The sequence below is a fragment of the Phodopus roborovskii genome, unplaced genomic scaffold (genome assembly GCF_943737965.1).
Source record: "Phodopus roborovskii unplaced genomic scaffold, PHOROB, whole genome shotgun sequence".
Taxonomy (NCBI): Eukaryota; Metazoa; Chordata; class Mammalia; order Rodentia; family Cricetidae; genus Phodopus; species Phodopus roborovskii.
In genome coordinates, this window is record NW_026126709.1 from 215701 (window position 1) to 287789 (window position 72089).

The window sequence follows — 72089 nt, forward strand, 5'->3', positions numbered from 1 at the left end:
AATGTAAGCAAAAATGAGTTTTCTTCTTCTCCTTGCTTTTGGTCATGGTCAGAGCAAGATCATTTGTTTTTTGGCCTACTGGGTTCCATCGCTTTGTAGTCAGAGTCCTCCTAGTCAGTATGAAGATCTCAACACATCACAGTCCTTACAAGCTAAGCTTAGCCATCTCTCCTCAGCGGGCTGTTTAGAGAGACAATTAATTGTGAAGAGTAGAGAAAGGAGATATGTTCTGTGTGACACACTGTGCAGAGAAACAGAGGTCCATTCACACTCAATCCCACAGTCCAGGAGTCCTGAAGTGAGGTTGATATTTAAATGGAGGGTAAGAGGCAAGGATACCTAAGCAGTCCTGGCCAAGAGTCCCACCCATCATTGACTCCTCATTAGCTGATTTTGGATCCTCTTATAAGGTGGTCACATATGTTTTTGGAAATGTGTAAAATATCTTTTCAGGAGGCCTCTTCTGGTTGGTTGAGGCTTTGGCCTTTCCTTCCTTCAAGATCAGACTCTGAGGAGATTCCACTTGCTTCAAGTATTTTGTTTCAATAATCACTAGGCAAATGGAGTGACATACATGGCTGTCTTTGTACCTTCTTGGCTCCTGCCAGGATGGCAAAAAACATCAATGTGGATTCTTCAGAGAATTCTTATGAATTCAACTGGGTGATTCATCTAATTTTGCCTGAGACAAGTGAGATGTGGGCTGAGTACCTATCCTTTATCAAGCTGCAGTGGCTGCATGGGGATATTCACCCAGGCCTGTGCTTTGCCACACTCACCTTGCAGTCTGGTGCCGGTGGAGATCCTATCTCTACTAGCCCACCTCTGCTTCCCAGTGCCTCACAGTCCTTCAGAGAGCATCAGTTTACACAGCTTGGAGAGCATTTTGTGGTTTTGATCATCAAAGAATTGGTGTGTGTATGTGTGTGTGTGTGTGTGTGTGTGTGTGAGTGTGTGTATCTGTGAGTGTGTGTGTGTGTGTTAGTGTGTAATGGTTTAATATGCTAGAATTTCAAATATATAGCACCATTTGTGTTGAGCTAGGAGTGTGGGTGTCATAGATACATTAGAAATCTTCATTCTGGACATTTTCCGATGGAAAAGAGAGGGGGGAAAAACACAATAAAATAACACATAGTTTTTCCTTGTTTAAAGTCTCTCCTCACATGCTGTAAACATAAAGTTCCTCTTGTTTCCTCCTTGGGATATTCCTTAACAACCTTGAGTCAGCACTTCCTTCTTTCTCTCTTTGTGTTTGAGACAGTTTCTCTGTTCTGTAACTCTCTCTGTACACCAGGCTGGCCTTGAACTCACTGAGAACTACTTGCTTCTATCTACTGAGTGTTGGTCAGCATTTCCTTCTTTTCCATAGCTACTGGGCAGAATTTCTGTAACTGGAGTCTCCTTCCCACAAACCATAAGAAACAGAACTATGAATAAATATGATAACCAAATCAGTGAAGTCAATGGCAAACGTACAAAAAACCTCTTCAAACAATACATTCCTTCCAAACAATGTTCTACTTCCAATCTTGCACACCAAAAGTAATCAAGGAAACCCAACAAAAGGAAACACAGAGTGGGCAGAGATATTTTCACATGAAATCAAAGGCAAAATAGCTTGCCAAATCTTTCAAAGCATGGCTCATACTTGTGATCTGAGTAATAAAGAGACAGACAAGAGGGTCATGAGCTTGAGACTACTCTACTTGACTTGTGTCAAGAAAACCAAACTAATGAATCAAAGAAACCAAAACTTCTTTCCAAAGAAAGCATCAAAGGAAGTAAGATTGCATGGGGCAAGAGAGATGGCGAGTGGTAAAGAGCTGTGCTCACTGTTCCAGAGCACCTAGGTTAGATTCCCACCACCCACAGGTTAACAACCATCTGTAATCCAGTTCCAGGGGCTCTAATGCCTGCTTTTGGCCTATTCAGGCACTAAGCTTGCATATGGTTTGTGTGTGTGTGTGTGTGTGTGTGTGTGTGTGTGTGTATACTGGCTTAACAAAAAGAAAACCTGGGGAGAACACTCACATATACGTTTTAATTACCAAAGAGTAGAAAAATGGGTGAAGTTATTGATTTTTGTTACTGGGGAAGTTGAGTATCCTGGTTGGTTAGATTGTCAACACAATGTAGTTATTTGGGAAAAGGAACTTGAAGTGAGAAAATACCTCCATCTGGTCTGTAGGAAAGTTTGCTGGACATTTTCTTGGTTAATGATTGATGGGGGCAAGCCCAGCCCACAATGGTTGTGGTCATCCCTAGGATGGTGGTCCTGGGTTCTATAAAAAAGGAGGCTGAAAAAGCAATCATGAGTGAACCAGTAAGCCATACCCCTCCACAGCTTCTTCTTCAGCTTCTGTCTCCATGTTCCTGCTAGACTCTATGCCCTGACTTTCCTTAGTAGTATGACCAGAGAAATTAAACCTTTCTTTCCCAGATTAAGTTTGGTCATGGTCTTTTATCACAGCAATAGAAATCCTAACTAAGACACTGTGACTTCCACATTGGAGTCTTTAGTCTTGTTAGTAAAGAATTTAGAAATAGACCCAGAAGGGAGCTTGAGGACAATTTTAATGTAGTTTGAAATGAAAACAACAGGGCAGCCAAGCTGTAAATCATGTCATCTCCCTGGTGAAGGGAAATAGAGGAGGAAGAAAGAAAGCCATACTGTTTGTATGCAGTGACATGGGAAATAAACAGCTACATGGGGATTGGGAGAAGGGAGGGGGATTTTAAGAAACAGAGTGAGAAAGCCCAATGTATCCAGGAAAGCATACTGTCTTAGTTTGGGTTTCTATTGCTGTGAAGACAAACCATGACCACAGCAATTCTTAATAAGGTGGTAACTTACACTTTCAGAGGTTCAGTCCAATATCACAATGACAAGGAGCATGTGGCATGAAAGGAGACGTGGTATTGGGTACATCTTGGCTTGCAGGAAAGAGGAAATTGACTGAGATGCACTGGGCAGTATCTTGAGCTTAGGAAGCAGCCCATAGTGACACACTTCTTCTAACAAGTCATACCCACTCCAACAAAGTCACATCTCCTAAGAATGCTGCTCCATATGACCTTCAGACTACCTCACATGCCAAGGCAGTGGCCAGTACCAGAAAGAAAAGGAGATCAAAAAAGGAAGAAACAGGTATGTTTTTCTGAGTGCCTACACTGAGAAAGAGTCCTGGGAAAGACAAGTCATTGCCTCACAGGGGAGGTCAGTTATCCTCTTTGTCAGTGCTGGGAGCTGAAGCTAGCTCTATGGAAGAGCAGCCAGTGCTCTTAACAAGTGTGTCACCTATCATGGTTTAATAAGAATCAGGATAAACAAATAGGCCAAACAGATGTTTATTCAGGGAGAAATAACTTACAAGCTAGACAGATGAACACCAGCAGGTTCCACTGGATGCTGTCCTCTCCAAGCAAGAGAACTCTCCCAGATTCCTCCTCAGACCTAGTTCCCCAGGTCACTTCCACCCCTGTCTCCACCCCCAATGGGCATGGTCAGTGCCACAGATGCTGACAAGGTGAATAGCTCACTACAGCCCCCTCCCCCCCAAAAAATAAATCTTATAGAAAGGGAAAGTAGAACCTTTCCTTCTTTGGTATTATAACTCTGCTCAATTCCCTAAATCCTTTTCTATAACCTTGACTGCCTAATGGGAGAGTGGCCACAAAGGGAACATCTCCTTGCTACAGCTTACCTAACCCTCATCCTTTGTCCCAGCCCATTTTAAACATCATCTGGAGAGCATTGTTTCTTGGCAGAGTGCCTTGGGCAAGGGTTTGGGTAGTATGGACAAATCCCATCTCTTCTAAGAGTTCTCTCCCACATAAATTAGTGGGGAGGCCAGTCAGGATATAAAGCTGGAAGTAACCTGAATGGTCTGCAACTCTCTAGTTAAACCAAACTGTTTTCTTAGACTATCACTATTTTGATGATGAAAACTGTGTGGCTGCTGAGCCAATTCTACCTGAGATAAAGCGACCATTTTTGTCAGTAAGGTTTGAATGAGCTCTTATATGACCCACAAAGCACGGTGCCTTTCTTTGATGAATGACACTTTGAATTTGCTCAAACAGTAATTTAACCTGATTATTATTAGTTCCAATGTATGGAACCATCTCTATAACTTGAAAAGCTCTGAAAACATAATGACTATCACTATATGAGTTAAATGAATCATTCATTCGAAGCTGAAAAACTATTGCAACAGTTCCTAATTCAACTATCTGAGCTGAATCTGAATCTGTCCGTACTACATATTTTTTCCCATCAATAAATAATATAAGCTGCTTTTCCGTCAGAAGAACCATCAGTACATACTAACATAGCACTTTCAACAGGATTACCCCTTACAATTTTAGGGAATACAAAAGGATGCATTAATGCATATTGCAGCAGTCTATGAGCTGGAAACTGATTATCAATTTTTCCCAAAAACGGAGTAAAAGCAATTGTGCATGAATCACTGTTTTGAAATAACCAATCAACTTGCTTTTTGGTATAGAGAACATGTATTACATTTGGTTCCTTGCCAAAATATCTCCTAGACTCCATATGGCATTTTTGTACCACATAAGCTACTGCTTCAAAATAAGGATTTAACACTTTGGCTGGGGAAACAGGTAAATGCAACCATAACAATGATCCCTCTTGCCATAAGACAGAAGTCAGACTATGCTGTGTGGGAAACACATAAGTATCCCATGGTTTTGCATAGTCAATATAGCATATCTGTTGATGCTGGATTGAATTCTCCGATTGTAAGAGAACTTGTCTACTCTCTTCAGTTAGCTGTCTAGGTGAATTGGGATCACTATCTCCTTTCAGGATATGGCTTAAAGGTTTCAAATCACCAATAGGTGCTTTTAAAAAAAGGACATAACCATTTAAAAATTTTCTAACAACTTCTGAAAATCATTCAATGATCATAAGCTATCTTTTCTAATGTAGCATAAGTCCCAAATACTTTTGAAAACTTTCTACTATGACCTGTAAAGCTTTCATTAGCTGACATGGTCTCATTTGCATTTTCACTGACACCTTTCTAGGTTGGGGGCCAAACAGGCCTGCAGTTCCCTGAGGCTTTTTCTCAATAGCTGACATGGTCTCATTTGCATTTTCACTGACACCTTTCTAGGTGGAGGGCCAAACATGGCCTGCAGTTTCCTGAGGTCTCCTTTCAATAGCTTATCTCAAATCTTATATTAACCTCCATTCTTTCAATTTCTTTTTTTAACCACCAAAATTTAGGAAGATTTTTGTATTCTCTACTCTTCTAAACTCTTTTGAGCCATCCATACAGATTTCTCTGGCTCTCAGCCCACTCTGGCTTTGACCATTTCCTACTGTTTCATTCTGCAAGACTGAAAGTCATCAGAGATGAAGATCTCCAACCCTCATGTCTCTCTCTTGCAATTCAAGTAGTACCTATTGTTGGGATTCACACATTTACAAATTCACAATCACACTTCAGACACTCACATGTGTGGCCACACCTTACATTTTTCAGCTCTCCTTTTCTTTAGACCAAGATTAGTTTGTTGAAATAGAACATCTTGTAATGCAGCTGTTGTAACTAAACCTTGAATTATGAACATCCAAAATCTGAACAAATCCCAATATATGTCACTTTTTTACTTTTTTCCCCACTTTTTTTTTCTTTTTCTCTCTCTCTTTTTTTTTTTTTTTTTTTTTAATGTTTTTTATGAGTCCTTAAAACACTTTCTGACAGGCTGCATTAGTTATTCCATACTCTTGACAGGGTGTTGGCCATGGCAGCAGCTCCTAAAGCAGCAGACATCTAGGTCTCCTCCTGCCTTTGCTCTCTAGGCCTGGGCTTGCCTGCTGCAGCTTATCTGTGAGTGCAGCTATTTGAAAAGCAAGAAATCACCATTGTAGCAACTCTGAGTTCCTGCTGACCTAGTGCTTAAGCCTGATGCACCTTACCTCCCCCAAGCCCTGCTGCAGCTCTGAAAGAGCTATGGTGGCAGCTTTTGGGAGGATGTCTCTCATTGGGCTTCACTCCAGGATCCTTAGAAAAGTCCCTGTCTTTCCCTGAAGATAAGGTCTTTCTCTGATCTGCACAGGCACCTAGTGGCTTCTTAGATAGCATCTTATGCTCTTCCACCTCACTTTTACTAGCCTGTTGAATGGATTTTAAAAATCCTTTGAAAATTTCTGTCTTTACTGCAGTTTCCTGTTCCTCTAGAATTTCCTTTAATTGAAATTCTAATTCAAACTTTCTGGGTGAATTCCCCATCTCTCTTTTTTCTGTTTATTTACTTATTTACCCCAATAAGTCCCTACAGGCACAAGGAACAACCCCTTACACTTACACAGCTTTTCAGTGAGGACCTCCAATTGCTGTAGAAACCCGAGAAACTGCAGAGGGTGTCGAGGTTAATAACACTGTACTCTCTTGATATTAAAGCTTATCTTGCATTAATTCCAGAGAGTAATAATCTACTCACATTCTGAACTAATTTGAGGCACTCGTGTGGACCGAATTCATCCCTACACCCTAGGAGTATCTTAATAAAGTGACAGCCAGGACCCATCAAGTCTTATTGCTTAATTAAAAACAAACTCCCAAGTAATTATATATATATATATATATATATATATATATATATATGTATATTTACTTGCCATAAAATAACACTCTCTCATGTGAACAGTCTATGTATAAAAGATAATAGCAATAACAAATGGATGTAGAGGAGAGTCTATTTCTGAAGAGAAAGGGGACCGGTGGGGTGGATATGAGGGGCAAGTAAGGGGAATATGTGAATATAATCAGATGGCATGAAGTACATTCATGAAAACATTGTAATGGGTCACACTCTTCCAACCTACTTTGTCCGGGAGTAGTTCATAAAGCCCTCTCCTTCTGCAGCATCCTGTCTTACCCACAAAGAAAAGTCATGCAGGATGCTGAAGCCCACAAAACTTTCCCTTGTGTTTTTCCAAGAACATTTGCGAAAGGCTTCTATATCATTCAAATTCCTTCTAGGCCCTGGCAATGTTTCTATTTTTCATTTTAGCCACAAGGTTTCCTCAATGATTAACACCACTGATTATTATCTATTTGGACTGTTTTTACAATTTTTCTATTGTCTTGTCTGTTTTTTTCCTTATGATTGTGAAAATTTAAAAAGTACACCTGGATAAGATATATATATATATATATATATATATATATATATATATATATATATATCATAGATATAATACCTGTCTGGTTCTGTGAAGTCTTTAATTTAGTACAGTAAGAGTCTTGTCTGGGTCTTGCTTTAATTAGTATTTGTTAAAACAATTTATTTGTTTTATGTATGTGAGAGTGTTTTGCTTGTATATGTGCACCATATGCTTACCTGGTGTATGCAGAAGCCAGAAAAGTGTATTGGGACCCCTGGATTTGGATTCAGGGATGGTAGTGATCTGCCTGTGGGTGCTGGGAACTGACCCCAAGTCCTCTGCAATGGAGAAATCAGGCAGACGTAAGGCTCCAGGTTGCACACACTGGCATACTAAACCAGAACACAATAGGAGAGAGGGAGAGACAGCAAGTGAGGAACTTTCAACCAAGGCTTGCCAGGCCAATAGACCAAGAGACTGGCACAGCCAAAAATGGTTGAGTTATATAAGGATCAAGCTGCAGGAAGGGAAGCTCAGAAGTCCAGCCCCTGGGAGGGTGAGGTTTAGGGTGGGGTGGGGTGAGAAGTGCTGGCTTTGTGACCTAATATTCTAGGCTTTTGTGATGATAAGGGGTGATGTAGTCTCTTTTATAACTACTACCTGCTGACATTGGGGCATTAATGTCAGGGCCCAGGAAGGCTGGAATAATGGTCAAAGGATGGGAAAACAATAGAGGGTAGGCCATTTGGCTCCCTGTGTGGGTCCTGCAGGACTACCTGAGGCTAAGAAAGTGCATGTTTGCCTTGGAGCAGTCTGTGTTGCAGAGCTTCAGGATAGTCAGAAATCCAGTGAGATGCACCTATGGATGACACATTTGGAGCAGTTTGCTGTCTTCAATTGGTTGGAACTCTGTTGGGACAGATACACACTTATCTTGGGTGTATATTTCAAAGGTCCAGGACCATGGTCTGGTAGCTGAGGGCAGGAAGTCTCGAGATCAGGAGGAAATAAAAACAAACACTCTCCAAAAAAGTCACACATAATATAACTTCTCCTACTCAAGTCACATTTTCCCAGTTTAAGAACTGGAGATGAGGCTTCTGGAAATTTTTCCTTTCCAGTGATGAACTAAAGTCATAGATGAAAATGGCATATCTTTACAAGACTAGACCCTGTCACAAAGGAAGGAGGGTAGCTTATGTGGGAGTACCCAATGATAACTTGTTCTTAGCACTACAAGGAAAAGAGTTGTCTTCTCTCTTGTTTCAATTCTGAGTATCTCATATCTTACCTCCTGGGATTTCAGTTTCTGTAGCAGGGCTGAAGCCACATGCTTCCATTGCTAGCTGTGTGTTTGTTCCCATTCTCATTAGCACTGCAGAAATAAGAGCCAATTGGCCTAAATCAGCTCTTTAAGGAGTGGGGGTGGCAGTAGAAAATCTCAGGGTGTGGCCATCAGCCTTGATAGCTGATTTAATGTGGCCACATGGCACGTTTAAAATTTATTTTTCGTATTTATTTATTAATTGACCTAAAACTCCCATGCTAATGTGTGACTAGTGGGCTTTTGCGACACCTGCTCTGCTGTAGAAGCCCAAGAAACTGGGGAGGGTGCTGAGGTTAATAACACTGATATTAAGTAGGCTTTTCATTATATATCTTACTTTTCTCCAGGGACTAGCTTATATACTCGAGCACCAGATGGTGGAGGGGGAAGCAAAAGGGGGCCATTATATATCTCAGGTTCCAAGGACTGGCTAGGGTGCTTTCGGGGCTGTGGGAGCCAAAAGAGCATTAGCATTTTGCATTTGAAAGCATCTCTCCTCTTATAGAGGGTTATAGTTATTCTCCCTGAGGGCAGCAGCAGGAGGAATGAGTTCTTAGTTTAGGTCTTAATCCTACAGGGTTTGGGGAAAGCAATGGCAGCAGCACTAGAAACTTGGCTTCAAATCCCTGTTTCCATCTTGCCTGCTGAATGCAAGTCCCTGAGATTCCTATGCAAACTTGGATGTTGGTAACACTTAAGGTAAAAGGGGTCCCTGGAAAGTACTCAGTGGCAACCCACTTCCTACAAATTGAAGTCCAACAACCAACTCTGTATTTGCTTACCTGAGGGCATCCTCTTGGACACCAGAATATCTCTGTCAAATTGTGTGGACAGGGAGCCAGCAACTTCTAGGTCAACCACCAGTTGACCCTAGAGGATATACTGCCTCTTCCCTTCTTTTGAGATGTGGTGCGATATTTGTACAGTGTTTAAAAGATGTATTGGTGTGATTGGTGTAATAACATCCTGGACATCCAGTAGTTTGGCATAAGGTATACTCAGGACTCCCAGAGACAGTCAGGACTCTAGGAAGAAGAAAGGCAGAGTGGCCTGCTAGATACACAGAGGACACAGAAGAGCAATATGGAAGAGAGATAACACCGTGTAATAGAACATGGATTACTATAAATATGTTAATAGAACATAGATGTATGTAAATGGATTAATTTATGTTCTAAGAGCTCTGAACTGAGCCTTAGTTTTAGGCTAAGCTTTCATAATTAATAAGAAGTCTCTGTGTCATTATTTGGGGGCTGGCTGGGGTGACAGATGGTCACTTGGAGTGATCAGTGCTGTGGGTATATCATGCAACTTCCCAGACTACTTCCTGGGAATCCAGTTTGCCTGGCCTGCAGTAACCAGCTTGACACCACCCTTTCCTGTTTCCCCTCCCCTCATTTAATTGGTATGATAACACAGTATCACCAAAGCAACTTAAAGGGGAAAGGTTTTGTATGTCTTATACTTCCAGGACACATTCATGGGGGTCAGGACAGGAACTCTAGCAGGGGCTTGAAGGAGAAACAATGGAAGAATGTTGCTTGTTGTATCACTTACAGGATCACCATTCCTTATCTAGCTTTCCCATACAATAAAGGGCCACCTACTTATGGATGGTGATGCCCACAGTAATCTGGGTCCTCCTGCCTTAGTTAGTAGTCAAGACAATTCCCCCACGGATATGACCAGGCCAAAGTGGTCTAGGCAATTTCTCTATTGGAGCTTTCTTTCAGATGCCTCAAGTGTGTGTCAAATTGACAATTAAAACTAACTAAGATCATTCCTGATGCTGTTGTCTGGAAATATTGAAAAGGGGAAACCCGACTCTGCCCATCCCCCACCTAGCCTGCCTTTCCCTCACCCTTTGTCCTGCTGGGCCTACTGCTTCGGGTGACAATAGGGCCAGAGTGCAGGTCCAACAGCCCCTCTACCTCCATGGAACTTTCTGAGCACACTGGGCCCACCTATCCATGTGGGGCCACTTTGAGGCTGCACTGGCATGATCTTTGGACTCTAAGGCCTGCCCTCTGCTGGAAGTGAGTCTAGGACCAGTTCAGGTCCAATCCCCCACCACCACATCCGTCCCTGGGAACTCGCTGGGTTAGCTCTGCATCTCACTCCCCCATATCCTGGCTCTGGATAGTACAGTCCTGGTACTCTGCACCATACACTCACCCAGATACTGCCTTCCCCTCACCCTTTGTCCTACTGGGCCCACTGTTTCAGGTGAGTATTGGGCCACAGTGTGGGTTCAGCAAACCCTCCAACTCCATAGAACTTCCTGGGTCTGCTTTGAGCACACTGGACCCACCTATCCATGCCTGGCCACCTTGAGGCCACATTCACTTGATCTTTGGACACCAAGGCCTGCCCTGTGCTAGAGGAGAGAACTTCAAGAGAGCTTGGATCATCCAGAGTTGCAGATATCAAACTCCTGACCCACGTACACCCACGGAGAGATCAGGGGAGAGAGAGAGAGACAGAGAGAGAGACAGAGAGAGATAGAGACAGAGAGAGCATAAAAGTTTGAAGAGAAAACTGAAGCTAAAGAAAGGTCTAGAGACCTCCAAGTGTGCCTCCAACTAACAATTTGAGCAACTGTGGAAAGGCTAAAATAAATGCCTTTCCTGGATACTGAGATCACCTACTAACTTGTCCATGGAGCCCTCATCTAATACCTGTTTGGAAACAGAAGCTAACACCCATAACTAAACACTGAGTCTAACTAGAATCCAGATGCAGACATAGAGGACAAGACCAGGTATGGAAACACATAGAGACAGCTGACCTGAACAAGGAGGAGCTGTCGGGCCCCCAGACTGATAGCTGGGAATCGAGCATGGGACTGACTCAGGCCCCTATGAAAATGGTTCTCAGCCAGAAGGACTGAGCAGTCTAAGGGACCTCAGACAGTGGAACCAGGATGTATCCCTGGTGCACAAAAGGACCTTGTGAACACATCCCCCATGGAGGGATGCTGCCTTAACCTAGAGACAGGAGAGAAGTCCTAGTCCCTACATTAAATTACTTGACAGATCTACATGACCCCACCTGGATGTCATTGCCCTACATGTGAAATTGGGCTGGGGGGGATGGGAGGGGAGGGTGATCAGGGTGCATGTGTGGAGGCAGAGAGTATAAAAGTGAGGGAGTGAGGGAGAAAGAGGGAACTGCAATTGACATGTAAAATAATAAATTAAATAAAGAAATTAAATAAAAAAAAGAAAAGAAAAACTCAATATGTCAAATAAGAAAAGAAAAAAGTCAGTAAAACACTGGGACTCAGCCTCTACATGAAAGTCAGCAGCTAGTATGAAGGAATGCCACTCCCCAAAGGGGAGCACAGGTAGAAAATTGCAGAGAGAGCAAGAGAAGTGGAATTTTGGGAAGTGGAATGGTGTTTCAATAGGTAGGAGCACTTGTTCTTGCACAGACCTGTGTTCAGCTTCCTCAATCCACTTGGAAGCTCCCAACCATCCTTACCTCCAGACCCAAGGGATCTGACACCCTCTTCTGACCTCTGTGGGCACAAGACATCCTCCTGGTGTCCATATATCCCTGGAAAATGCTCATACACATAAAGATAAATAAGTCTAAAAGATTAGAAAATTGGAATTGAGCAGGGTGTAGACAAACCACTATGTCAGCCAGCCCTGGACTGCTCTGATTTCTCAACTAGCTGTGTGTATAATAAATTAGTTCTTTCTTACCCACTGTGCAGTTCAAATTGGCCTCAACTCATGATCCCCCACCTCTGTCTCCCTGTGGGATTATAAACCTGTGGAACCACACCTGACTGCAAGTTTCCTCTTACCAGTTCAAATTTGAATTTCTGATACTTGTGACTGAAAACTTCTGAACAGATGAAAGGTTGTGATCATGTTTTCCCTCAATCAACCATCAGAAGTATTGTTGTCCTGACTTTACTGAGGAGAAGCCACACCCAAGTGTAAAGCCTCAACCAGGACAGCACATCCCTCTTCCTGTTCAGAAAGTTAAGGAGACTGAAGAATGGATAACCCAATGCATGTACAAAAAACAAACTCAAAATTGACCTGTGCTTTAAAAACAACAGTACAGGCATTCATCATGTAAGTGAAAAGGATAGAAGCAGCCATAATTCTAAGAAATTGTGAATGGAAAAGTTATGAATCTGCCTTTCCCTGTCTTAATAACACTTTCCTTTTATTTTACACTTTTGCTTTGCTTATTAAAACAGGCTCTGTCTCTATATCCTAGTGTTGTCTATAATTCATGATCTCCTTGCTTCAGTCTCTCTAGGGCTGGGATCACATGTGTGCATGGTCAGGAGCAGTCTTTGTGGACCTGCGATCTGAGCCAGCCAAGCTGCCCCAAGTCCATACCTGAGTGAGGGAGTGTGGACAAGGGAAAGGCTACCTAGAGACAATAAAGAAAAGACAGAGAGACAGAATAAAGGTCAGGATGACAGATCAGGCAATAATGAAATGCCAAAAGTTTATTTTTCACTACTCTTATATACCTTAACCAAAAAGGGGAACACAGTATCATGTATATGTAACAAACAGACTTTTCTTCCTCCCTTATTCTAAGGGTTCAGTAACCACACCTTTGCTCCAATATTCTTGTTCCTTAGCCTTGAGGTCAGGAGTAGCCACACCTCAGATTCAGATTTGATATTACTTAGACTAAGACAGAAAACATTCTACTGTAGCCACACCTTTGACCTTTAGGTCTTAAGGCTTGCTGAGGACAGCTTTCAACTCTCTGTTCTTGTGCCAAGATGGGCACAAGTGCACCCCACAGTGCACCCCATGTCCAGCCAAACTCCATTTTATTCACTGTCAGGTATGTTCTCACTTGGAATTTATCTCAGTCTGCCTTTCTTTCTTTCTCACTCTCTGTTTTTTTTTTTTTTCCGAGACAGGGTGAGTCTGTGTAGCCCTGACTGTCCTTGAACTGAGACAGCCACCTGCCTCTGCTTTCCAAGCTCTGGTATACTTCCTGCCTGTCAAGCAGTTGACTTACAATGACACACAGATTCACACACTCATGTGTGTTTGTACCATTTATTTTAGTCTCATTAACCTTTCTAAGCCATTAGGAATAAAGTAATTTCCTTTTATGAACATCATAATATTGACTTTGCGTCATGCCAAAAGGACACAGCAGGGGAATTAATCATCACATCCTAAGCTTAATCTTCACAGTGTTCTCTCTCCCCCTCTAATAGCGCTCCAGTGCTTGCTTCCCCTTCCTGGCATATCTCTTATCTGCTCAAGTACCAATGCCTTAGGTATGTGACCCTGCTCCTAGGAAGCTTCTTATATGAGGAATGGGGAACAGCCAGGCAGTGGTGGGGAGCAGTAGTTATCCATGCAGCAGTGGCCAAGAGAAACTAAAGGCCTTGGATGCACCTCTTCTAGTTCTCCTTAGTGGCACTAGTTTCCCTGGGGAGAAAACACACTCATCCTGACATCTATTCTAGTCTAGAGACTGAGTCCAGCAGATTCACACTCTGTCTCGATTGATTTTTTGTACTCTGAGTCAATTCCCTGGAAGTTGTCTTGTGACTCTGTTGTGACAGGTATCCCTGATTCAGCTTCATTGTTCAACCCTCTTTTCTTTCATCTGTTCCAATTTCCTGTCTCTCATCTAGGCTTCCTGAGGTCTCCTATGAAGTCTACTTCAGGCCTCATGCACTCCTTCCCTTTCTTTGTTGTGTTAAGCAGCTTTTAGCCACCAGGACTCTTTGTTGTTTAAATTTCTGCTGGAAAAACCTTTGTGCAAAGGAAACAACAGAGGCACAGTGCACACACAGACTTGCCCCAGGGAAATGGATGTGTAGCAATCACACTTCCAATTTGGCACCTTCCATGACATCATGGAGCAGCTTTGTCCTCTGGGGGATATGTGCCTTGGGTTTAGCTCCATGGCTAAGGGAGGGGCAGTGAAGTGGCATCCACTGTGGAGGGTGCAGTCTGTTTCTCATGCTCATTACAGTTGCTGTCTCCCCATGGCTGCAACAGTTCCCTTGCTGGTCAGGATATAGGAATATAGGAGGCAAGCTGTCATGGAGAAGACTCTGGGGAGAGTGCAGACTAAGAAGGCCTAAAGGCACCTGAAATGTTGGAGGTCGCACATATTTTCCTTTCCTCCCCTTCGTTTTCTCCTACTTCTTTCCCCATTTGCTGCCCCCCCCCACTTCCCCTGAGCTCTGAGGGACTTGTCCCTTCCCAGTTCTGTGAGGGACTTTATATGAATCTCTTAGAATACACCTTGTATCCTAGATCCTCTGGTGGTGTGAATTATAGGCTGGTGATCATTTGATCTAGGTCTAAAACCCATATATGAGTGAGTGCATACTGTGTTCCTCTTTTTGTGACTGGGTTACCTCATTCAGGATGGTTTCTTCAAGTGCCATCCACTTGCCTGGGAATTTAAAGATAACATTATTTTTTTTTTCTGCAGAGTAGTATTCCATTGTGTAGATGTGCCACATCTTCATTAACCATTCTTCAATTGAGGGGCATCTAGGTTGCTTCCAGGTTCTTGCTATTACAAATAGTGCTGCTATGAACATAGTTGAACAGATGTGTTTGTTGCATGGATGTGAATCCTTGGGTATATGCCTAAGAGGGTGATTGCCTGGTCCTGTGGTAAACTAATTCCCATTATCCTGAGGAACCGCCATACTGATCTCCAAAATGGCTGTATGAGTTTGCCCTCCCACCAGCAGTGGAGGAGTGTTCCACTTTCTCCACATCCTCTCCAACTTAAGTCATCAATGGTGTTTCTAATTTTAGCCATTCTGGCAGGGGTAAGATGGTATCTCAAAGTTGTTTTGATTTGCATTTCCCTGATAGCTAAGGATGTGGAGCACTTTCTTAAGTTTCTTTCAGCCTTTTGGATTTCCTCTATTGAGAATTCTTTCTTCAGTTCTGTACCCCATTTTTTAATAGGGTTATTTGGTGTTTTGTTGACTAGTTTATTGAGTTATTTGTATATTTTAGAGATCAGCCCTTTGTTGGATATAGGCTTTTTGAAAATCTTTTCCCAGTCTGTGGGATGCCGTTTGGTCTCGTCCACTATGTCCTTTGCCTTAGAGAAGCTTCTAAGTTTGAAGAGGTCCCATTTATTAATTGTTGCTCTCTGTGTCTGTGCCCCTGGAGTTATGTTCAGGAAGCGTTCTCCTATACCACTTTGTTCAAAGGTACCTCCTACTTTCTCTTCTAAGAGGATCAATGTGGCTGGATTGATGTTGAGGTCTTTGATCCATTTGGACTTGAGGTTTGTGCATGGCGACAGACATAGGTCTATCTGCAGTCTTCTACACACCCTCATCCAATTGTGCCAGCACCATTTGTTGAAGATGCTGTCCTCGCCCCATTGTATAATTTTAGCTGTTTTGTCTAAAATCAGGTGTTCATAGGTGCGTGGGTTAATATTAGGATTTTCAATTCAATTCCATTGGTCTACCTGTCTATTTTTATGCCAATACCAGGCTGTTTTCAGAACTATAGCTCTGTAGTAGAGCTTAAAGTCAGGAATGGTTATGCCTCCTGAAGTTCTTTTATTGAATAGGGTTGTTTTGGCTATCCTAGGTCTTTTGTTTTTCCATATAAAGTTGATTATTATCCTTTCAAGGTCGGTGAAGAATTGTGGTGGGATTTTAATGGGGACTGCATTGAATAGATTGCTTTTGGTAAGATTGCCATTTTTACTATGTTAATCCTACCTAACCAAGAGCATGGGAGATCTTTCCATTTTCTGGTATCTTCTTTAATTTCTTTCTTTAGAGTCACAAAGTTCTTGTTATATAGGTCTTTTACTTGTTTGGTAAGCATTACACCAAGATACTTTATGTTGCTTGTGGCTATTGTAAAGGGTGATGTTTCTCTGATTTCTTTCTCTGTCTCTTTGTCATCTGAAAAATGTAGGGCTACTGATTTTTTTGAGTTTATCTTGTATCTTGCTAATTTGCTGAAGGTGTTTATCAGCTGTAGGAGATCCCTGGTAGAGTTTATTGGGTCGCTTATGTAAACTATCATATCATCTGCAAATAGAGACAGTTTGACTTCTTCCTTTCCAATTTTGATCCCCTTGATCTCCTTTTGTTGTCTTATAGCATTAGCTAGAACTTCTAGTATGCTATTGAAGAGATATGGAGAGAGAGGACAGCCTTGTCTTATTCCTGATTTTAGAGGAATTGGCGTAAGTTTCTCTCCATTCAGTTTGATGTTGGCAGTCGGTTTGCTGTATATTGCTCTTATTATGTTTAGGTGTGTTCCTGTTATCCCTGACCTCTCCAAGACCTTTATCATGAAAGGGTGTTGAATTATGTCGAAGGCTTTTTCCACATCTAGGGAGATAATCATATGGTTTTTCTTTTTCAGTTTGTTTATATAGTGGATCACGTTGATAGATTTATTATATTTTATAAACAGGTACTTGCCCATCAATGTTGATGGCATCACTGTGTGCAGAACATTAGTGAACCAAGCATGGTGTCCAAAAGCATTGCCACAGATGAAGCTCAGTGATGTACTGAGAATGTGACATCTTTTCAGCCTTATATAAAAAGTAGTTCTGTTGTTTGTAGTATGCAGATCCAAATGGGGATCGATGAGGTGGCTCGGCAGATGAGGACACTTGTTCTTCTTACAGTTCCCAGGATGAATACAGAGTATCTCATGTTGACTTTCAAACTCAGTGACTCAGTGAAATCCAGATTCCAGAGATCTGGTGCCCTCTTCTGTCTTCCTTGGGCACTCCATACAGGAAATCATGGGGATGACACAAACACATAAAATAAATTAAAACATGAAATGGATGGTTTCAAACTGGCTACAACTTGAGATAAACATAGGAATCAACTTAAAACCAGTTCAAAAAGATAGTCACCCATGGGTATGTTCACTTCACAATGAGTGCTTGTCTGTGTACACCTGAAGTCCTGTATTTCATGCATTTGCAGGAATTGCTTTGTCCCAGACTAGTAATGACGGTATGGCTGGGGTGCGAGGTTCAGAGTCCTAAGAATTGGGAAGCAAGCAGGAATGTGATCACTATATATTATAACCTCTGAGAAGCAAATATGTCTAGTAAGTAGTATAATGAAAATAAAAAGACAAGGAGAATACTACTATCAACACTGCAGTTTTTGGTTAATTGCTTTGATATTAAGTAGTCACATAGCCATAATATGGATCAATTTCCATATCCGTATCCTTCTCCCTGAGAATGAAAATGTGCAGTTAGAGAGGTACACTTGGCAGCATTCTGTCGCTCCTGTGAGGCCCCACTTCTTCATGGCCTCCCTCTCTGAACTCTGGCAGCTGTGGTGGGCTGAGGGGGAGTGGCCGTGGAATATCACTTTCCTTTATGGAATTGGATGGCAGCTGAAGTCTAGCAGCAGATATTGCATTTGAGGTTTGGGAGGTGATGGGGCCTTGTTTCTGGCAGGAGAAACAAGTCCCTTGGGAGTAAAGTAAGAGATGATGCTTGTCAAGGCCTATTGCAAAAATGGATGTGGTTGGTTAATTTAGGTGGTGTGGCACTGGTGGCAGTCAGAACAGCTGTCTTGTCAGAGGCCATCAAAGACATGCTGGCAGGAGCTGGTTGGAATATTTTGAGTGTGGTAGACTGTGTTGACTGGGAATGTGGCCTCAAAGGGAATGCTGGAAACCCAGGTGTGATACTTTTGGGAAATAGCTCTGGCTTGAGGTTTGTCCATTTTTGGAAAGCCAGAGGTACTTACTTGGCCTTCCCAAAAAGGGGCAGCTCATCCATGGATGGAGATGGACACTCACTGTGAGCACTGCTCTCTGCTGTGTAAGCATTTCCCCAGGTTTGACCACACCTTTGGCCATCAAGTGTCTCATCCAGCAGTGATGTGATGGCAGGTCCTGTCCTGGAATCTTTGTTGCTGCTGAAGTTTATCATAGCCTGGGTGGAGTACATGCCCATTTTCTTCTCACTCATTCTTATCATGGGTAAATGACCTATACTGCCTCCAGCATGCCGGGATGAGTTTGAGGCTTTTTAAATCTGTCCTGGCTGGGCCCAGGTGAATGTCTCTTCCCAATTAGGGCATAATTTGTGTTAATTATATATATATATATATATATATATATATATATATGTATACATATATATATGTATATATTTAAATTTCTGTCTTCTGATATTGTCTAGTGGTGAGAATGGGGTGATGAAGTCTCCAACTATGAGTGTGTGAGTTTATTCTTATGTGATCATTGAGTTTTGTAGTGTTTCTTTTTCGAATGCAAGTACTTTTATTTGGGTCATACAAACATATTGACAATTGAGACTTTGTACTCCTGGATTTCTCCTGTGATGAATATGAAATGAAGCAACTTTTTGAAGTGACCAAGACCATGTTTCCTTCTTGCTTTTCACTTTGCTACTCAACTCCCCTGCCAGAGTGTAGTGGGAAATGTTGATACATTCATGGAAGATAAGTTAAGAATTCTCTGTATTAAGCAGGGTCTTGGTGGCACACTCCATTAATCCTAGCACTCCAGAGAAAAAGTCCGGCAGATCTTTGTGAGTTCAAGTCCAACCTGGTCTACAAATCAAGTCCCAGGATAGGCTCCAAAGTACTACAAAGAAACCCTGTCTAAAACATCAAAGAAACAAAAAAAATATCTTAGACTGACTCTGCAACTATAAGCAAGCACCCAATCACCTCCTTCCTGGCAAAACAGATGTTTTGGTCATGGTAGCTTTTACAACAGTAAAACAGTAATTAAGACTCTCACCAAGTATATCATCTGTGCATAGAAATGTGTTAATGTTATCCTTTTGTGGTGATATCTTGTTTACACAAATAAAGTCTGTTTGGGAGTCAGATATAGATGCAAATGCTGAGAGATCACAGAGAAGGAGGAAGCCACAGCTCATCTTATCTTCTAAGCATCTCAGGAGGAACAAAACAATTTCCTGTTTTTCCCTGCTTATACCCTGTTTCTGCCTAGCTACATCACTTCCTGCCTTTCTGGGCAGTACTGCAGACCAGTATTGTTAACTAGTGGCAAAGTCCATTCTCAGAACCCCAGAAAGACTTTGTTTGTGTAAGAAAGATATCACCACATCAGTTAAAATGAGAAAATCCTTTGTCAATGATTAATGAATGTATTAATGACCACTGGTAACAAACTTGTGACACTGTTCCTGAATTAAGTATCTCAAGAACAGAAACTGTCAAGTCTAGGTTGTATGTTTTCAGCTGCCCAGATTGCAGCCATGTAAGGATGCTGTAATCTTCCTGCAAGTGTTCCCTCTGTCCCTTTAACACATGGCTTCTGGGATACCCATTGGCTTTCACCAGCTTAATGACATCACCCTCACTCAGCCAATCAGCAGTAGATAGTGTTTTGAGGTTACCTTGGAAATAACTGACCAAACATTCCTCACTGCTGAGCATCCTTGATCGTGCCCAGACGTGGACTTTTTACTGAGAAACCCAACAACCAGAGTACTCATCCCTTTATCCAGATCCTACATCTTTTAGAAACCAACAACCTGTTCTTTCATCCCTTCATCCATATCTACTCCTTTTCTTTGTTGTTCCTGACTTGAAGATGTCAGGTAGGAAAAAAAAAAAATTAATGGTTTCAATTTTTTTTAATGGACAGCTCCATAAACTGGGAAGCATCAAACAATGTGGGATTAAGGGGAAACTGGTGAACATCAGGATGATGACATAAATGTAGTCTTGGATATGACATTTCCTAGGGGTGTATTGGACAGAGAATTTCTCCATCCTGTCACTAAATGTGTCTTTACTTTCCTTGGTGAGATAGCAGGCTGGAAGGGCTCTCTGAGGTATTGTGTCTTAAGAGTATGAAAGAAGGAAACCAGACTATTCCTGGGACTATTTCAGCTGAAGCACAGAGAGAGCTGGGTATGTAGACAGGTCAAGTAAGGGCTATGATTCTTCCCTGCACTAATTTTGTCTCATGAGAATTACCATGTTAATACTGTGGAACAGTGATGTTGGCATATCAGTGGAAATGTCTGCAATATCTTCCACACCTCCATGAGCAGGGTTGCCTGGCCGTCCAGGCTGGTTAGGCAGCTATGTCTTACTCATGGACCAGAAGGCAAGTTTCTTGGACCTTGGCTTTTACAGTTAGGCCTGTTACTTCATGGGACAGACGGGTCTGTGTTTCATGTCTAGAGCACAGAAGCAATAGTGTTTCCTGTTGTGACTCTTAAAACAAACTCTTGAAAATTAGTGTCAGTTCCAGGACTGTTTTTTTGGTGTGTTCCCTGAGCACTTGGGAGCTGAGGTACCTGAGCCAACACTAGCAAAGCGCTGTCCAGTTTTAATGGAACCATTCTTCATGTTAAAATTCTTTTTAATTTCTCAAATTGAAAGACCCCCACTATGCATATTGCCTGTTTGAACTGCTCTTGCCAACTAGCCAAGGTCAAGTTATGTGAAAAATACTGGAGGGAACCAGTTGCTACTCTCATCCAATGTCAACCAGATATCTGTGGTCTGCAGCTTGGACCAAAGCAAGGTCAGCAGGATGATATCTGGGAACAGAAGGTTCTGGGAGCATTCTATGGAGACCACCAGAGTGCTGAGATAGTCATAACTGAATTCTTTGTATTTTTTTTTTTTTTTTTTTTTTTTTTTTTTGTGCCCAACCTGAATAAGCAACTCTGTGCTTGGATAACCCAAATTGCCTTAATTGAATGGACCAATGAAATCCCTGTAACCATGCTTCTGCTTCTGTAAGCCTGCTTCTTGCCACCCCAACCCTATATAAACTGCCTGAGTTTTAACCTCAGCACACTAAGTCCCCTGAAATACTGAAGCGTCCACAGGTACCTGTGTAAGCAATAAACAGCCTCTTGTGCTTGCATCCAGTGGTCTGGTCTCGCCTATTGGGGGCAAGGACCTTACCCCAATGGGCTCCGAACTCTTGGGGTCTTTCAAAATGATAATATTTTTGTTGATGATGTTGGAATTGTTTTTTGCAAACCTTCAAATCACATTAGCTTACATCTCCTCCCATATTTTCCCTCCAAACTTTTTGACCATCCCAAAGGAAAACTGAAAAAGTCTACAGCAAGTCTTTCCTTGGTTAACCCAAATTGCCTTAATTGAATGGACCAATGAAATCCCTGTAACCATGCTTCTACTTCTGTAAGCCTGCTTCTTGCCACCCCAACCCTATATAAACTGCCTGAGTTTTAACCTCAGCATAGGGACCGTATATTCCCGGAACATGGTCAAAGTCTCACTGACCCACCCCTTAAAGATATCTGGTTCTTCTCCACCGCCAACACTCACCCTTTCTGCTTGAGCCATTAAGTGTGTAGAGTAACACTTCAGCATCTTTATCACAATTTAAGGACTCTCTTCAGTGGCTTTTGGATTACACTGTTTCTTTTTAATGTGAGGGAAGATAAAAGTCTCATGTAATCATTTCTCATTCTTAATTATGAGTCTGTCATCATAGATACCAATGCAGAGGAAGCTTCCTAGGCCATAACAGCCAATGACACCACAGATCATTGACTTCCACATGGCTTCAGGAGGCAGTATAGATTAAAGAGACCAATCTGGCATGGAGCTACAGCACAGTCTATGGAGGCCTTTTGAGGAGGGTCAATTCAGATAAAGGACCACTCTCCATCTCCATTAGTGTGAGCTTCTGCAGCTCTGTTTCACTTCTACTTGGCCTGTTCATGGAGATCTGCTCTGTCATCGCCAGCATCATCTTCTTCTTTTCAGTCTCACGAGAATGCTTTAAAAGGCATCTGCCCATAAGACCTGATATTTTAAATGTTTCAGAGTTCTTTTGTTCTCTCAATATCCTCTGCTCTCTCATCTCCCCTCAGTGTCTCCCTGGGTCTCTAAGCCTCCTGGAGCTGCTCTGTGGTTGTGCAGATGCCAGCAGCCACTGACATCTCAAATGGATATTTACTGAATAAATTCTTGAAAAAATTTTGGATGTAATCAGTTGCATTTGAAGTTAGGTCATATCTACAAACTCATCAGCTATATAATAGGATTAAAAGCCTTCAACTCTATGACCATAGTGGTCATTAAATTAGCAGTGCATAAATGAACAAAAACTAACATTAGTTTCTGGAGAAGCAGAGGATTTGTTTTCCTAAGTTCTTTTATTCTTGCTTACAGGCAAATTTTTAAAATCCTGTCTCAGACACCAACAGAGCTCACCGGGACTTTTCACTCCTATGGCCCCAAATGGGGTAAGTCTCATTCCTTTTGAAAACAATGTTCTTTGACATGCAATCATATATAGAAATGTAAAGAAATGGAATCATTTTTTAAATTGGTTGTTATTTAACTTAAAATGTATCTTATTTTACATACTAATGCCAGGTGCCTCTCCCTCCCTTATATCCATTCCCCTACCTCCCCCTTTAGTAGCAAAGTAAGGAGATCCAAAACTGGGTAGTTCACTAAATTTATTGAGCTGTATTGCTGCATGTGGTGTTTTATTTACTATAATTTCTTTAGTAAGAGCTTTTTCACACACTTACTCTCTCTCTCTGTCTCTATTTCCATCTCTCTCTCTCTCACACACACACACACTGTGTATGTGTGAATGTCAGACCGGAGACATACAGAATGGTAGGACAGTAGGAGGTGGCTTCTGATGTTCCTCTATCTTGTCTTTTCTGTTTTAGAACAAGAGCACCATGCAAAAATACCAAGAAATATCTCTTCTGCCAAAAGAGCGGTTCAGATTTTTAATTTCCATAGGAATGAATGTGGAAGTCAGCGACAAAGTACCCATGGAAATGTATATAAAAATGAGTGATGACCTCCTAGAGATGGCGGCAGATCTACAAACAAAAGAACTTAAAGAGGAAGCATTTGTGTTATACCACAAATTTTTAACGTGAGAACCTGCACTTTCTATCTCCTTTCCTGTGACAGATCCCTTACTAATCCTGTCTTCATCTTCATGTTTCTCCCCTCTGCTGACATTATAGAACTTGAGAAAGACATCTATCAGTCAGATTTATGGCCGCTCACACAAATGTTTTTCCTTGCTATTCAAAGACACGAGAACCACAAATAAGGGAAATCATGATAGTTCATGAGCATGTTTCCACATGGCCTTCATTTTAGAGGAAAGTTTGCAGTTTAAGTGGTTGTGTCTGCATTGGTGAGTGTGTCAACTGCTGTATCTCTGGCCAGGCATTCAGTCACAGACTTATTCCTATGTATGGCAGAGCCCAGATTGCTCTTCTCTTAATCCTGTAGCATATTGTTTAGTTAAGAAAGAAGTTAGCATTTCCTGAACCTAAATAGGAACCAGAGAACTATGTACTACCTGGGGTCAAAGTGGCTTAGCATACTTTCTGTGTTTTTGATCATACATGGATAGGCAGAATAAATGCAAGATGGCAGAGCTGTCACCAGATATTTACACGTATGCTAAGTGACATGAATGCTTTGTGTTTGAGGAAGGGAAAGATGGCAAAGGTCTCACCAGTCCTGCCTAGCCCTGTGTTTGGTGAAAGAGAACCTGAGGACATAAATGCAGGTGACTGTAAGGAGCCCAGGCTCTTGGGAAGACCTCTGTGTTCCTGAATCTATTGATCTTCTGAAGGCTGTTTGTGCTGAGTAGGCATATCTCCATCAGGTTCCACAGAGGAAAAGAAAGGTCAGACTTAGACATGAACACAGATACCACATTTTATAATTCTCAGGTTGTGCAACTTGAAGAACATGATTTGGATGCTTTTCCAACTTTGGTTTTCTGCAAGGTGAAGGTAATCTCTTGAGATTACAGTAAACATCCCTCTATTTCCTCTCCTTAAGAGAAATAAGTGTGTTACTAGAGTACTTATTTGCCCCTCCAAACAAACATCAGTTTGTCACAACCAGTTTTCAATCCCACCCTGCACTCAAGAAACTTTCTTGGTTCCTGGACTGACAGGAGTGTTGAAGCACGTTAGTAGTCTTTGTGGGTGCCTCGTCTCACTAGGTTCCATTGCACAGCTCCCTGCAGCTCTGTGTTCTCCCAGTGTTTCTTTTCATTACCTAATACTCTCAGGGAGAGGTTGTTCCCTGCTCAGAAACAATACTCTGTGCTTCTCTATGAGCACACATCCTTCTCCTTTGGTAGGAGAAGGATGAGACCACACTCTATTTTTTCTGTTGAAGTTCAGGAGGAGGATGGTCTGTTTCCTTGATAGTCTGTGAGCTCATTAACCCTCCCTGCTGCCTCCTGCATGCTAGGATGACAAGCACACACAATATCAGATTAGCTATACTACTTGATAGCTGATATTTTAGGAACGCACTAGTTGATAGAAGAATTACGACCTTTCTTTCTCTAGGCACTGGGATGGATATGGATGTAACATATCAGGGTGGAACTCTTCTCACTCCAGCATCTTCTGAAACCATGCCTAGAGAGACCAAATTTTTTCAGGGTCTCATTTACAAATTTGGACCTTTTCTGCTCACATATTAATGCTGCTTTATTGCTTTAGACTCTTCGTGGAGAAGCTGAGACATGGCCCAGAATACTGGAACACCCTTTCCAAGGGAACACGATCCAAAATCAACAAGGTAGGTCTTTTTTATCCGTGTGGCAGTCCTAAATCTCCAGAGTCACCGGGAGCTACTTAGAGAAAAGTCACAGATCCTGTCCCTGGGTAAACAGGACATCTCTCAGCATCACAATACAGAAGAAAGGGATGGCAGAAAATTGGGGTCAAGTCATAAATAAGATTCTGACATCTCATGGAAATAGATAGTATCCCCAGTACAGGAAGGGACTTTTAGAGCCCATTCTCCATGGTATGATACTTCTTTAGCATGGAGACACGGGGTGGTGGGGAGCCTAAACCCTATCACAATTGATTTAACAGTCTTTGATGATTCCTCATGGAAGGCCTCACCCTCTCTGGGGAGTGGAAGGGGGATGGGATGGGTAGGGGTCTGTGTGGGGAATAGGATGATAGGAGTGAGATGGAACTGGATTAGATATATAAAGTAAGAAAAAATATTAAATTAAAAAATATTCATAAGTCCCTTCCCATTTGTTTTCTTTCCCCCTTTGCTGACATTAGGTCAGTTCTAATTCTCCCTTTCTGTTTTGTTTTGCAGACAATACATAGGGTCTTTGACATAGTTGAAGCCCTGAAGAGACAACTCCTGCAGCAATATAGCGAGGAGTACTCAGAATACCTGGCAGATAAGGTCAGTGTGTGAGCATGAAGACAGGATGTTTTTGTATCACTTAATCAGCCTGTGACCTGGGACTCTGTTTTACTGTCAGTGGAGGATGTGATCCAAGGAACAGGATCTACACATTCTTGCAAACATATGCACTCATACCTATAGAAGACAACACACACATGCACGCACACATGCACCTATTTACACCCATATACTCATGCATATTCATAGTCACAGATACATACACCCCAAGTGTATTATGGTTTTGAGAACATTGAGACCAAACTGTCCCTTAAGAAAGCCTTACAGTATCTGAGTAAAGGGGTGTTGGTTGTTTTTCATAGTACCAAGGTTATGGAGGGGATCATAGATGCTGTGGTGATTTGTCATACCTGAACACAACTTCCTTTGTTCATCTCTTTGTTGGCAGGTCTTTTTCTTCTGACTTTTGAAATATTAGACTAATCCCATTTTTCTTTCTATAGAAAAAAAGAGAAGAAGAAGAGGCAGAAAATAAGACCTTTTGGCATGAATTAAGAGATACCATCAAACACTCCGCAGACTTTGCCAAATGGAGTGATCTTCTAGACAGGCTGGTGGATGGAGTTGAGGAAGACAGGAGCAGAGAGGACTTGGCACTTAAAAGTGCTAAAGTGTCTTCTGAAGAATGCACTGTTATTAAAACATCAGTGCCATGCAGTCCACAAGAATCCACCAAAGATATCAAAAGGGGCCCATCATCAGACACACAGGGTGGAGAGGTGAAAGTGGTGGAAAGCCCAGGTAAGTCACCACAGGTTCATGTTTTTATTTTATTTTATTTTTAATTTAATTTATTATTTTACATGTCGATCCCAGTTCTTTCTCCCTCCCTCTCTCCCTCCCTCCCTTATTCACTCTCTTTTACTCTCTCTGCCCTCTCATATGCACTCTAACCACCCTCCCCTCCCATCCCCCACCCAAATTCCATATGTAGGGGAATGCCATCCAGTTGGGGTCATGTGAAGTAGGGACTAGGGCTTCGCTCCTGTCTCTAGATTAAGGCAGTTATCCCTCCATGGGGGATGTGTTCCAAAGTCCTTTTGTGCACCCGGGATACATCCTGGTTTCACTGTCTGAGGTCCCTTAGACTGCTCAGTCCTTCTGGCTGAGACCCATATTCAGGGGGGCCTGAGTCATTTCCATGCTGGCTTCCCAGCTATCAGTCTGGTGGCCCATTAGCTACTCCTTGTTCTTGTAAGCTGTCTCTATGTGTTTCTGCCTCCTGGTGTTGTCCTCTCCATCTGCATCTGAGTTCTACTTCGACTCAGTGTTTATGTATGGGTGTTTGCTCCTCTTTCCAACAGGCACTAGTTGATGACTCCATGGATAAGTTGGTTGTTGATCTCACTCTCACTCTTCCAGAAAGGTAGCCTTTCCATGGAAGCTCAAATTGTTAGCTGGCAGCAGTCTTGTAGTTCTCTAGACCTCATGATTTTAAAGACTTATGTTTAAATAGAGCCTATTGCATCAGGGTCAGCCACACACATTTGCAAGTGCACCTCACCAGTCTAGTAGTGCTGTGCTTTTGAAGAGGTGTCTGAAGTTGGGAGCACTCAGCAGCACAGAGAAAGCTTCATCCCCCATGCAATTTCCCCAGTCTTTGTCTTTCCTGGATCCCCTTTGCTGTGGTAATAGAACCTGGAGTGACTAGTATTTTCTCTTTCCTTCCTGCCATCTGACTTCCCATAAAAGAAGCCTTTAACTTAGTTTAAGCCAGTTCAGTTTCTTCAAAACTCATGATATTCAGATCCTCATCTTTTCAGAGCTCTGGAGAGAATAGAGGAAGCACATTAAAATACTCCTGAATTATTGCTCATCGTGAGGACTTTGCTGTGCATTGGTAATTCCGAAAAGACTATTTTGGTTGTATGTGATTGAATTTTCAGCATCAGGTAGACCTCTGTAGGATTCTCCTAGTAGGTCAGGGAGATAATGACACTGACTGAAGTGCTAGCTGTGACAGCCTCAAACCTAGGGTAGAATCTCCAGAAATCACCTGACAATTGGCTGTGGGTGGCCACCTCCCTATTCTAAGATCTCTTCAGGTTACATGAGACAGGGAGACAGAGAAGACCTGTTTTTTCACAGCACAGATAGCAGGGAAGACACAGAGCACAGAGAGATTCTTTTAGACTAACAGTGCCAGGGAAGGCCTGCACTCCAGGCAGTCTGCTCACATCTGCAGATGTGCTGTCACACCTGCGCATCCTTGCCCACACATGAACATACACATTCTGAAAAATGCACACATATCATAGACATGTAGAAACACATGGTTCATATATGAAGGATTTCAAAGGAGAAATCACGAATATTGAAGAAAAAAGTTCTCAAATATGCCATCTAAATACATTATTACTTTTATTTTTTATTTGTATCATCTGGCTTTACAGCCTAAATAGGCCTTAACTTGAAATCCTGGCCCCTCACCTAGGAAATGCTTAAAATCCAAATATGCAACTACTGGGCTGGAATTTTACATATTTCTAAAGTATTGGTTGATTCTTGTCTGCACTTGCATGAGTCAAATCTCTCCTTGAATGACAACCTCAAGCAAAATTGCAATTCCCTTCTTAATTACACATTGGTGAGAGTTAGAGTGCCCCAGCTGTGGCCCTGTGTATTCAACAATCAGCATATTTACAGATGATCTTAGAGAGTCACTCTTAGAGAGCCTAAAGCCTGTGCAATCAGCAATCTACACATCTGCATAACATAACATCGGAGCAGAAGTAAGCTATTCTGTTCCTTTTGGACTGTAGAAACAACCAGGTTAGAGTATGTGCCCTCAGCTAATTTGAGGGAAAGAGCTTTGAGAAGAAAGTTCTCACCTGGATTGTGGTTGTATTATAGGCAGGGGGCTCCTGAAGTGATATCCAATATCTTTGAGATTTTTCCTCCAGGCCACCAGGCTGAGCTCCACTCATGGACACCAGGTCCTGTAACCTCAGACTTCTCTCTCTTTTCCTTTGCAGGTCAGAACTCCAAAGGCCTCCGCCCTGTAATCCTTCCAAAGGACCTTTGTGATCAGTTTCTGCGCTGTGCACGGAAGAACACCAGGAAAGGCATAGAGACATGCGGTGTATTATGTGGTACCATGGTAAATATAGGAAAACCCCTTCTTGATCTGAGGCTGTATCTTATTCCCCTTTGGCTGCCCTTGACTCCCAGAGAATATATCTAGGGGCTGTATCCATACATATCCCTCAACAGAAGGAACCATGTGTGAAATGACATTAGCTAACTTGAATTTGATGAGTTTCTGTGGCCTGGTGATTACCTACTTTGTGCTAAGGCTTAGAATAGAAACTAAACACTTCAAGACCTGTGAGCAGACCTAATGCCTGCTGCAAACAAAACCCTAACCTAGGATATGCTATTGGAGACATCTCATGTTCATCTCATTACCCCTACATTTTTCTGTTTCCCAGGAAAGCACTGGAGCAGTCAAGGTGGGGAAACACTGGGGTGAGGGTAAATGATGAGGGTCATTCACTGGGGTGAGGGCTTCATTTATTTATGGAAAGTTGGATTGACAGTAACTGTAACAAGTTGTTTTCTTGTGGCAGGTCAAAGAAGAATACCATGTGACCCACATAATTATTCCTGTGCAGACAGCAGGCCCTAATTATTGTTATGGGGAGAATGAGGAGGAAATATATTTCATACAAGAGGAACTGGGCCTTCTGACGTTAGGTTGGATTCATGTAAGCAAATTGATTTCACAGGTGGTGAGCCCAGCTCTGTGTCTGCACAATCAAGGTGAATTTCATCCATCTGTGAGCACCCACAGTCACTGGTATTCTAGTGTTTAGTCAAAAGGCACATTCCTTGGTGCATTTCACCTTTACTAATTTACCTCTTCCTCAGTGTAGTTCTTCATTGTTCCACTTCTTGGTTAATGTGTTGTGCATTGTAGACTCCCTAGGAGGTAAGAAAACATGGTGTAGACACCATCACCCTAAATGCTGTATGGAAGTATTTCACTCAGTCAAGAGAGTTCCCTCTGTTGATATCTTTTTGCCTTTATGAAGAAGTACTTGGTTTTGTACACCCAAAGAGCTTCTTCATGCAAAGTTGCATCCAAATTTCCTTATTTGCTTTACAATAATACACCATGGCAGATGGAAGTAGGTTCTGTGAAGCTAGGTGAAGGCAGGAGATAATCCCCTGGAGGCTTTTGTTTGCTGAGATTCAGAATACCTGGTAAATGGTGGGTGTGACAGCAGGAGAAGTGACTTTCTGACAGATAATAAGACCTAATGGGGACTGCTTGAGCACAGTGGGTTATTCCATAACAAAAGGCTGCAGGAGAACTCATCATGGGTTTCCCAGAAGCCACAGACCAGAGAGAGAATTCAGGATGTGACCTAGGGACAATCTCCATCTGCAAGGGGATTCAGTTCTCATGCTGGAGCTGGGGTTCATTGATGAGTTTGGCTTCTGAAATTTAAGCAGGCCATGGTGCCAGAGACTAAAAGGTTTAACTAATCCATAGAAATACAGTATACAGGCAGAATACTGGCATCCTGTCATTCAGGAGGTAAGAGTTCTGGATGATGACTTTGGCACCAAAAAGTAATAACCAGAAAGAAAGAGGCTTGAAAAAAAATGGGTTGAGTTTACGGCTATCTGGGAGTCTTACAGGACTGTCATGTTGAGTCTTCATCTAAGCTGTAGATCCCATAGGAAGGGAGAGTCATGAGGCCACTCTGTGCAGAACTAGTTTAACAGAATCTTCAAATGTACATGAATGGGGCAATGGCTTGTTTTGTTGGTTTTACCAGTTTTTACTTCCTTTCTTTTTCCAAATGTTTTCTATTTTAAAATATAGCTAATTTGTAAGTATGCATACATTTGCAGTGTAATTAATGACTTCTTGATGAAACATCCATGTGAATAATACTCTTAGAGAAGGAAACAGGAACCTTCCAAGGGCCTTGTCAAGCTTTGCAACTTCTCTCTTCTGAGACTGATCTCCTTCTTGTTCTAACCATCTCTTTCTCATTTCATTAGTATTCATCTACTAAGTGTGCCTTCCTCCATGATATCAGCATTTCAGTACTGCTTGTGTCTTGAAATGTAGAGGTTAGATATTTGGTTTTTACATCTGGCTTGCTTGCCTTAACATCTGCAATGTTCATCCCCTTTGTGGCATGCAGTTGCCTGAGGTGTGCTTAAACCTGGCAGGCTATGAAGGAAGGGAGGGAAGAGGCATAAGTTAATGCAACAGTACTAGGTAGAGTAACACAAAATACGACCAGATGTGGCTTCTCTTCACATAGGAAGATATCCCACAGCTCTTAATGGCAGGGAACTGAAGACTCACAGAGTCTGTTGAACTGAGGTTCTAAATAGTTTGGGAACTCTTCGTAAAGATGGAATAGATTCTATTGTTGGCAGGAGGGAAGCAGATGTAGGTTAGAAGCTAAAGGACAAACTTGGAATGGTTATTGTTTAGACATGAGGTATAAGTAAATATGGATGAATAAAAGTCTAGTCCTCAGTGAGGGAACAGCCTCAAGTAATTTTTTAAAGCTCAGCTTCTAATGACCTTATAGATTAGGTTGATAAGTGAGGTCATTTCCTCTTCCTTCTCCACCTAGCAGACCACAGATGTGTCCCAGCATGATTTGGCGAGTCATTGTGGGAGGCAGTGGTTGAAAATTCTTGGGGCCTGCTGTGTTGAGTATGTCATTGGGCTTACTGTGATTTCTTGAATTCTTTTGTCTCCATAGACCCATCCAACCCAGACTGCCTTTTTGTCGAGTGTGGATGTACACACACATTTTTGCTACCAGAAGATGCTGCCAGAATCAATTGCAGTGGTGTGCGCACCCAAATATAAACAGTGAGTATATATAATTTAAGCCTAGACGGTACAAGAGCAAAATCCTCTATGGCTCAGAACACTGTAAAAACTAAGTAATATCCAGAAAGTCTTAACTGAGTGCTATAGAAGCCCCCTTTTAAGGTGAACATTCTAACACCAGCTCCTCTTAACAGATGTGCTGACACCACTGTTCGTTTTCTAAGACAAAGCACAAAGAAGTGATCTCAAGTGTCAGAGGTTGAAGATATTCCACACAAGAAACTGCCTAAAGTGTCATTCTCAATATCACCTTAGTCTGAATTCCTCAGCAGAGCTAGTGTTGGGAAAGCAATGAATCATCCTGTTTCTTTGAAAGAATTTTGTACCCTGGATAATGTCCCACAGGAATTAGTAGTCATAGGTTTGAGCGCTACCCCATTTATTCCTGACAGTGATTGGCCTGAACTGGATTGATTCTTCTTTGTGCTCAATTCTACTGTTGAGAATTTTATTATTAAGTCAAACTACAAGAAAGGGATCAAGAGAGAGAAAACCATAGAGAGAGATACACGTAAGGAGAGGAATGAGAAGGAGAGAAAAGAGAGGAAGAAAAGGGAGGGAGGACAATTAGGACTATGACAGAGACATAGTCTAACAGAACTTCAATGATAGTGTTTACTAGGAATAGAAGGAAGACATACACATCATCTGTGCGGGAGGAAGAATTGTGCAGGTCAGAGCAGAGAGAGCAGGAGAGCAGGGGAATAAGTGTAGGTATGAAAGAGAAAGAAGAGAGGACATAGAGGAGAGGAGAGAGAGGGAGGAAAGAAAGGGGAAGGGGAGAGAAGAAGATGGAAAGAGGGAGAGGAGGGAGAGACGAATGAGTGTTGTGGGGATTTCTGTTTGACTGTGAGTCTGCCTTTCTCTTTTCAGAACAGGAATTTTCACACTGACAACTTTTGGATTAAAAGAAATATCAAGCTGCCCCAGGAGGGGCTTCCATCCCCATAATCAGGACTCAGCTCTTTTCTGTGTAGGTATCTGTATACAGGAGAAGAAACATAATAACATTGTGAGAATATCCAAACCCTGTCCCACAAAATTTATAAGAGCCAGGGATACAACCACAGAGATTCAAGGAAGCTTGAAATCCTGGAATCAGAATGCTAAGTCTAAGAGGTAGAGCATTCTGTGTGTGATTACATGTATCATAATTAATATGTATATGCATTTGTATAGAATTTGGATCACACTCTGATCCTAAAGGGAAAATAACACTTGTGTACATTTCAGCTCTTCTTTTAAAAAGATATATAATTTTATATTTCATTATATTTATACCTGTACTTTCATTGTGTAGCCTTTTAAAAATAGAACATATTTTTATTTTAATTTGTTGTCTCTGTGGATTTTCACATGAGAGTTTAGTGCCTGTGTGGTAAAAGACTTTTGCAGATGCCCTAGATATGGAGCAAGGCAGTGAACACTTCCTACTTCCCTTCAAGAATAGTAGGTGTTGTTAAACCCAGTACTATTCTCAAGGCCCCACCTTGTAAGTCATGGTTCATACCAGGGTGATCAGTTTTTTTGTAGCCAGAAACTTTCTACCAGAACTGTTCAAAATTACCTAGCTCCATTTTGGAGTACAGTAATGTTGTTTCTGAGATATTAAAAGATATTGCTCATTTTAAAAACGAATTATCTAGAACGGGAGTTCCCAAGTTGCCAATTATAATAACCCCTTCCATGGTGAAAAACACCCATAACATAAGCTCTTGGGCAGTTGCAGTAGATCATCAATTTGAGGCTAATTGATGTTACATAATAAGACTTTTAGACTGATGATTACCTATCATGTTGTAGACCCAGAGTGACCATCCCTGAAATGTCAGTAATGTCACCATTACAATCTGATTAATGGAATGACTCCCCTCAAGGTCTATTGGGTCACCTTTGCCATCTGATGTACATTATGACTCCAATGGTGCACTGAACTTACACATCTCTAACAACAAACACAATAACAAAAACAACAACAACAAAAAAACTATTTGCTATGTGACTCTGGAAAATAGATGGAAAAGATCCTGAGATACACAGAGATGATTGACTCTAAACATGAGGCATGAGGAGAACTAGGTGGGAGTGTTGGGGACCAGAACTTTTGACATTACTTCTAATGACATCAAGATTTCACCACTTGGCTGAGAACTATCTGGCTGCAATGAAATTCTTCAATCAAAACTTACTGCTCGGGATGTGGCTCAGTTGTGATAGTGTTCCAATTTTAAGCATTAGTATCTGAAATCCTTTCCCAGCACTGATGAAAACAGTTGTGCTTATGTTTGCCTATAATCCAGCACTGGGAACCTCGAAGCAGTAGAATAATGTCAGGATCCTTCTGGCTTAGCTAGGCTATGTGTGCTAGCCTATGTCGCACAAGGCCCTCTTTTGGTATAAATAAAATGTACAAGTTGTTTCAAAACTGATTTCCATTCCCTAACAATATTTCCCTTTTTCCAATTGCAGGACTGCCGTCATGTCACCATCCAAAACAGCAGGGTGACAATCACGGATTTGCGATGAGTAAATCCCACAGACCCACCTCAGTGGGAGCCTATGTGTGTGTGTGTGTGTGTGTATGTGTGGGTGTGTGTCTGTGTGTGTGTGTATTTTGTATATATGTGACTGAATGTATGGTGGTGTGTATCTGTGTATGTATGTTAACCTGTGTTATGTATGTTACATCTGTGTTAAGGATATCAATGGTATAGTATGTATTTATGGCACACTGTGTTCATTCACAGAGCCCAGATGAACTTAGTTCTACATTTCAGTTTTAGCAATTAGGAAAAGCTTCAATAAAACACAGAAGAATGTGATACATAAAGTCAAGACCTCTTGAGTACAAACCCTGCGTCTAGATGTGAGATCATAGAAATTTATTTGATTTCAAGGTGAGGTGGCTATATTTTTGACTTGTCAGTAATATCTTTCTTCAATAATGCACAAAGTGAGAAATGTGATAAGGCAATATGGACAAAGCCATCAGCTCAATCACAGGTATCGCAAAGGAAACATAATCTGCAATATGTTTTAATTTATGACATTTGCTATATTCATGGCTGAATTTTGAGGTGAAAGATCATAGCTCTTTTGAATAAGAGAAAATTGATCTAATATTGCATTCTACTAGAATTACAATTCTAGATTGTGAATGTAATTTTCTGTTTTTTGTTTCAGCCTCTTGTATTTGTAATGACACCTGATGCTAGAAACCCTTTGACTAACATTTCCTGACTAAAACAGACTGTATGGAATATTTAACGTAAAAGAGGGATGTGTATGAATTGAGAACAAAGAGTACAAAATGCAAGTTCTTAAAAATAATTTGATATTAGGAATCATTTAGAGATTATATATACTGTAAAAATGAATAAAACAATGTTTACATATTTTATGTCAACAAAGTATAATAGTAGATCTTAGAACATGATGGGATTTCAAATTTAATAAAGATTCCTTTTATTGCATTGTAGAAACACAATGTTAGAAAGGATTTGAACATGACTGGTGGCCCCTCCTTACCTTGAGTACCACAGGGAAACCTTTTCAAGATGACAACCTTCCTGGTAAACATTTTATTCTTATGTCCATCCTTACTACAAATGTCCCTGATAGCGAAGCAAAATTTATTCCCATTACCCAGATATACAATCTTCTGGACCAGTTTTGATTTTCTGTGCAAATATTCAGCAATACATCATTTCTCTACATGAAATCTTACAGTAAATATATAGTTAGGTTATTTATACTTAGTAATTATGCCCTCAGATGACATCTTAATTGTTTTCTTTTAAATTAGTCATATAGTCTATGAAAACTTTAGTAAATTCTATTTTCATTTTATATTTATATATTAGGAAGAGCTTTCTAAATCTACAGTCGTCACACATTAGACCAGTTGTCTTCCTATTCATGGTACTTACAAATTGTTCTATTTGGCTTGCTTGCATTATGCATATAGAACTGTTTACATTTTATTTTCCTTTCATTTGAATGGAAATTAGTCTATTATTGGGAAATGATATAACAATTAAGATTCCATAACTTAATCTGTTTAAGGTGTATTTCTTCTTCCAAAACAATTTGTATCATTGAAGATCATTCAATTAGTATTAGTAAATTAATAAATTACTAAGGGAATAACAGTACTTAATGAATGTATGATTTCTTCTAATGAGAAGATAATTGTCAAGGTGCTTGTGGTCCAACTCTAAACTCCTGCTTGTTTGAGTTTTTATGCATGTGTAGGTTAGAAAGACTGATTGCATATCCAGTACCAAGGAGACCAGGTAATGGAGAAAGCAAAAGTGTTAGTTGTTGATAATAGCAGTTGACACAGCTTGTAATTAACTATGTGGTATTTGTAGATCTTCAAACAATATTAATTAGTAGGCACAAATTAATTACAAATTAACTAATAGGCATAAGTGCAGAACGATACTTTCACGATTGCTAAGCAACAGAGCTCACTCTCACAATTAGTTACTACAAGTTCAGCAGGTTTAGTTATGCTCTGTGCAGCTGTGTCTTCCTATGTAAGTATGGCATAACATCTGGGTGAGTAGGTGTTATAACAGAACATAATACATCATATAATTTACTATAGTCAGTCTTTAGTGTCTGCAAGACCCATATCTTCATACATTTTTGTCTTCTGTACTCATTGTTTCACAGTTCTGAACTTCTGTGTAGACAAAAACATTATAGCATTCCTTGTGAGAGACTGTGAGCAGAAAGCAGATGTCCTGTGGACTGAGCAATGGATGTGCGACACATGATTAACTTCAGACTGTGTCTCCATCAGATCTGTTCATGCTCATTTTTCTCTGCAACCTGGTGCACTCTCAACTTTACATTAGTTCAAGTAATGTTCTGATAATCCACTTTTCCAAATTTTTACTGCATATGTAATAATACTAACCCAATTTGTAGGATAATAAGCATTCAACTCATGAACCAATCACTTTTATGCTACAAGTATGATGTTTGTTTTATTTAATTCTTTACATAAGATTTGTAGGATGATTGCCAATTGAATGTGACTTTCTCTAGAAGCTGGCATTATGGGCCCACAGATCAGTACACATAAAATAGATTATTCTGGAAAGATTCTTACTTAGGCTATGTACCTATATCTCAAGTGGTCATTAAGACAGATTGCATAGTTCATTCTTGAATTTATGTTTTATGTGAAGCTCCTATACATAATTTATTTTCATAAAAAGTAATGATTATCAAGAGTGTCTTCTATGGTAATTTGAAGCTTCTGGATTCTTTATCAGTCAAAATATGCTAATACACAACATACCTGAATATATAGGTATCATTTTAGAAATGTAATTTTTGGGACTTGCATTATAAGTTGATGTTTTCCCTGATGGTACTTTAGCTTTGCCAAATTATGTTTCTAATATATTTCTTTGGAATCTTATATGTATCATATTTTGGAAATAGGACATTCACTGTGATCTTCTCAGCCTATATCATACTGTATATTTAGCATCGTGTAGGATAAAAGACATAGAGGTTTATGTGACTCAGTAGGAGAAGTACTTACCTAATATTTGTAAGAATCTATATTTATTAGAAAATTTGTCAGAAAAATGGTAAATTATCAGAAATACCTGTGGTGTTCTTGTCTGTAGAAAGATTTTTATTTGTTTTAGGTGACTTCTAATCTCATCATGAAACCCAGATTTGCCTCAAAATTCTGATGTGTTTATTTCCCCCTCTTGATTAATGTGGGATTACAGATATCTATGACTATGCCAGCAGAAAAATTTTTATAACACTGCTGTGAAAACATTAAAAACCAAACTTCCTAAGTCATACTTTCCACAACCACAAAATTTACAAAATGTAAATGTTTAGACAATGGGGTTGGAGAACTCAGGTTTGTTTTTGATATGATGTAGCCACCAGCAGTCAGCTACAGGAGCCAAACTCTATGATGATTGTGGGGTACAAGGATACATGCTATGCTATAATAATAATATATATTATCTGAACATAGAATGAGGTATATGGATGTTAGTGAGACATGTATTAGTGAAGTAGAGAAAATCAGAGGCATTAAAGTCAAATTTACCCACTTCTTAATTTTGTGTAAACTTCTACAGTGTTGAGACTGAGTTCACAGCTTACTGTCCTCAACCACTTCACAATTCTGAAGTTCTGTCTCATAAAGAAAGTTAGAAATTTTCAAGGAAAAAATGGAAAGAAGGAAAGAAGTAAGGAAGGAATCTGATTCATAGATTATCTATTTATCTCATGTTATTAAGCAATTCTTTATAAGAACTATATATTTTTTTAAAAATTAACATTTTCTTCTCAAGTCAAAAACCATTTTCTAGTAGTTGTACCTAGACATCTGAGACCAGGAAGTGTTAAGTGCTACATAAGATATATAGACAAAACAGCGCTTCTATTCAATTCAATCACTGTGTGTTTGTTCTAAAGTGACTTTTAGGATAAATACATCAATTTTTCATAAAATCACTCTTCTGAACACTGGAAAGTATGGATGACAGTGTCCTCAAATACTGGCAAGAAGAAGCAGTCATGTATTCCATGATTCAACAGGATTTATTTCTACCTTCCAGGCCCACCTTTGACAACTTGACTTTGGTTCTGCACATTTTAAAGGAAAGTAAGTGTGATACTTATTTTTCTCACTGTTGTCACAAATCCCATAATCGAAGCAGCTGGAGAAGAAGTGAAATTCATTTGGATCACAGTATATGGATAGTACAAGAGGAAACCAGTGAATGGTGATTGATGTACAAGCCAATTACTCACAAAAATGCCAAAATTTAGTGGTGGGAGAGAATTGGACCTTGAATGATTTGGTATCACAAACCATTGAGATTCAGAAACCATTTTGGAAGAAGGTTAGGACATGTGTAAGAGCTGAGACTGTAGACAAGGGTAACAGCAATAGCAAACATTTTTAGAAATGACAGAGCAAATGTGACCTGCACATGACCTGCACAGAACTTTTCTTGTCAATGTTCCTCATGGATGATATGGGACCCAACCTGAGGGACAGTAGTCACTTAGTGATTGTTCAGAAATGGTTAGCATTTTCTTTAGTGGTGCAGTTCCTGACATAAATGCTCTTTTCTCAGGAAATGTCATACTGGATACTTAGGCAAGAAACTACAATTAGACTCAGCATTATTATATTACAGAAGACATGAAAGTGGAAAGGAATGGTGGTTTCAGCAAGAGGGGGAGAAGTATGACAGTGGGCAGTGATAGTAATATCTAAAATTTATTATATAATCTCTGACACGGTCACACAATAAGAGAATAAAATAAGATGGGCTGATACTTTATTTAGATTTATTAAAGTTTGCCAGAGTATTCAGAAAGCTAAGTCACAAGCCATAGAAGTCAGGCACAGATCTTCAATCCCAGGACTCAAGATTAAGAGATAGATGGGTTTCTGTGAATCCAAGGCTACCAAGATCTATACAAGCTTGATCCAGTCCTAAAGAGGAACAATTGACACAAAGACAATCTCAGCACCAGGAATCATATGCCTTTAAACCCAGCACTAGAGTGGTATAAAGGATAGAAGTAGGGTCTTTAGTAGACTATCATGGATTTATTCTCCAGCCACAATGAGGATAGGAAGACCCTGAAGTCTCCATATTCTCTAGCCACACTGTGGATAAGTTATAAATAGTCTTAGGGTTGGTGTGAGCCAGAATAGCCTTCCATTCTGAGGTAGAAAAGAAGTAGTGTTCAGCTGCTTTGCTTTTCTGATCTTCAGTTGAATTGTAACCCCAATATCAGTCTCTGGTCCTTTTATTTTTCATGCTACAGAAAGTGGGAAAGGGAGGAAGAGGGGAGTAGGGAGGCAGGAGTGGTGGAATGAAGGAAGGGCATCATGGATACTGTTCTGTGTATAAAGGTCATGAACCAGATGATGATGGAGTCAGAAGGTCTTTTCTTGACCTCGTGTACAGGTTCCTTGGAGTTGCTGGAGAGAGGAGGCCCAGCCATGCCGAGTAGATGCATACTGGTAGCAGATGGAGCCAGGAGGACGAGCCATGAAGAAGCAATGGATGCAGAGAGATGATGGGGCCAGGAGGACCAGTGATGCAGAGAATTTTGATCCAAGGAGCCAATGGAAACTGGAGGACTAGCTAGGGTGGAGGTGTCAGGGGAGGAGATACATGGAACTGTTCAGTAACAAAGTATCCCAGACAGTCTCCCTCCAGTGACATAGATCTCCAACATGTCCACCCATATCTGGATGAGACTGATCACAGTGATGATGTCAGTGTCCCCATTTACCTCATTATTGTACTTTCTTTTCTCCTGGCCTTTACAGCTAGGCATTAGTTATGTTGTCATCTGAGAAGAGCCAAACATAATCTGGTTGTTTCCTAATTAACTGACTGAGTAAATTATGTTTTCATTTTCCCTTTATTTTACTAATGTTTTAGACTAAAATGTCTTCATACTCATCATCATCTTTGTTCTTCCATCTTCCTCATTGCTTGGAAGATACATATATGTGTGTGTGTGTGTGTACTATCTTATATGTTTGTGTCTGTCTGTGTGTGTATAATCTTATATGTGTTTATGCATATATGTATACATGTATATATATGTATATATTTGTTTGCATTTGTAATCTTATGTTTCCATGTATGTTCTTGTGTGTATGTGTGTTTCCCAACACGGCTGAAAATCTCAGCCTTGCTTAAGTTTTGCTATTTCCCTTTTCTCTACTGAATTCCAATTTAAATAGACTATGATATATCATCCAGTGATAATTTTTTAAACAATATGTATTTTTTTAAAGAGGGGGTTTCTTTGTGGAACTTGGATACCAGGCTTGATTCTAAGTCAAGAGTTCTGCCAGTCTCTCCCTTCCATGTGCTGGGATTAAAGGCATGTGGCACCTCTGCATGACCTTTTTACATTTTTTATTTATCTTTTACATTCCAATGCCATTACCTCCCCCCATCTCTCTCACAATTCACATCTGCTCCTCAGAGGGTAACACCTCCCCTAGTAAACCTGCTAATTCATCTCACTGAGGCATGAAAATGGCCCCTCCATACCATCCACACACCTGTGTCTCGTCTGAACAACTGATCTCTCCATAGAATGGGCTCCGCTAAGTCTGTTTGTGTATTAGATTGGATCTGGGAACCACAGCCAGTAACCTCATATGTGTCCCATCCACACCATTGCCACCTTTGTTAAGGGAGTGTAGTTGGGTCTTAAGCAGATTCCCCTTTGTCAGACCACAGTCAGTGATCACTCACTATCTTGTATCAGCTGATTCTATGAGTTTCCCCTTCTCAGTCTTGACTCCTTTGTTCATATTATTTCTCTTCCCTCAATTCAATTGTACTCAGGTGCTTGAACCAATGATATTGAAGTGACCAGAGCCTCACCCAGCCATGAGAGGCTGCAGAAGACCCACCAAGGTGTAGGCCTCTGATTAACCAGCATGTACTGAGCTTTTGTCCAGCTTCTGACATTGCCTGACCTTGCTGAACCTTGCTCCAGTCACTAGGAAGCCACATTGCTCCCTGAGGCAAGGAACCAATCTGAAGTTAACTGGCTAGGTCTGAATGTGCTTTATAGTATGTGAAGAACAGAGCATAGCAGACTCCATGGGAGGCCTGTAAACATGGCAACCATTTCTGCAGGGGTAGTTGGCCAATCAATACAGGACAAGTTGCCCAAGCCTGGAGTCACACAAATCCTCAGACTGTTGCAGACCCCAGACACTCCCCTTGGTCTACCCCAAAAAATCCCCTGCCCTATCATCCCTCTGGCTGCTTCTCGATCCACCCAATGTGTCAGATGGACAGAGGACAGAAATTAATATAGTTAACTTATTAATTAACTAAAACTCTTTGCTTTTGCATCAGATCAGTTCTCTTGGTGATTTTTGGAGTCAGAATTTGTGCACAATAATTAGGTGTGGATTTATGCATCTCTTTCCATCTGTTTCTAGATTAGGGTTGTAGTTTCTCTGGGATTGTGGATTGTAGCCTGTGTATCATTTGCTTTGTCTGGTATCTTCTCATGAGTGAGGGGGGAAACAAATGATTTTTTCTAGTTTTGGTCACTTGCCTGCCAATTTTGGATAATTTTGTTTCTTAACATTGATATGTAGTCCACAGTTAAATGTACCACACTTTCCTTATACTTTATTCGATTGACAAACATCTAGGTTGTTTCCAGGGTATGGCAATTATGAATAATGTTGCTATGAGCATAGTTGAGTAGTTGTCCTTTTTATGTGGATGTGCCGCCTTTGGGAACATGCCCAAAAGTGATAATGCAGTATCTAGAGGTAGGTTGATCTCTAGCTTTCTGGGAAATCTCCACACTGATTTCCATACCAGTTGTAAGAGTTTGCATTCTTGCCAGCAATGGAGGACTGTTACACTTTCTTTTCATCTTCTCCAGCATAAGCTGTCATCAGTGTTTTAGGTCTCAGCCTTTCTGAGATTATTCTGGTGAGACTGTTCTGTTTATATCTCTACCCATTTTTAAAAATTAGATTATTTGGTGTTTTGATGCCTATTTTCTTCAGTTCTTTGTATAATTTGGAGATTAGCACTCTATCAGATGTGGGGTTGGTGAAGATCTTGCCCATTCTATAGGAAACTGTATTATCTTGTTGAAGATGTATTTTTCTTTGCAGATGCTTCTCAGTTTCATGAGGTATCATTTATTACTGTTGCTGTCAGTCTGTGCTACTGGTGCTCTGAGTCTGAAGTTGATTCTGGGCTGATGTTTCAGGACTAATTTTTTAGCTGCTGTCCCTACATTCTTCATGCACCACAGTGAATTAAATTTCCCCTGTTTACATATTGTCTTCTTTGTTAAAATGCTATTTCTTGTTTCTACTTTTTGATTGAACTGCCGCTCACATAAAATTATACAGGGAAATTTGTAGTTGCTGAGCTAGTATAACACTGACAGAAGGTATACTCTCAGGAAAACACTTCCCAGTGAAATATATATATATATATGTATGTATGTATGTATGTATGTATGTATGTATATGTATATGTATATGTATGTATGTATATATATTCACCCATTCCTCCAGTGCACACTAGAATGTTCCCCCACATAACACCAACTATAAAAATAGGTATTGTACTGGCTCCATCTGTAGAGGGTCCCCCTCCCTTGCCTCTCCCAATCTTGTCCATGTTTCTGCCTCACTTCTACTCCATCTTAGCCTTTGAGACAAGGTCTTTCCCCGAATCTCGTTCTTGCAGATATACTATACTCTCCCTTGTGAGTCAGGGAAACCCAAAGATCCTTCTGTTTTTACCTTCTTGGCTCTGGAATAAGATGCCTCTTCCACTGTGCTGGCTTTTTTCTAGATTTATGGGACAGAATTCAGATCACTGTGTTTACTTAAATTTTAACAATGATTTTAAAGTTATTATTTTAAAGTAAATAAATACATTTATTTAGTGTAGAGACAGGATCTCTCTTTGTAGCACAGATTCTTCTGGAAGTACATCTTCAGACCAGGCTGGCCTGGTACTCACAGAGAAATACCTGCTACTGCCTCCTAAGTATTGTGAATAAAGTTGTTTGCCACCACAATCTGGCTCCCGGAACAATTTTATTGACTTAGTCATCGTCATCTTCCCTGGCATGTTTCTCTATTTTAAAACACATTAATGAAATAACTCTATTTCCCAAGTCATGTCCTTGTAATCATTAGCTTAAAGGTACAAACTGAAATCCTATTGATTTACATCCTCTGCTTGGTACATGAGCAAACTATTTGGTGAGTATTAGCCTTTTGGGGGCACTGGAAATAGCCCTTATATGAGACAGCTATAGTAATTTTGCATATTCTATTAGCATAGATATGTATGACTACTTATGGGCACATACCAGGAGTAAAATTGGTGAATCTGAGGATGCATGTATTATTAATTGGATGAATTTTCTCTAATATGTCATGAATTGATTATATAAACACATAACAAAAATATATGACATACCCACTCATTATTTTGGCAAATGTCAGCATTTTTAATATTAAAAGTTTGTGGTATCAACTTACACACTATTAAATAAATCTTAGTTAGGAACTGAGGGTGTAATCCAAATTTCTCCAGTGACTAATGGTATTAAATGAACATCGTACATACCTATGTATGTATATATTACATATATACATATACATATGAGATTCCTTAGGCCTCAGAAAGTCATGCCCATTTAGAAATTAAATATTTAAACTTCTGTCTTTCTGTATTTCATACTAAAATATCTTAATTATATGGTTCCATGGGGTCTGTGTAAGTTCTTGTAAATCCAACCTTATCTGGTTGTGTTCAGATGATGAAACTGGAATCATTTATCCTCGCAAATATTCCCAGAGTCCCTCTTGTATTTTCTACAGTCTTGTCCATAGCTCATCATCACTCCCAAAGGACCAACATCTGGGAGTCAGTCACTGTCCACGGTGCTGTCAATAATGTGAAAAGAAGACGACTGTGCTTAACAATCTAAACATCATTGCATTTGTGTGTTTTGAAAATGCACCCACTGAAATTCTGATGTAACACCTCATTCAACAGGTATAAATGAAACATGACATTTGACATATTCATGTGAATGCACTTGCTGTTCTCCTTCATGAGGAAATGTTTATATGTTAGAGAAGGTGAGTGCAGTAGGGTTGGAGAAAGGATCGCGGGACTCATGAAGTAAGTGTTGGATAGATCCCTCTGTTTTTCAAATGTGGATCCAGGTACAGTAACACATGCTTTCAATCCCAACACTGAGGAGGCTGAGACAGAAGGGCTATTATGTGTGAAGCATCCCTGGGATACACACTAGAGTGTAAATCTATCAAGCTTAAATACAGCAACGCTTTGTCTCAGAACAAGTGAGAAAATCAACACTCTCGGTAGAACATAACAATGACATAATATTACAACTCCATTCTAAGGTGACCTCCCTTTACAAAATCATTTACCCAATCCCAACATTACACTATTGACTCTGTGGGGCATTCATTCCATCCTCAATGAGGACACTCATAGGAAGCTAACCAGGAAGGGAAGTTAAAAATACTGGCTTAGCTGGGAATGGTTGGAACATATATGATTTTCAAGAATACAAACCTCAGAGAAGACCCAAGACTAAGAGAAGTCAATTTGAAGCTGGGCTGAGGTGGAACATGCCTTTAACAATTGTAAGCAGGAGAAATATGCAGGCAGAAGTCTGTGAGATTCAGGGTAACTTAGTTTACAGAGGAAATTCCAGGACATCAGAGAAACTGATTCAAAGAGCATGAATGAATGAATGAATGATGAGAGAAGTCTACTTTGGATTAATAATAGATTGAGGTTTTATTTAGTAAAGAAAAATTAGAAAACTGGAAGCAATCAGAATCCACTGACGTTAATGTCAACATAAGGAGTATTGCTCCAAAGTTGTGGCTGGCCAACAAGCCCTTGTAAAGGAATACGTTTGTAAACTTGGGAGATGTTCATATACAAGCAAAATTCTTCTCTTGGTTAATGTTTGTCTTATGGTTTACTATTACTGTGTAATGACACCATGTCCATGGCAAGTCCAATAAGGAAACCATACAATTGGATGGGCTGGCTTACAGTTTTGGACATTCAATCCATTAGCATTATTGTAAGAATCATGGCGGTGTGCAAGCAGACATGGCCCTGCAGGATCTGAGCATAATACATTTTGCAGCACAGGAAGCCAATCTAACACAACAGGCAGTATCCCGAGCACAAGAAGCCTTAAACCAGCCAACCCCCTCCAGTGACACACTTTCTGTAACAAGGCCAAACCCCCACAAACAAAAGATTCCCCAAAATGGTACCACTTCCTTCGTGATTATGGGCTCAAATATATTCAAACTACCACAGTGCTAATTATGAACTTGAGTCTAGGATCACCTGGATGATGTGCATTCCAATGAGAATCCCTCTTGATTACTTTAATTGATCTGGGAAGACCTGCCCATTTTGGTTCCCACTCTTCCCTGAAGCCGTGCAGGACTGCAGACAAGGAGAAAACGTTCTGAGCAGTGGTTTAAACTTTTTCTGTTTCCTGACTGTGGTGCAAAGGACCAGCACCCTCAAACTCTTGTAGCTCTGACTTTTCCTCATCCAACACTCCTAGTCACAATTGGTGAGACCTGGTTTAGAACTCCCAGTGCCCTTGCCTCAAGCCCTTTATATTCCATTTAGAATACACAGACCAGGGTGAGGTGGGATCTCCTTTTTAACTAGATTTTAACAAATATCCTTGATGTCAACAACCATCCTACCACCCACTCTTATTTAATTATCTATTCCATCATTTCCTTTTGTAGTGTTGTCTGCTGACCCACTTCACTAAGTGGTGCTCTATGTCAGAAGGTTTAAGGAAATCTAGCTCTGAGTTTCTGAACTATGAATGAAGTCAAATTGGAAGCTGAAGAATTAATTTATTCGCTCTTTTATAGAATGGTCAAATCGTGTTGCTTTGCATTCTGTCTCTCCCCCTCTCTCATTTCATACACAGATCAGCACACTAAGTTGCTCAGATATACAGGGTGGGGAGAGGTACACATTCATGTGAACAAGGAAACACACAGAGTATACAGGTCTGTGCTGGTTTGTTTTTAATATCAACTTGACACAGCCACCTGTGAGCAAGGACAACTGACAAAATTGCCCCCCATCATATTTTCCTTTTTGCAAGTATGTAGAGCATTTTTTCATTAATGATTAACATTGGTGGGCCTATACCACAGGGAATGATGACATCACTGCACTGCTGGCCCTGGTTTCTATAAGAAAGCAGGCTGAAACAGTGTTGGGAAGTAAGCCAGTAAGAGGTATTCCTCCATGATTTCCACATCAGTTTCTGCCTTGAGTACTTGCATTAGCTTCCCTTAATGATGGGCTCTAAATTGAAAGACCTTTCCTGCCCAATTTTGGTTTTGGCAGTGCTTTCTTTAATTTTTTTTCACAATAGGATCTGTAAGACAATGCTGTCCATTGTACAATTCAAATTATCTTCTACCCCTGTTCAGTACAGATTTGTGAACTTTCGTGGCTTTTTGTTGTTGTTTTATGACCATTTATTTCATTATTCAGGTTTTAATGTCCCTCTGTCATCTTAAGCTTCTCCATGTGAGAATCCTAGTGAAACTTTCCCTGCATTCTTGTTCATTTGGCATCCCCTAATGAGTGCTTAGTTTCCTTGAGCTTAATTTGTAAACCTCACCAGTTTGTGGAGATCTGGGAACAAATGTGTTGGCTTTGCCTTTGTGCACTTTTCTTAGACTCAGGGAGAAACTTGATGGCTGCACAAGTCTCTCAGCTCGCATAAGCAGGCAGTCAAAATGCACCAGCTGTTGGTATGAATGTGCAATCTTTGAGTATAAGCCTTACAGTGGAATTACTGAATCTCAAGGTAGACTGATGCCCATTTTCCTTCCTAGTTGGCGGTATATGCTTTCAGTCCCACCAGCAATGTAGGTATGGTGCCCTTGTCCAAATCCTTTCCAACTAAAACTGCCATTGGTCTTTTTTTATTTAAGCCATTCTGACAGGGGTAAGATGGTATCTCAGAGTGGCTTTGATTTGCATTTTCCTGATGCAAATATAAAACCAGCTTCATATAAAACCAGCCCCTCTTTCTGTTCTGACTTCCTTGAGATAGACATTGTTTTCTGCAGTGATTATGTACTGGATTCCTCAGCCATTCTAGACTCAAATTTCACTTCCCATAGGACCACTCTTTCCACCCAGCCTCCTTCCTTCTCTTCTAATTTCTTTTTCTTTCATGTGTATTTTTTCTGGTTGTTTGTATATGAACCAAATGCATGTCTTGTGCCGATGGAGTTCAGAAGAGATTTTCAGTTCACCTAGAACTGGAGTTATAGATTGTTGTTATGCAACAGGTGATATCTGGGAGTTGATCCTAAGTCTTTTGAAAGATCAGCCAGTGCTCTTAACTTCTGAACCATCTTTCCTGCCCCCGCTCTTTGCTATGATAAAAATATGTCAAGAAAAGTGAGTTCTTACCTAGACATTCAGAAGAGCTCTTCACATGAATATTTTCTTTATTTACAACAGTGTAACTAATTGTTTGAGAATTTTGATCATATTCACACCTCATCATTAACTCCACTCTCACCTCCCTACTTACCCAACTTATAGATTTCGTCGTCGTCGTCTTCTTCTTCTTCTTCTTCCTCCTCCTCCTCCTCCTCCTCCTCCTCCTCCTCCTCCTCTTCTTCTTCTTCTTCTTCTTCTTCTTCTTCTTCTTCTTCTTCTTCTTTTCCCCTTCATCAAGTCCAGAATGTTTGAGCAACTACTATTGGGAATGGCATCTGCCCTTGACTTTGTTTAAAGAGCATTTATGTCATTGAAGAGAACTGACCCTCTCGTAGCAGCCAATAACTTCTCATCTAGGGATTGGATTTTGTGCCTACCTCACCGCTCCATGCTAGGATTTTGTGTTATTTGAGCTTGAATAGTTCTTATTCACACTTTCACAATTGCTCTGAGTTCAACTGTACAACATCTGTGCTGAGTCTGGAAAATTCTTTTCTTCATGTGATCCATCACCTCTACCACTTACATTTTTTCTGCACCCTACTCCAAGAAGACCCCTGAGGCTTGGGGCATGGGGTGTGATAGGTATATCTATGGAGGTATGTGTTTATTGCTCATTTTATTATCATACAAATTTGTTTCAGAGGCTGTTCTGGAACTAGCTTTTGGTGATCAGGCTGGACTTGAAGTCATAGAGATCCTCTTGCTTCTGCTTTCTGAGTGATGGGATAAAGTTGTGCACCACCAATGCCTGTCCTGCAAGTTTTTCAAGACACTTTGGATTCTGTTTATTTTATTTTTTTTTTTTTTTCAGATCTTGGAGTGTGGATTCTCCTGTGCTTGCTTCACACAATGACTTTGAGTACTCTGCAAGACAGCGCTGCTTAACAGATGATACCCAGCTTCATCTCTGCCCTCAAAAATACAAGACACAGATTATGAACTTTTTGGCTGTGATTTTGCACTTGATTCAAACACTGGCCTCAGAACAGAGAGGACTGGTGAGCAGAGCTGGAGGAATTTGATTGAGGAGAACATGGATACAGTGGCAGCAGCATCTGTCAGGTTTGTTGTTTTAATTAATGTGTTTGGGTGTATGCATGTGTTGTCACCATGTCATGTATGTGGAGGTCAGAAGAGAACTTGTAATAGTTGCTTCTTTCCATCTCTCTTTGAGTTTAGGATATTAAGCTCTGGTTGTCAGTCTTTGTGCCTAGCTCCCCTACCCACTCACTCATTGTGCTGTCTCCATTCCTTTACTTTAGCAATGACACCAGAAGCCATTTGAGAACAGAGTCTGACATCAGAACTTATTTCCCTCAATTTATTTTGTTATGCCCCACAATGTTGTGGATGGAACCCAGGTTTCCCACTTGATGGGCAACAGATGTACTATTGAGATTGAGCTCTCCTGCAGCTCAATACTGGGCAGTCTACTGGGCAAACCCTTCCTGCATTGAAGAAGTAGACACACCGGGAATAGAAATCGCATGCTAGGTCACATGCATCGCTTTGGTCAGTAGGTGACACTACATTTAGTATTTAGAGTCATCAAGAGTAGAGGCTTTTACATATATAATGTGTAGCCTAAGGTCCGTTTTTCTAATTCTGTAGCCTTTAAACCTGAGGAAGTCACTTTTCAGGCTGTCCTGAACCCATGTTGTCTACAAAAGAGCTTCATGAGACTGTTTTTTCCTAGACTGTGTCTCATTATATAGTTCAGATTGTCCTGGAACTCACTATGTGTAGACCGGAATAGTTTGAACTCAAAGCGATCCACCTGCCTCTTCCACAATACCAGGTTTTTTTTTTTTAAGTCAATATTTTAAATTACCTGGTGTCTTTCTTTGGGTTGACCCTATTGAGTGAAATTGGTTTTGTTTTCTATGATAGGCTCACATAAATTTGAATCTTTTTGGCTTTGGTAGTCATTCCTGAGACACCAGAGTAGTTTCCAAGGGGTCTCATATAGGCTGCAAGGGCATGCACTCATTTCATACTTGCATCCCCATTTCTGAGAAGCTCAGTTTCAGAGAAGTAGATGATGGCTGCAGGCCTCACATTTCCCTGTGCATCCTTTCTTGGTGGTTCATGATATTGGCAAATGAGAGAGAAAGGAGTAGAAGCACAAACTAAACTTTTCCTGTGTTGCTTGTGTCCTGACACCTAGCTGGAATGAAGATAGATAGCCACCCCCTTTCAGGTTCAGAAGACCAGGAGCTACTTTAGTCCACCTCTGTTTGGAAAAGAGGCCTCAGCACAGCTGCTTGCAACAGTTTATAAGGCACATGCTTTCTGAGAGGCAGGGATAATTTTAGATTCTCCTATACTCCCTGTCCTTTAATGTGGAACATGCAACCTACTATATAACAAGGGTTATAGAACATATCCAAAAGCAATATAGATGAAAATGTACAGATGCAGGAAACTTCATGCTAGACTACGAGAAGACAGTACCATGAGTGGCAGGATACTGCAGATTGGACCAGGATGGGACAAGCTATGAGACACAGGATACCACAGATTGGACAAAGGGAGAACAGAATCATCAGATGCAGGAAACTGCAGTCTAGACCAGGAGAGACAGAACCATAAAATGTAGGAAACTTCAGGTTAGATCAGGAGAGGACAGAACTGTGGATGACCTAGCTTTCTGACCTGGAATAAAGTCCCATAAGTTTCTATGACAGACACCTCAAACTACTTAGAGGAAAAAATGGCTCATTGGGTGTACACAAGATCCTCAAAATGGGCTAAAACCATGGTCTTTCTTTTCACTGGGAGCCACACATATAAAGGAAGCACATGATAATTGCTTTAAACATTCGTGAGTCACAGGCTTGCATTCCCAGTGCAGTAACTATCAATCCTTGAAGCTAAAGGAGAGTGTAAGGAGTATGGTTTTTCCGCCCGCCGTCTAGTCTTGTCCTGCCAAATAACACACAGAGACACTGTATTTGATATTATACTGTTGGCCATGTGCTAGTTTCTTATCGGCTAGCTCTGTGTTAATTATTAACCCATTTCTATGTATTTCCATGTGGTCTTACCAGGGAGAGGTGGCTGGCTGTTCTATTCTCTCCAGACTCTCCATCTTGACCCCTCCACCTCCTTCCTATTTCCTCCTTGTCTCCTAGTCCCTCCTGTCTTCCTTTCCTATTGGCCAATAGTGCTTTACTCATTAACCAGTATGAGAAACATATACAAAATGACTTCTCCCATCATCTCCTCTTTTCTGTCTAAATAAAAAGAAGGGTTTTAAGCTTAACATAGCAAAATATATAACACAACGGTTATCAAGTAAGAATCACAGTTAACAATATTTAGTCCATTAACATTTAGTAAGATTTGAATAAAATATTCCATCATCTATTTTATCTTGTGAGTCTAAAGTCCTATATGTACCTTATCATTGAATCCTAACTAAGGAAAACTATAACCATAACTATCTGTCTTCAACTCCTTCAAAGACCACAGAAGGATAGTATATAAACTCTAGAAATGACAGAGACATCTTGCCTTTTTAGTCACCTGAAGTTCTTCTGTATCTTCCATCTTCAGCCCATAGGCCATAGTGTGTCTGGCAGACTCTTCAGCAAAGCAGGAAAATTTAAACTGTCTTCTTTTATTGGCAGCTTGTCAGTCATTTTTCTTTGTGTCCTGGAGACTGTCTGGCAGACTCTTCCATGAAGCAGGAACTCAGTAGCAATGTCCATCTTGAATCAGCAGTCACTTTTCTGTGGGTCCTGCATGTCCAGTTTATACAGCAAAAGTCAAACAGTCCAGACAAGAGCAGTATCTTGTCCAAATGGCTAGTCTTGCCATATTGGAAGCAAACTCTATAACGAATTTCTTCAATGTCCATCTTCTATTCTGATGCAGGTGGTGTTGCCAGGAACAATTATGGCTCATTGTCAAGAAAAACCCTAAACCATTTTAAATGCCATATTCTGTAGGTCTTTGAAAGGTCCATTGTGATATGGGCACAGATACCCCCCCACTCTCCAGTTGTGTGACAAAAAGGAAAGTAGTCCATATTCTCTTATTATGGGTACATGTGGTAAATTATTTGCTTTGAGTGCTTAGGCTGTTTGCTTATGGATTATTAATTTGAAGGGGGAAATAGGTCAAAGGGAATATTTACTTCAGGTTGTTTTGAATGGTGGGTCTTATAAGACTAGGAATTCATTAAAGTCACAAGTTACTAAAGAGCCAATTGTAAGAGCAAATAATATGCCCTGTAAGGAGTAAGGTTTTGTCCCACTGCCGCACCAGCCCCAAATAACACACTGAGACTCTGTATTTGATATAATGCTGTTGGCCAGTTTCTAGTTTCGTATCATTTAGCTCTGTGTTAAGTATTAACCCATTTCTATTAATCTCCACATGGTCTTATCTTACCAGAGAGAGAGCCCACTGGCGTCCAGCTCCCTCAGTCTTTCATCTTAACTTCTCCTTACTTCCTCCTTCCTCCTTGTCTCCTAGGCCCTCCTATCTTCCTTTCCTATTGGCCTACAGAGTTTTCTTCATTAACCAGTATGAGAAACATATATACAGAATGACATCTCCCGCCATATACCTTTAGTCCCAGCACTCAGGTTGATCCCACTATTTGGGAAGCAGAGACAGGCAGATCTCTGAGTTTGAGGTCAGCCTGCTCTACAGAGTTCCAAAACAGCCAGGACTATACAAAGAAAACTCTCTCAAACAAAAAATGAGAAGAGAGAGAGAGAGGGAGGGAGGGATGGAGGGAGGGAGGAGGGCAGGGGCGAGATAAAGAGAGACAGAAAGGGGGAGGGGAGATTACTGTGGCTCGGAACACAGATCCTGTGTCTCTTTTATCATGCATGGTGGTCAGAAGAGACCCTCTAGACAGTGTCCTTGCCCATTTGGATCTCTTTTATCCACTGGCCTTAAGTAAGGCACACCTGGTAGGATTTTAAAACCCTGAAATGGGGAATATCAGATAATAAAAACAAAAGCATAAGCAAATCTCCACAGCTATGAGCTGGACCTACTGTGGGTTTTAAAGCTGCGTGGACTGGTTTCTTACTGCTCCAAGTATAAGAGGCTGTTTCAGGCTCCTTGCATTTCTTATCTCGCATGTCACAATTTCTTCTAAGTGTTGTCCATAAAGAAAGCACCTTCAGGGATGCTCCCAGAAGCAACAGAGGGATGCATTAGATGCATCAGAAGCCATTCACTGTTGTGAGGTCAGGAGAACAAAAAGGGGTTAAGATCTGGGGCTCTGAAGACAGACTGCAGTGTTCTGAGCACCTGGAGATTCTCCCTCCAGCCTCTTGGTTCCCGTGGTTCACAGGGGGTGTAATGTATAGTTCTATTTTTCCACCTGGGATATTACCTCCTCAGTCTGACCTGGTTGCTATTATCAGGGGATCTTCAGAGGTTGGAAGATATTGTTAACTAGTTTCCAAGAGTGCCCTTGCAGATGTCCTCTTGTGCTGTGAACCCTTTTTTATCTTTTGTTTTATTTTGAGACAGGGGGGGGGGGGAGGGGTCTTTCTGTACCCTTGGCTGTCCTGGAACTAGCTCTGTAGACCTGGCTGGCTTCCAATTCATAGAAACCCTCCTCTTTTATCTTGATGTTTTCTTGATGTTTTGTGGGTCTATGATGACTTTTCCTTCCAATTATATAACCCCATACCCCACCTGGAATGCTTTATGCCTCTCCCTATTAAGGATCCACCTTCACTGCAATTGTTTTCTGTGTAACAGGTGTTAACCTGTTGCGGCCTCAAATCCTTAGCCTCATGGTTGGGTAGTGTGATGCAATAGGGAATAGGATGGGTACAAATAGCCAGATCCTGTTGAAAACCAGGCAAATATCAGTGACCAGTACATACCTAATACATGTCTGAGACCTTGCTGGCCAATCTGAAAACAAAGTCACAGTCACAGAGTTTACATAACTTGGAGTTATCTCCCAAAAGACTGCACATCTGGGGACCAAATAGGAATGTGAGTAACCCTGCTTGTCAGCCAAGGCTGATAATGGGCTGGAAATTCTAGTTGTTTTTCTGAGATTTATTCAATTGACTTTTAGCAAGTTTCTCAGTTGGTGGGTTGATATGTCCCAAAAGGAGATAGAATCCTAAACATTGGACTTCTTAGAAGCTATCCATGATGAATATTGTCCCCTAGGCTAGTAGAGTCCTAGTAGAGTATTGGCTATTTATAACCGCATGACATGTGTGACAGTTGACTCACAGGATGGGACCTATCTATCTAGCTCCTTTTTTTGAATCAGTCTGTCTGGCTCTGTGAACTTGTGTGAATTACTGATCATGGGAAATAATTGTAGATTTTGTGATCTTGAAAGGATGGAACAGGGAAGGCCCTGTAACACACACAGCATGTGCTCAATGAACTCAGTAAATGTGGCTCCAGTACCTCTTCCAGAGCTTATGTGGTTTACATGGAAAGTGACTCATGGAACATCAATAGTTTTGTTTTGTTTGGTTTGGGTTTGGTTTTTTGTTTGGTTTGGTTTTGTTTCTTTTGAGACCAAGTTTCTCTGGCTGTCCTGAAACTTGCTGTGTAGACCAGGCTGGACTTGCACTCACAGAGATCCACCTGGCTGTGTTTCTGCCACCTTCCAGCCAAATCAAGTGTTTTGAGGGATGGTGGCATTAAATGTCTTGCGTACAAATGGCACATTAGGGGGACTTGAGCCTGACTCCCTGTGGCCAGGCACAAGGTAGCAATATTTCAGTAAGAGAAACTAAAAAGGAAAACTGGGAGATGGCAGGGACCTGAGTCATGGTTAGGTGGGTCAGCCTCTTCCAGGGACTACCTGGCTGCTGATTTTTGACAAGCTGGAGATGTCCATCAAGATGGATGTGGGAATGTGGATAGAAAAGGGGCAATCCATCTTGGGTCACCAAGACTTCTCTTTTTCTTCGTCTCCTTGTAAATGAGACAAATGATTTCCAAGGTTCTTCTAAAGTCAACAACTCAGCTGCCTCCTCAGTGAGCTGAATCAGGCTTTGTGGGAGAACTCTACTGACCACCTATGTTCACAGAGCCTTCTACTTGGCAGAAGCAAAAGAAAAGCAGAAGCTATTGAGTGTTCCAGGTTATCTGCCTCCATTTGCAGCCACATGCAAAGTGACTGTGGGTGGAGCCTTTCAAGTAGTTTGTCACCCCAATTCTAGATAGGGAGGGTCTCAGGTAGCTCATTAGAAAGGCAGATAACTTCCTCCTTTATTATGGGGGCTCACTGCCACTCACCCATGGCTTTATAACAATTTAAAACTCTAAAAGGATCCCCATTTCAATCTCTGTTCCCATTGCATGACCCAATGACACTCATCTGGATAGTTCTCTACTGGTTATAAGGAAAACAGGTACTGTGGGTTCAGCCAGGTGTCGTTGGATCCAACAGAATGTCTCCTGTCCAAGCATAAGCCTCTGGGTTCTGTTTTACAGGGGGGCAATGTCTTTTATGTAAGTTGTCATGTGCTGTTTGAACACACTAAGAAACTGGCTCTGGAGGTGGAATTGAGCCATTGCACTTCAGATTCAACCATGTTTGCCCCATAATAGTCTCCAACGCTCCTTTTCCTGAGTCAGAATAACCACCAGACACTGTGACAAGGATAAAGAACAACAGGCAAAGATTAAAGGCATTATTTCATGAGATATGAGCTACTTATGGTGATTCAAGACTAAAAGTGTAGTCATGGTAGGTCGCTATGAAGACTGTCTTGTTTAATCAGATGTCTTGTATAGTCAGATACTCTAGCAATGGCTATCTCCTAACAAAAAGAAGAAGAAAGAAAGAAAGACAGAAAGAAAGAAAGAAAGAAAGAAGGAAAGAAAGAAAGAAAGAAAAAGCCAAAAGCCTATAGTTGTTCAGTCCACAAGGCTATGGGTTTACATCTGTTAGAGCCAGAAGAAGTAAGTTCTTAATGGCAGCAAAGGAATGCCTCCTCATCAGAACTTGGCATCAAGCTTCCTCCTTCCATATCCTTTTGTGAGAACTTCCACAAGGTATGGCCTTGACTTTGTGTGGGTCTTCCCTCCTCAAATGATCCAATCAGGAAAAGTCCCCAGAGCTGGGCCCAGTTCTTTGGGCTTTAGGTGATTCCATAGGTAATCAATTTGACAATCAAGTTTAGCCATACCAACAGGAATAATGTAAGGTCTCTTGAAAGGTGCGACTGGAGCTCTGAATGGACCCAGTGGAAGACCTCGGTCTGTTCCTGAAACTATGGGGCTGTAGCCCTGTGGTGGGGCCCTAAGAGCCTGCCTTGCAAGAGTCTCCCTTGAAGCCCAGACTCTGCCCACCTCAACAGGAAGCAGCCAGAGCCATCATACCCCCTTCTCCTGACTGTAGCTGGCATCAGACTCTGAGTGGGGCTGGGGGAGTACTGCAGGGGTGTTAGAGCAACACAAGTAGACAAATGAAGTCACAGCTGGCTTCCTAAAATGGTAGATTCTTGTTCCCAGAAAACATTGTGGGGAGGAGTGCCAGGAAGGTATGAGGGCAGGTATCAAAACAGGACCAGAGGGAAAAAGGGGAGGATGCACGGGCCCTATAAAACACACAAGTCAAGAAGACTGCAGGTCTTAGTGCCCCATCCAATCTGAAGGGTGAAAGCTGTTACTTTCCCTTTCTTTGCAGTTGGGTCTTCATAGAAGCTCAGTTCTTGGTCCCATAGATGACCATCAACACCCCTGCTACACAGGCAGACCCTGTGTACCATGGAGGTATTTTATGACTATTAGGGTTTGTGTATGCCTATGCTTGTTTTCCTTAATGCCATGGAGCCAGTTCCCTGTATAAGCCACCCTCCATCCCTGCTACTGCTTATCAGATATTTTGCTTTTGTATGCCCTTTTCCTGTGGCAGTTTCCCAGGTCCCAGCCAAGGAGCCAAGAGATGGGGTGAATAAAAGAAAATTCTAAAGTAGTCTTTGGTCATGCCTCAATGCCACAGACTTGGTGGGCATCCTTGTATTCCTGACTACCTCTGTACTTTTGTCTAGCACATGTTCATCTAGCAGGGTGATTACAGCTCCATTCACAGATCTGTCCTTAGGAATCTATGGATTTGAAGGTTTTTCTTTTTAAGTCACTGGTACCAAAATGAAATTTCACACTGAAGGTGCTTGTTCAAAACAGACACACAGAGATCACTTTGAAAGGAGGATGTGGTATGAAGCTTTGGGTATTGAGCTGTCCAACTAGTTGACCCACCCACGTATTTGCTAAGCTACTAAGCACTCTGAACATATCGGGCCTGGATGAACATTCTATGGTCCAGGCAACTCTAAAGCACCCAAAATGCCTCAACCTAGGTGAATCCTCGAGGGCAGGAAGCAGGTTTGCTGACTTTTCCACTCCCCCTACAGACCAGGTGTGACCAGAGCTTAGAAAATGCCTGTTTCAGACACCACATCTTACAGACACCACTGGAGCTGTAGGAAGACAGTCAGGAGCACTCGGGAGTGAAGTTCAAAGTATTTAGTAACTTGGTGGTCTAGCCTTAAGCACTGAGTGAGAAGATAGAGATTAATGCGATGACCCAGTAGATAAAGATACCGCACAAGCCTGGTGTCCTGAGTTCAGTCTCCAAAACCCACCTACAGGTAGAAGGAGAAAACCAACTTCCTGGAGTTGTCCCTCTGACCTCCCAACCTCCCCAACACGTTTTTTAAAAAGAGGGGAGAAGCTTTTACTGGCAGAAGCTGGGCCAGCACAGCCATGGAAAATGATGCCCAAGAATCCAGGGCCAGGGGCAGTTTCCCTGCCAGGATGGAAGTATTTAAAGATTTAAACAACTGAGATGGCTGTATGTCATCCATGGAAAGGTGAACAGATAAACCATTGGTGGGAGAGGCATGGTGGGTGAACAGATGATGAAAAGTTAGATTGGTAGGATGAGCAGAAGACAGTTGGTGAGAGGGTGACTCGGGGATGGACATGGGGGGTAGAAGAAACCACGGCAGAAAGAATAGATTCTGAGCGGAAAGGTCTGGGGGTAGAAGGGCTGCCGGAAGAGGCTGCTGGAAAGGCAGGTGACTGAAGCACAGTTGCAGAGACATAAATCTCATCTCTCCTCACTGAGCTGATGCTCATCTCTGGCCTCCCACAGGGAGTTTTCTGGTCCCCTACATCGTCATGCCTATTGTAGAGGGGATTCCGCTCTTGTACTTAGAGCTGGCTGTGGGGCAGCGCATGCAACAGGCCAGCATTGGTGCCTGGAGGACCATCAGCCCCTACCTCAGTGGTGTTGGTACGTGGGGCCCTTCTCAGTTCCTCTGACAGAGACGTGTGGGTTTCTGGGCATCACCGGTGTGCATGGGCTGGACCTGCAACTGGGTGAAACGACCCGCAAGAGGGCTACCATGGAGCGGGGTCAGAGAGGGCCCTAGATTCTGACCCTCACATGAAACTCCATGCCCCGGCCAGTGGGGCCTAGTTATTCATGGGTTGAGGTGGGCTAGAACCTGAAAATAATGGGAGAGACCAAGCAATGCTTGTCAAGGTCTAACTTTATTAGGCACAAGGAGGGGTTTTTAAAGAAAAGCAGGGAGGAAATGGGGAGGGGTAGCTGTGCTGACTCTGGAGCTCTGGTTTTGTCCCAGGCCATAAATGTCTGTTTATCTCAGTTCCTGGCATCTTGGTTCATCTCAGTTCCTGGGTTGAATGGAACAGACTTTTTTTTTTTTTTTTTTTTTTTAAAGGCTCAATTAGAGTTTTAAGGTATAAGTAATTCTGCAAGAGTATGTGACTCAAGGCCAGCTCCCAACAACCCTATCCCACCCCCAGGGAAACTCCCACCTTGGGGCATCTCCACTCTGGACCTCAGCTTGAGATTCTCTGACTGGCTGGACATAGAATTCATTTGGTCCCAGCTACCTACCCTCTGGGGATGTACACAAACACCACCCCCTGCTTAATGTGTGCCTGGTGCTTAACATGGCATGCACGCGTGTGAGGTCATTTCATCTTCACCGGACACCTTAGGGGCATCACAAATGTTCCCAGAGTTTGAAAGCAGAGGCGCCTATGCATATTAGGTGGCTTTGCTTCCCATCATAGCTTTTCAAAGTGACCTTCAGTTGCTATCAACTGGTATATCCAAGATATGGTTCACCTCCTCTGTAAAAGCCCGGGATCCAGGCCCATCAATGGTGTATGCCTCCCCAAATCGGAAAGGAGAGCAATTGTTCAGGAGTGAGGAAGGGTCAGCTCTGTATAATGGGAAAGAAAGCACTGGAATCCCTAAGGGCCAGGTCTCCCTGTGGTGGTGGCAATACCAGTATACTCCCAGCATGACTAAGGTCAGCAGCTTAACAACAGACCTGAGAGCTGATGTGGACACTAGACTTCAGAAGGGGAGCTATGGAATGGGCAGACCAACCGCTCAATTTGACTTTCCTATCTGAGGTGGTAAAACTTAGTTTTCTAGGGCTGGCAAGTGGGGCAAAGTTTAACACTCTGGGGCCAGGGGAAAAGGGAAACACACACATACTCCTTTAGGGTGTCTCTATAATATCTCTCCCTTATTTCTTTTCTTACCTCTATTCAAATGTATCCCTTCTGTGGCTTTATTTATTTATTTATTTATTTATTTATTTATTTATTTATTTATTTCCCTTACAGCTTGTATACCCCAGCAGAATCTCTCAAGCAATATAAAAATTAGTGTGGTTACATTCTATTTTTTAAGTGAATGATTACAGTGAATACAAGTAAAACCTAACATGTTTTCCATATCCCTTACATGATTAAACATTTTACATACATACATTCATGTCCAAGCAGCTTTAGATTAACAGAGTGTGTAAGCAAGCAAGATATTTTTCTCAGACAGTTCTTTTACTGGCAGACTACATTATGCAGTCCTCAGGGTGCATACGCATTCACCAACAGTTTTTTATATCAGGAAGCTGAGGGTAGAAATGGGTACAAGGAATTAATCATCACCTTTGATCACCAATCCATCCCGGCAAGAAAGGTATGTGAATCAGTAATAGCTAGGCTGCCATCACTTTTGTTCCTGGCCTCAGTGAGTCCCTCATTCAACTATCAAAAGTGTACCTTTCTAAACTTTAAATTATTCTCCAGGTCACTAACAAAGACAGTTTATCCTAACCTTAAGCCATGACTTAAAGCTGTGTTTTAGCCATGATGCACACTAAAACCCATGAACACATCTCCCAATATTAAGATTAAAAGAAGTTGAGCTAGCCTAGCTTCTGGGACTCTATTGTTTTCCTTAACCATTGACCTAAGCCACAGTCAATATGGCTCCTCAAGAGGAATCCTAAGTCCTAGCTGCAGGACCCTTCCTTGTCCTTATTGTCCCACCCTCTGTAGCCCCTGCTTTATCAGGGGGCAGGTACAACACTATATCCATCTTTAACTATTTAATATTCCTATAAAAACAAACCCTTAATCATCAACTCTATTTAAACTAACACTGTTGGTTGTATAAAATCATTGCTTCAATTAAAGGGTACAACTTAAGAGGAAGTTCATAATAATCCACAGTAGAGGATTATTACTCCCAGTAGAGGTCAGGAGTGGCTCAGCTTTTAATGGCTAGGCTCACAACCAAAAATGCCCAGTAGAACTGCATATTTCCATGAAATAATCCCACACCATGCCACATACCTGAGAAATGCATGCAAAGGCACGGCAGCTAGAGACATTCTGCAGCCGAAGCCCTCAGGGCCTTGCCTATCTGGGATTCACCCATCAGTGCCTCCCATTCTGGTGTGCTGACTGAGCTCCTGAATTCAAGTGTCACCTGCTGCTCCTCTGATGTGGCCACCGGTCCCTGGGTACATGAGGGATGGCAAGACCTGGGAACAGTGCTCCTAAAGGTCAACATCACCACCCCATGGCAACTTGGTGCTACACTCTCCCCCTGTCCGAAGGCAGTGGGATTCTCTCCACACTTCATGCATATGCCAGCCTCCATCCCTCCCGATAACAGAGTGGCCAGTGTGGCCCAAGTGACCTGGTCTAAAGGGAATAAGTATCCTACCAGGCACATGGGTGACATATTTCTCAGGAGGTTTATGTCCTGGTTCTGCTGGGTGGTCTTCACCTTACTTTTCTGTGAAATGGAAATGTCAGAGACACATGTGGCTGTTTGAATGAAAATGGCCCCCACAGGGAGCCATCGGGCCATAGGGAGGGGCACTATTTGAAAGAATCAGAAGGTGTGGCCTTGTTGGAAGAAGTGTGTTACTGGGGGTGGTGGTCTTTAGAGTTTCAGAAGCCTAAGCCTGTCTCTGTGTCTCTCTCTTCCTGCTGCCTCCAGGTCCAGAGTAGAATGCTCAGCTACCATGTCTGTCTGTGTGTCTGTCCGTCTTTTTGTGTGTGCCACCCTGCTTCTTTCTATGACAATAATGGAGTAAACCTCTGAAACTCTAAGCAGGGCACAATTAAAATGCTTGCTTTTATAAGAGTTGCTGTGATCAGGATGTCTTTGCAGCAATAGAACACTAAGACATATGCCAAGCATCGATCCCAGGACCTAGCACTTGGAAATTAAAACATGTATGAGAGGTTGGGGGTGGGGGGGGGAGAGAAGAAACCTCAGAAATGGGTCACAAACGTGAAGTCATGGTTAGAAAAAAAAACATAGAGGGGAAGTATTCCTGTCCTGGGCAGTCCCATCATGTATAGGGGTCCTAGGGGTACTTATGGGTTGGGCTACCACACCTGGTTCTCAGCATGACCTTCTTATTCCATTCAGGCATTGCGAACTTGGTGGTCTCCTTCTTGATCCCTGTGTATTACAATATCATCAACACCTCGTCTCTCTGGTACCTCTTCAATTCCTTCCAGGTGAGCAGAGGCCTAGTGAAACCAGCAACAATGAGGAGAGGGGGGCTGGCCTCCCCTCCAGGAGGAATGCAGACGATTGTGGATTATAACTGGAGGGAGCCTGAGGGGGAGGCATACTTCCAAACATTCATTGGACTTCTGGTTCTGATGTTCCACACTCAGGGGAGAGAAACTGCTCTAAAACAAAGGAGATGAGGACAGTTGGTAGTCTGTGGGAACCTGCAAAAGGGCTCTCACATCCACTAGCAAGGCCTGCTGGGAGCCAGGGTCTCATGGGATAAGTTCCCTAGAGTGCAGATCTGGCTCCTGGTGTTAAGTAGAGTAGCCTTGGCCCACTGGATAATGCCACCTGGCCACTGAGCTGTGTCCTGTGGAATTTGGCCATAAAGCCAGAGTGCCTTGGGGGAGGGTTTGGTTAGTAAGGACAACTCCCATCTCTTCTAAGAGATATCTTCCCCACAAATTAGTGGAGTTGCCAGCCAGGATATAAGGCTGTAAGTAACCTTAATGTCCTTCTGCGGCTCTCTAGTTAAACCAAACTGTTTTCTTAAACTGTTACTATTTTGATGATAAAAGCTGGTGACTGCTGAGCTAATTCTACCTGAGATAAAGTGACTATATTTGTCAGCCTATCAGCTGACCCTTTACTTTTAGCCAGTGGATCGGGAAGTTTGAATGAGCTCTTATATGACCCACAAGGCAAAGTGCCTTTCTTTGATGAATGGCATCTTGAATTTGCTCAAACAGTAATTTAACCTGATTATTACTAGTTCCGATGCATGGAAATACCTCTAAAACTTGAAGAGCTCTGAAAACAAAATGACGATCAGTATATGAGCTAAATGAATCTTTCATTAGATACTGAAAAACTATTGCAGCAGCTTACAGCTCAACTATGTGAGCTGAAGCTGGATCTGTCTGTACTACTACAATAAATAACATAAGCTGCTATTCCATCAGAATAACCATCAGTAAAAACTGACATAGAATTTTTTAACAGGGTTACTCCTTACAATTTTAGGGAATACAAAAGGATGTATTACTACAAATTGTAATGTCTATAAACTGATTACCAATTTTTTCCAAAAACTGAGCAAAAGCTAATGGACCAGAAATTATAATTATTTAAAGCTTGAAAACTTAGGCCTTACATCTATACAGAGGAAGGAAACTTCTAATGATAAAAGAAAATTAACTCCTTAAGTCAGGAGTGCCAGGGCTGGCCCCTGAGCCCACTCTCAGAAAAGGGGAGGTAACCTCTTATCATCTAAGTAAACATTCCTTTGCCTGTGAATTGCTGGTTGTAAAGATTTAGAAATAAGCATTAACTTACTATTTGGTATATGGAACGTGTATTACGCTTGGTTCTCTGGCACAATAACTCTTAGGCAGCATTTAGTACCCTACAAGCTACTGCTTTAAAATAAGGATTTAACACTTTGGCTGGGGGAACAGCTAACAATGGTCCCCTTTGCCATAAGACAGAAAGAATTTGGACTATGCTGTGTGGGAAGTACATAAGCCTTGCATGGTTTTGCATACTCAATATAGCATATCTGCTGATGCTGTATTGTATTCTCCGATTGTAAGAGAACTTGTCTACTCTCTTCATTTAGCTGTCTAGGTGAATTGGGATCACTACCTCCTTTCAGAATACTTAAAGGTTTGAAATCACCAGTAGGTGTCTTTTAAAAAAGGATGTAGCCATTGGAATGTTTCCTAGTAACTTTTGAAAATCATGCAATGATCATAAGCTATCTTTTTTAGTCATTGAGGCCTAATTTCTTCAGGATGTAACAAAAGTCCCAAATACTTTGGAAAACTTTCTACTTTGACCTGTAAAGCTTTCATTAGCATTTTCACTGACACCTTTCTAGGTGGGGGGTGGGAGGTCTAACAGAGCTTGCAGTCCCCTGAGGCTTTTTCTCAATTGTTGACGATGTCTCATTTGCATTTTCGCTGACACCTCTCCAGGTGGTGCTAACACTTTCCTGAGGACTCCTTTCAATAGCTTTTCTCAAATCTTACATTAACCTCCATCCTTTCAATTTCTTTTTTAACCATCAAAATTTAGGAAGACTTTTGTATTCTCTCCTCTGATAAACTCTTTGAGACATCTGTACAGATTTCTCTGGCTTTCAGGCCATTTCCTATTGTTTCACTCTGCAAGACAGTCATGGGAGATGCAGATCTCCAACCCTTTCAATTAAGACATGACCTGATGTCTCTCTCTCTGTATTATGTTTTGTTTTGATTTTTTTATATCCCAAGCAATTTAAGTAGTACCTATTGTTGGGATCCACACATTTACACATTCACAATTACACTTCGTACACTCAGACACTCCCATGTGTGGCCACACCATACATACAGAGCATGCATACATATTTTAGCTCTCTCTTTCTTTAGACCAAGATTAGTTTGTTGAAATAAACCATCCTTATTGAAATCTCTTGTAATGCGGCTGTTATACACAACCCTTAAATTATGAGCAGGCAAAATCTTAACAATTTTCAATAAATTCACCTGTTTCTGACCGGCTGCATTAATTTTTCCATACACTTGGCTGGGAGTTAGCCACCACAGTTCTAAGGCTTAGGGCCTGTAGGTCCTGTTCTTTAAGTAGTCTATTAAGATCCTCAGCCACCTTTTCCCATGTCAGGGGTTGAATTACCTAAGGACAATTTTTAGAAAGGAAAGAAAAGAAACTTACTAACTCTTTATATGAAGCTCTAATTCCTCTTTCTCGAAAGGAAGACTTGAAGTTCCTAATGAACTTAACTTCCTTGGACAAGGATTAACCCATTATTATGGAACGGAACGGCGGGGGGAGGGGGGTGTCATTCAGAAGTCACCAGGAATTCAGTGTGCTCATAAGCAGTGAGGACAGATTCCAATTTCTCACCTTGCTGCAGCTCAGAGGTCTGCAGGTCTGGCCCTCTTCTAGGTGTGTGCTACAGACTTTCTTCAGGGATAGGGGACACTGTTCGGTAAAAACCCTCCCTGGAGCATCACCTTGGATGCCACTTGCCCCCAAGAGCAGGGCCTAGTTATTCGTGGGTTGAGGTGGGCTAGAACTTGAAAATAATGGGAGAGAAAGAAGGAAGGAGACCAAGCAATCTTTGTGAAGGTCTCACTTTATTAGGCACCACGAGGGGTTTTTTAAAGCAAAGCAGGGAGGAAATGGGGAGGGGTAGCTGTGCTGACCCTGGGGCTATGGTAATGTCCCAGGCCATAAACATCAGACCATAAATGTCTGCTTAATTCAGTTCCTGGTGTCTGGTTCATCTCAGTTCCTGGGTTGAGTGGAACAGACTGCTTGTTTAGCACTTTTCTGTTTACCAAGATAAGGCTCAATTAGAGTTTTAAGGTGTAAGTCATTCTGCAAGAAGATGTGACTCAAGGCCAGCTCCCAACAGACATCTCAAAATTTACAATATGCCCTAATTCACATAATTCACATTAGCTGTCAACTTGATGGCTGAGTTTTCATCCATTGTGCTTTGGTTACATCTGTATGAGATTATGTTGATCAACATAGGGTGAACCAGGTTAAACTACGCTGCATAAAGAAGGTACTGTGAGCAAGTGAGAGAGCCAGAGATGAGCTGACAACTGCATTCCTCCACAGTTTCTTCCCACTGCCCTGCTTGAGTAGCCACTGTAATTCTCATTAGGGACAGTGACCTGAAGTGTAAGCTAAGTAAGCCCCTTTCTGGCCTGCATTGTGTTTGGTCAGTGTTTAGCATAGCAACAGAAGCACACCAGAATGGTAAGATATGATTTTCTTCTTTTCAACTGTGGTGAAGTAAATGTATGTTTTATTGTTTATTTTCATCTCATTTGTTCTTTTTCCAAGTTAGGCTCTTAGCAATACAGTCCTTTCTGGCCTTGAGCTTGTGACTCCCGTCTCAAGGTTCTGAAGGCATGTACTATCCCACTGGTTTGTAATTTTCACTAATTAAATATGAGATGGTTACATTTAAGTTTCTTTATCTATATTTATTTGTTTTGAGGCAGGGTCTTGCTTTGTAGCCAAGACTAGCTTGGAGGTAATAGCAGTCATCTGTCCATGCTTCCAAGGGCTGCAATTATAAACTTGCACTACACATAGCTACCTAAATGTATGGGGCTTTTTTGTAAAAGTAAAATATGATATATGTTTAGGCTTAAATTTTGTGATGTTCAAAACAATTTTGTTGTTTCTTTAAAGAGTTAATTTTTAAAATTTTTCTGTATAGTTAGGTTTTTCATTCAAAACTTCCTAAAAATTTGAGAAGCCCATGCATGACATTAGACACTGTGATCTCAAAACTGGGGTGGATAAAAGAGGGTTGAATGTTAGATACTAGGCAAGGCCTAATCTACAAAAGTATCTTTTCTTTTTCTGTTCCCCCATCTGCTCCTCAAAGGGAAAAGGCTTATTTTCAATAGTCTACTAACTCTGACAAACCAAGCTGAGAAAGCAGTAAGGCACTCCATCGTGTATCAAGAGTGATCAAATTATCCCACCACAGGGAGTGGCCTCGAAAAAGCCAGTTCATGCACCTGCAATGGGTCCTGATTTCACTGACAGGGGCCCCTCAACATATCAGTCACATAAGTGTCACCCACATTCAGTGGGTCCAGTTTGGTGCCATGAATTTTCCATAGCTCTCAGTCCATAGTCTGTGATCATATGAGTGACAGGAGGAGGAACTGTACCTTTTACTTTTTTTTTATTTTTATTTTTATTTTTTTTTAGAGTTGGCTTTTCACTCTTAGATGAAGTATGACTCTATGGGTCACACAATTGAGGTTTCTTACCTTCAAGGTGTTGCACAGTGTTATTAGTCAACTTCCTGTTGCCGCTCTCTTAAGCTTTTAGGACTATAACTTCCAGAACCATCGCTGCTACATGCTGCCATAATGATGATTAATTGAACCTCTGAAGTTTGAACTGAGACTCCTCAATTAAATGATTTTATTATTTATTCTTGTTTTGTTTTTAAACGTTGTCAGGGCCCATGTTGTCTCTTCACAACAATACAAACCTCACAAAGACAGAAGTTACTACCAGGGCCTGGGGTATTTCTGTGACAGGCTGGGCCTATGATACAATTCCTCAGATGTGTTCTCAGTAGTGTTGTTCTGCAAGCTTTACTCTCCCTTTATGCCTCTTCATAGTGATTTCTTTCTCAGGGCTATAAGCAATTTGAAGAGCCAAGAAGTGGTGCATGTTTCACTCCCATTCATTTCCCTCTAAAATGACTAGTTGAATACAGCATGGAGACCATGTCATGATGTAAGTGTGAGAAGCACCAGGATTTTATAACTCTATTGGAAAAGAAGAAGACGTTTCTAATGTGGGTAACACACTTACTCTTCCACACATGTATGGGTTATTTTAGGATGCAATGACCTATGATAATGTACACATCAATTTAACTCAGGAAGAGTGGGCTTTGCTGAATACTCCCCACAAAACAGTCTACAAGTATGTGATGCTGCACACTTACAGAAATCTCACTGCTAAAGATAAGATTGCATTTTCCATCTTGTTTGAAAATAAGGGGACAGGTTTCCTTGCTCATTGATACTATTGTCTAATTTCAATTGAGTAAAGACAAAATTAGTTCTTAGAATTTTTTAATATATTAACTTACATTTTGTACAATTTCGATTAATAAATCATATATATTCTGGTCTTATATTTCAGGCTACATTTGGGAAGACTTTCCTATTGAAGAACATTGTCAACATTCTAGAAAAAAATGAATGGAAATACATTAATTTATACAAAATAACCTCTGAAACAATTTTAATTTTTCATGCAAATTTTACATAAAAACAACAGTGTAAATAAGCACAGCTTAAACTTTACTAATTTTTCTTAATTTCTCACAAACAAGTACCTCAATGTCACATAGCTATTCTGTGTTTTCAAGGAATTCCTGTGCAAAAAAGACAAGGATACAATGACTAAACACATACCACTGTTTGAATTAGAGCCCCATGAAAGATATGCTGTTTTTTGCAAGACCTAGTTTCTCTGTATAGCAGTGCCTGTCCCTGGAATTTATTCCGTAGACCAGCTGGCCTTGAACTCAAACATTTACATGCCTCTGCCTCCTGAGGGCTGGGATTAAAGTTTCACCTTTGGGAAACATAAAACCATTTGGGATACATGAGGAATAGTTATTACAAATCTCGGAGGCTCTGAATAATCATATCAGGGTAAATTGAGTGGCACTGGTCTTTCTGCAGTGAAAACAAGAGGTACAGATGTTGCTGCCTTACTTGAGACAGCAGGCATACAGGCATTTAAGGGGCTTGGATAGGAAACTAAGTAGGTATAAGTATCTGCACCTCCATGATATATGCCTGAAGACATGAACTCAATCATCAGAACACATCAATGGGAGATATGTCTTATGGCATCTGCATTCCTCAAATGCACACCATGAGCAAACATAATGATAAATAGTAAGAATAATATTTACTCATTCTTACTGGGGTAGCGCAGGCTCTTCCTGATTTTGATTATTTAGAGATCTTTCTGCAAAATTTGAGTTTATGTGAGTTTTGACATCCTAGGTAGTTTTGTTGTGTTGTCTTTTGTTTTATTCCCATTGGCTCCAGACCTTTACCAACCATTTTCTCTATCACAGGAAATTCTGGATAGGATTATTACTGAAGAGGAGGGAAGCCTCTTGAGACAGCTTATCAAAAGCATATATGTTGCAATCTTGGCATTGTGCTGACCTTGCCCCCAAACTATGGGCAGGACATGCATGCCCAACATGGCCACATCATGGATACCTCTTCTCTCCCTCTTCTGTGCTCTGTGTTGGCTAACTTTTTTCACCACCCTTCTTTTCCCTCCAACAATGAACTCCAGGTGGCCTCATTGAGTTTCTTGTTTGTGTTTCATTGCTAACTGCTGTAGCAAATGAACAACAATATCCATCTTTCAGGAAGAATTGAGTACCCTTTGTAGTGAGTTTATAAGTGAAACCAGATTTCAGGTGTGTCAGTTCATAGTGCTTGGGAGCTGGTGGGTATCTAAGACAGAGGAATATGTTGTCAGTTTAGCAATGCAAATGGAAAGCATTCTAGTTGGAGGAGGGATATATATAACAAATGTGGAAGGCAGTTAACCTATTCACCCTGCTTACAATATTTCTGTTTTACGGAGCATAATAATATTTTAACATTAGAGAAATGGGAGGCATTGATGTTTATTTGAAAGAGGGGGTATGGAAACATTGAATAAATGGATTAATTTGTAAAGTACTTCCCTCAAAGCCATGAAAACCTCAATTCAATCCTCACAATTCTTGCAAATTAAGCCAGATTGCCGGGTTGTGGTTTATACCTTTAGCACCAGTACTTTGGAGGCAGAGGCAGAAAGATCTCCATAGGCCAGCCTGTTCTACAGAGTAAGTTTCAAGACAGCCAGGGCATCACATAGGAACCTTGTCTGGAGTGAAAAAAAACCATAATGGTTGCATATACTTCTAACTTCAACATTGAGAGGCAGAGATAGGTGGAGTGAGAAACTTCATCTCCAAAATACCCAAAAAGAAGACAGCAGCTGAAGATAGGTTGAGCAGTTGCGAGCATTTTCTGCTCTTGCATAGGAGCAGGTTTCAGTTTCCAGCCCATGTGGTGACCTACAACTGTCCTGAACTGCTATTCCAGGGAATCCAGCACCGACTTGTGACTTCAGTGGTCACTGGGTTCACAAGCATCACACTTAAATACATGTAGGAAAGAATCTCATAGTCTTGTAAGTTAGTCTTTATATCAAAAAACAAGGTAGACAGTATCACCCCAAACTTGATTTCTGTCCTCCATTCATTCTTCATATATATATATATATATATATATATATATATATATATATATATTTATATTTATATATATGTCTGTGCTACCATCCACCGCCACAGAATAAAGTGGGTACGTAAGAGCCAAGTATATGTAGTGATACAAATAGTTATTACCAGACAAACTTTAAACTTTGTGGCTCTTTTAATGATCAAAGCTGTACACCACTCAGCCATCCAGAATGGTTCTGAAAATATGGGACACCCAGGAAGAGTTGAATGATAATGATGAGGTATCTCCTGTTCCAATTACTATTAAAGTAAAAGCCTACCACCCATGTCTGTAGATGGAGTAAGACTAGCAGTCAGACTGCCTTTCAAAGGTAAGGATAATTGATCCCTGGATGTGAAGAACATTCAAGAAGACCATGACATTAGAGCATTTTCCTTAAGTTAATATAAATGATGTAAATTTGCCACGTAAAAAAGACTTTTTTTTCCTTAAACACTCCATTTTACTCATGTGAATTTAGGCACATGAGAACCTTTGGAGTATACTATTAGATCTGTTTTCCCTGAATATAAGGCAATTTTTAAACAATGATAAGTGAAACTATATTTTTACAATATACAGCTAGTACTCACTCTACTGCCTTCTTTATCCTCTAGGAATCGAGCAGGATCTACTGTATTCATAGTAATTGGCAAAGAGGTGATCATGGGAATATTAGTGTAAGTATTGCGTAATTTGAGTACTGTATTAAAAGTGAAAAACTGGCTGTATTTATACTTGCAATATAGATTCTGCTGAGTACATATTGCTTTTGTCCCATTTGTGAGGATGGAATTTCATTAAGATTGTTGTTAACTTGGAGCAGGGCAATAATTCAGGGGTATTTTACTACAGTATAAATTGGAGCAATCTGTATTTACTACCAAAGATATTACATGCAGGGCTATAATTCAGGGGTATTTTACTACAGTATGAATTGTAAAAGGAAGTTGAACATGGTGACTGATACCTGTAATCGTAGCACCTGAAAATGAGGTTGGAGTATCAGGACCCTGAGGTATTTCTTTGCCACATAGTACAAGTCAAGCAAGAAACGAAGTCATAATTGTTCTTTCTTGCTGGAAGTATTAGGTGATCCTTTTTTCATTATTTTCTGCGGCATAACCTACATTTTTGCCAGTTTATCTCTGTGTAATAGCCCTGCCCATCTTAGAACTTATTTTGTAATCAAGGGTGGCCTCCAACTCACAGATAACCACTGCTCTTCTGCCTCCCAAGTGCTAGAATTAAATAGGTATGCCAACAGCCCAGGCTTAAACTGCCTTGTATGTAAATTTAACCATTTGGCATTCCTATTATTTTGTAGTTCCATTACCATCCTTGCACCTTACTATAGTCATATCTGGTTTCATGAAAAAAGAAAGAGACAAGTCTCCATTAACTAGAAAAGAATTGGACACTCAAGTAGAATTTCTCAAAAAATGTAAAAAAAAAAAGAGAGAAATCAGGAACATAAACTACTCTTATAACAATATGAGGAACTCTGTAAACCTCTTCATATGCCTGTGTATGATGTGGATATCACCTCTGACCCCACCATAGAGAAGCTGAACCTGTTCCAACAACATGTGGCAACTTGGAGGCAAACAAAGGTATGCTGCTGCATTCATTCCCCCATAAAATTTCATTGGACTTTTATGTATCTCATAATAATTTTATTTATATTAATTAGGAATTAACAGTTTGTCAACATTAATAAACAAATCATATTGTATATGAAAGAGTTGGAACTAACTTCTGATTCAAGGTTTGAAAAAGATGTAGTGTGTGAATTTCAAAGTGTATTTTCTTTGTCATTGCAGAGTATTTTGGCACTACATACGTCGCTTTTGCAGGTAATATGTGCTCAGATTATGCAGTATCAATTCACTTGTATTTATCAATTTGAAAAACCTGACAGCTTTTGCCTTAATTCTAAATAGGGAGCCAGTGTGTATTAAGGGAGGCAGAGGTAGGCATCACTTCAGTTTTAGGCCAGCCTTGTATACAGAGTGAGTTTGGGGACAGGCATGGCTACACAGCGAAACCCTTTCTCGAGTAAACAAACAGAAAGGGCACAGTACAGGGACAGAAAAGTTGAAGACAACCAACCATAATACAATATGGAATATATCTGTTTGTATAGTGTGTGTGTGTGTGTGTGTGTGTGTGTGTGTGTGTGTGTGTGTTACAGGGAGAGAGAGAGAAGCAGAGAGAGACAAGAGACAGAGCAAGAGAGAGATCATGTGTCAAAGTCAATTCAATTCCAAGTGTCCATCTTATTTATCACGTTCTCATTTATGAAGGTAGACTTTACTGCCACTGAGACTTAACAGATCTCTCTTACCTTTCCAGTGCTAATATGTAGTTGGAATTTCTTGTCAGATTTTGTTGGAACAATCCGTCCCCAAATGATGACACAGACATTTCTAAATTATGAAAGATTGGCCTTTAACTTAACCTTGTTCCCAACGATTTCCTATAACTTAACATTTGTCTATTAGTCTATTGTCTATTATTCTGTATTCGCAGCTCCCTCCCTGTCTTCCTGGCATGGGTCCAGGCCTAGATTCATTCCCCTGAGTTTTTCTCTCAGCCTAGCAGTCCTGCCTAACCATTCCTTTTGAGCTATTGGCCATTTAGCTTTTTATTAAACCAATTAAGTGCCTTAGGCAGGCAAGGAAAAAAGCACCATATTTTCACATAATGATCAA

The 72089-nt window shown here is 41.0% G+C and overlaps 1 long non-coding RNA gene across 1 annotated transcript; it reads left to right on the forward strand.

The window, feature by feature from the left end:
* The first annotated feature begins 31440 nt into the window (after positions 1-31440).
* LOC127214433 (uncharacterized) lies at positions 31441-34115 on the forward strand. Its single transcript, XR_007833836.1, has 3 exons — positions 31441-31555; positions 32450-32549; positions 34046-34115. It is a non-coding gene; the product is annotated as an uncharacterized LOC127214433 (long non-coding RNA).
* Positions 34116-72089: the final 37974 nt, after the last annotated feature.